This window comes from Carettochelys insculpta, chromosome 7 (genome assembly GCF_033958435.1).
Source record: "Carettochelys insculpta isolate YL-2023 chromosome 7, ASM3395843v1, whole genome shotgun sequence".
Classification (NCBI taxonomy): Eukaryota; Metazoa; Chordata; order Testudines; family Carettochelyidae; genus Carettochelys; species Carettochelys insculpta.
Genome location: NC_134143.1, coordinates 2,704,698 through 2,772,227, shown reverse-complemented (window position 1 = coordinate 2,772,227; position 67,530 = coordinate 2,704,698). Strand labels below are relative to the sequence as shown.

General features: G+C 53.9%; 7 non-coding genes across 7 annotated transcripts; 4 read left to right on the top strand and 3 right to left on the bottom strand.

The window, feature by feature from the left end:
- Nucleotides 1–21,864: 21,864 nt before the first annotated feature.
- TRNAT-AGU (transfer RNA threonine (anticodon AGU)) lies at nt 21,865–21,939 on the bottom strand. Its single transcript has one exon. It is a non-coding gene; the product is annotated as a tRNA-Thr (tRNA).
- Nucleotides 21,940–27,364: 5,425 nt separating this feature from the next.
- Nucleotides 27,365–27,437, top strand: TRNAK-CUU (transfer RNA lysine (anticodon CUU)). The gene has a single exon. It is a non-coding gene; the product is annotated as a tRNA-Lys (tRNA).
- Nucleotides 27,438–38,316: 10,879 nt separating this feature from the next.
- TRNAF-GAA (transfer RNA phenylalanine (anticodon GAA)) lies at nt 38,317–38,389 on the top strand. Its single transcript has one exon. It is a non-coding gene; the product is annotated as a tRNA-Phe (tRNA).
- Nucleotides 38,390–40,684: 2,295 nt separating this feature from the next.
- On the top strand, nt 40,685–40,757 carry TRNAA-UGC (transfer RNA alanine (anticodon UGC)). Its single transcript has one exon. It is a non-coding gene; the product is annotated as a tRNA-Ala (tRNA).
- A 7,979-nt stretch (nt 40,758–48,736) lies between these two features.
- Nucleotides 48,737–48,809, top strand: TRNAR-CCU (transfer RNA arginine (anticodon CCU)). Its single transcript has one exon. It is a non-coding gene; the product is annotated as a tRNA-Arg (tRNA).
- A 5,345-nt stretch (nt 48,810–54,154) lies between these two features.
- Nucleotides 54,155–54,226, bottom strand: TRNAP-UGG (transfer RNA proline (anticodon UGG)). Its single transcript has one exon. It is a non-coding gene; the product is annotated as a tRNA-Pro (tRNA).
- Nucleotides 54,227–58,996: 4,770 nt separating this feature from the next.
- TRNAP-CGG (transfer RNA proline (anticodon CGG)) lies at nt 58,997–59,068 on the bottom strand. Its single transcript has one exon. It is a non-coding gene; the product is annotated as a tRNA-Pro (tRNA).
- Between the last annotated feature and the right edge of the window lie 8,462 nt (nt 59,069–67,530).

Genomic DNA, 67,530 nt, shown 5'->3' with positions numbered 1-67,530 from the left:
TCACTAGCGTCAATGTTGTCCATTTCTTAGGTGCCCTCCTTTCTTTTCATGTTATGTTACCTTGTGGGTGTATTTCCTGACATACTTTCTCTGCCATTTTTGAGCATCTCTCCCATGATCTTACCATTTTCAGGACTTTTGTTCTTCTTTAGTTGTCTCACTGCACTTTCTACTTCCTCCTTTGAAATATTGCACGAAGCTCTGCTATCTGCCCACACCTGAGTCCCTGCCAGCCCCAACACCTGGGCCTGCCCAGCTTTGCTGGTGTTTGGATCTTGTGAAGCACAGCAGCAAGCTCAACGTGTGCTGGGTGGAATCACACAGCTCAGGCAGCTCTGTGAAGGAGTGAGCTCAGCAGCATCAGCCCCGTTCCCAGGTTTTGAATCTCACTGCAGGCGGGAGGGAGTGTGGAGAAGTTCTTGGCAAGGTGAAGTCACATGTGGGGGGCTCTCTGGTTTTGCTTTTGTTTTAAATTGTGAGAAGCGACGACTGCTTCTCCTCCACAGCTGGGTTTGTTTTGCAAGCCTGAGTGCTGCTCAGGGCACAAGAAGTCTTGAGTTGAACTCTGTGATGCTCCCCTCAAACAGTGTGTTTGCTGCTCTCCCTGACTTCGTGGTCCCTTTCTTTTTCTCCCACACAGTGTGGTTTGCGAACTGTCCCGAGCATGAAGGTTCTTTCTTTCCTCAGGGCTGTGAAGAGAGCTTGGAAATAACCTTTGAAAGGTGAACGGAGGCACAGTACTTCTCAGAGCATGGGCTGTGAGTTCAAGCCTGGTTCTGGAGCATGGTCAATGCCTTCCCTTCTGCTGTGGCTGGTTGGTCTAGGGATATGATTCTCCCTTTGAGCGTGGGGAGAGGTCCTGGATTCAAGTCCCAGAGAAGCCCTTCTTCTGCCTCTGTCCTTGCCAGACTGTTGGGGGGCTTGTGTCCTTGTGCACATTTTTCCTCTGTTCCTTTTCTGAGTGTGATGGAGCAGCCGATCGCCACTCGGTGGCTCCGCTGAGGCATTAGCTGTGTCAAGATGAGGCCCTGCCAGTGACTACCCACCTCCTGCTCACTGGGGCAGCACCTCTTGCTGGGAGAAGCTGCAACTGCCCAGCTGCTGACTCAGCCTTTGTCTGGATAACTTGGCTTTTCCTTCCTTCTGAGCAACAGTCCTGCAATTCCCTGTCACTCCCACAGCGACCCATGGAGCACTTGTGTTCTCCGCCACAGGCCCCAGCTCAGCCACATCCTCAGCGGCTGCTGGTGGAACCCAGGTGCCCCCTCCCTCTGGTTCCAGCCCGGCTGGGACCCTCTCCCAGCAGCTCTGAGCTTTCCCGTCCCAGGTCTCGATGCTCTTTCCTGGACTGCATCCCACACCTCCCTCTTCATTTGGCTTCACTGGCTATGACCCCTCAGCCGTACAAGTGACTGCCCTTCCCAGCAGCCTCTGTGTGACCAGCTTCCGTCCCTACTTACAGATCCATCTGCTCCTGCTGGCAATGAATCTCTCCTCCCTGCCTCTTCCTCCAGGTACGGCCTTGGCCGTGGTTGGGCCCAGTTGCCCACCTCACAAGCCTGTGTTGGGCAGATGCCCTGGCACAGTTTCCTTTTGGTTTCATTCATTCTGAGGACTGTAGCTTGTTCTGGTCTCTGAATGTGTTTTGTGGCTCTGACTGTTCAGTTCTTGATCTAGAATCTTTCCTGTGGCCAATCTGAGCAGCCGGGGACATGTCAGGCTGCAGTTCCAGGTAAGAAACCCCTCATCCTCCAGACCCTGGCCTCTCTGGGAGCCCCAAGGTAAACTCGTAAATGAGCCTTTTGGGGCAGAAGTCACTCCATGGACCTCTCATCCTTAAGGCCAGTTTCTAACCCCGGCTGTGGGGCTGGTGTTAGCCTGGCTCACTCATGTCTTGCTTTGGGGGTGTTGGGCCAATGGATGGGGCTCTGCAGCTGGGAACTGTCAGTGACTTTTCTGGGATGTGTTGGTCCTTTCTGCAGTCCCCACTGTGGTAGGGCATTGCCTGATCCTGGGCTGGGTTCTTTTCTGCGGCTTCCGGCAGCTCTGCCCCCTGCCGGTTGAATGTTTCCTGGTCAGAGGCACAGGCTCCTTCCTGTGCCTGGGGTGGGCCCTGATGCTGCTGGGTGAGCGTGATGAAGCCAAAGTGCTGTGAGCTCCATCTGAACCAAGTGGCCTTTGTGTGTGAGATTCCTGAGCCCCCTGGCTTTGGGCCTGGTTCTCCTGCCCAGCACAGGCCACTGTGAGCAGGGCCCTGCATATCTGTGATGTATAGTACCCTCGTGTGTTCAATGGGAACAGAACCCTGAGCTTTGCAGGCTGGGGACTGATCTCAGCTGAAGGATCGGTTTGCTCAGTGCTGGTACATTTGCAGAGGAAAAAGGTAAGTGTTTAAATCTATTTCAAACATCCAGGAAAATCCCCAAATGTACTGAAGATGAAAATATATTTCCCTTAAGACAACCATCTGTGAAGGAGCACCTGGGACTTCTTCAGCTGCAGTCAAATGCTCCACCACTAAGCTGTACTCTTTACCAGTGGTAAATGCTGTCGAGGCAACTGTACCTTTCTCAGAAGGAATGCGTGTTTGCCAGTATCAATAGCTAATCTCCAAGGAGTCACAGGTGACCAGAAATTGTTTATCTGCAGGTCCCATGGGGAGGGAAGCAGACAGGAGAGTTTGACAGAGGGTGTGTGAGAAAGGGAGTGATGGGGTCAGGTTAATGCCTTTGGCTCTTTCATGTCTTTTTTAGAGCCTCTGGAGGCCAGTTTGGCATGTAGAAAATAATGCCAGGAACAGGATTTGAACCCATGGCTCCTCGGGGAGACCAGAACACCCAGGGGAGAGAAAGACAGTGCCTTGAGTCTGGCGCCTTAGACCACTCGGCCATCCTGACACAGCTGTAAGCAATGCTCTCCCCACACTAGTTTTGCTTTATACTTTATGAGTCAGGCAGGCTCAACTCTTTCTGTACTCATCTGGAGCACAACTCTTCCAACACCAAAGAGCCATTCTCCAGCACAGCTGGCTTTCATACTTAATAACCCCCGTATGACCTAATGCTTGGAGGTACTTTGTCCTTAGCTGAAAAGTAATGGATGAAGAAGGAACTGCCTGTGAAAAAACAGATCAACAGAGCCAGACGTGTGCCACGAAGCCTCTTGCTACAGGACAAGCCCAAGAGAGAAACCAGCAGAACACCACTAGCCATCACCTACAGTCCGTCCTCAGCTAAAACCTCTACAGCGCATCATCAGGGATTTACAACCCACCCTGGACAATGATCCCCCACTTTCACAGGCCTTGGGAGGCAGACCAGTCCTTGCCCACAGACAACCTGCCAACCTAAAACAAATCCTAACCTATACATCGCACCACAGTCACTCTAACTCAGGGACCCTTCCATGCAACAAACCTCGTTGCCAGCTCTGCCCACATATACACACCAGCAACATCATTACAGGACCTAACCAGATCAGCCACACCATCGTGGGTTCATTCAGCTGCACATCTACCAATATAATTTATGTCATCATGTGCCAGCAATGCCCCTCTGCCATATACATCGGACAAACTGGACAGTCTCTACGTAAAAGAATAAATGCACACAAATCAGAGATCAGAAATGGCAATATACAAAAACCTGTAGGAAAGCACTTCAATCTCCCAGGCCACACAGTAGGAGACTTAAAAGTAGCTATCCTACAGTAAAAAAATTTCAAGACCAGACTCCAAAGAGAAATTCCTGAGCTACAATTCATCTGCAAATTCAACACCCTCAGCTCAGGATGAAACAAAGACTGGGAATGGCTGGCTAAATACAAAAGCAGCTTCCCCTCCCTTGGTGTTCACACCTCCAGATCAACTGCTGGTAGTAAGCCTCATCCTTCCTGACTGAGCTAAGCTTGTTATCCCCAGCCTTGCTCAGGCTTATTTATACCTGGCCCTGCAGATTTCCATGACCAGCATCTGATGAAGTGAGTCTGTGCTCACGAAAGCTCACGCTCAAAACTTTTCTGTTAGTCTATAAGGTGCCACAGGACCCTTTGTTGCTGTTACAGATCCAGACTAACACAGCTACCCGTCTGATACTTAGGTTTTTTAGATAGCTCCTAACCTGTTCTTTCCCCACCAAAGGCTGTCCACCTTCATCCCACAATGCATCACTCATCGCATTTGTCCAGGAGCTGTCCTTGTCCGTGAAGAGAGGAGCAAAGAAAGCATTAAGTACTTCAGCTTTCCCTACATCATCTGTCACTGGGTTACCTCCCTCATTCAGTAGAGGCCCCACACCCTCTCTGATCACCTTCTTCTTGCTAACATGACTGTAGAAACTTTTCTCGTTATCCTTCACATTCCTTGCGAGTCACAATTCCAGTTGCGCTTTCGCCTTCCTGATAAATGTCCTATATTCTCAAGCTATACCTTTATGTCCCTCCCAAGACATCTGTCCAAGGTTCCACTTTTTGTAAGCTCCCTTTTTGTGCCAAAGTTTTCCAAGGATTTCCCTAGTAAGCCAGTCTGGTCTCCTGCCATATTTACCTCTCTTGCTGTGCATCAGGACGGTTTCTTTCTGCGCCTTCAATAGAGCTTCTTTAAAATACTGCCAGTTTTCCCTGGACTCCTTTTCCCTTCATGGTAGCACCCCAGGGGATTCTGCCCATCCGGTTCTTGAGGGAGTCAAAGTCTGCTTTTCTGAAGTCCGAGGAGTATAATTTACTGCACTCTTTCCTTCCGTATTAGTACAGCAGAAGCTCTACTATGCTTCACCCCCAGGGCACCAGGGTGCCAAATAATCAAATGTGCCAGACAGAGAAGTTACCTACCCTGATGTAAACCCAGCCACAGCTGAGCGGTGGGCTTATGTCTTTCTGTAGGTTTTCTCCTACTTCTTTATCTTAACTCATGAGGCTCCAAGCAGATGGGAGAGCTGTCCCACACATGCAGAAAATCTGTCTCCCTGAGTGATGGAGATGAACCATCAACATTTGCCAGAGCCATTGCATATAAACCTAGCAAACCCCTCCCAAAGCTGAAATCTGGCGACACAGGGAAACTGACAGTTGATACTGATATGAGGAGTTTTGTGTCTCATTTCTATAAAAAAGTGCTCATTCATGGTCTACCATATGTATCACATTCAGTGATGAGGTAGCTGCACACTTGGTAAATGTGTGTGTACAGAGGATGTCAGTTACTCTGGGACTTCACAGCCAGGGCCATTATGTGCTTCCTCAGCCAGATATTCATACGCAAGTTCCACCAAGCTCCCCAATCTCTGCATTTCTGTAAATTCTCTGCAGGCTGCTTTTCGTAAAAGAAAAATGAACCTGTTTGTTCACTCTGGAGGTTTCAGAGAAATGTTGCCCTCCAGCCAGGTGGAGTCGGCAGCAAGAAGGGCTGGGCTCAATGGCTGTGGCCACACTTGGCCAAAACTTCAAAATGGCCATGGCCATGCAAATGGCCATTTCGAAGATTACCAATGAGGCGCTCAATTGAATATTCAGAGCCTCATTAGCATTAGGACACTTCTGTCTGCGGTGCTTCGAAAGCGCCACTTTTGAACGCTCGTAGCTCAGCGCAGCTACATGGGGGTCCTTTTCGAAAGGACCCTGCACCTTTCGAAATCCCCTTATTCCTCTCCAAAACGGCTAAACTTCTCTGATCCCGTTGTGTAAATGGCAGCACCCAGGACTCTGACTTCCGAAAACAAATTTCTGTGGGACTTCCTGGTGCTGTGGTGGTTTGTTGAAAATGTCCCTATCTCCAAGGACTGGGCTTCTTTGCACACAGGTGTGTCTTAGTTAGAGCTCTTTATCCTGCTAGATGAGTGAGGCCCACTGGAGCTAGGCCTCTCGTTGGGCTGACTCACCAACATGCCTGTAACAGTTTGGGGCTCTGGAACTCATCAGACTTTGTGGAGATACAGGAGGACTGAGATTGTGCATTGTGGATGGAATTGAGGGGTGGGAAAGCAAAGTAGTAAGAGCGTCTGTAGTGTAGCTGTTATCTAACTGGCCTTCCACCCAAAAGGTCTCTGATTCAAAATGAGACAGAGGTGTTAAAGTTTTCATTATTGTGCATTCCCTTTGTGCCCAGGATGTCTCATCTCCTTCTGCCCTGGCCTGTCCCTCTAATGAGTCCAATTCCTTTGGGACAGAAGATGGTGACATCAGCGGAGCATTCCCTTTGCTGTCAGCATGGGGAAACTACACAAGTTAAACCAGTCATTTGTAGGAGGCTTGTGGCTTGGACCGCCTGCCCCTGGAGGTTGGCCCCAGGAGACCAGGTCTTTCTGCTGGCCTCCTTTGCTTGAGTTGCTGAAGGAAGAAGTAAGGCAGGAATGGGTCAGAAAAAGGAAGCCAAGAAGAGGAAGACAAGAGGAGAACAAAATGGGAAGAAGGGGGTTTCTTATTCAGGGGGGTCATTTTGAAGGGCCCCAGCTCCATGGGCAGTGTGTGTTTTGAATCTGGCACTTTTGAAGCACATGTGGCCACCATTATGCTAATGATGCGCTTCATATTGCTGGAAGCATCTCTGTAGCATCTTCTGAAAGGAGGAGCTAGAGTGCCCACAGCCAGAGGATCTGCCCTATTGCTGGATTCTCCAAGAAGCACATTGTCCGCTCCTCTGAAAGAAGCACCCGCAAACAGCTGTTTTCTATGACCTAATGGATAGGGAGTCTGATTTCATAGCAGCCAATTGCGGTGGGTTTGTTCAGAGACTTTCTTCTCACCTACCCTGACAAATGGTCTGGCTCCAGCTGAACTTCAGGAAGGAGTCACTGGTTGGTTGTTATCCCTGGATGCTCTCAGTGGCCCCTTTACTGTCCTCCACTTGCCAAAGGAAGAGGGTGGTGGATCCAGGCTGATGTGTAAGACACTTTCCCTCTTCCAAGTGGGCACCTGGCTCTTTTCTGAGCCCATCGAGTGGGAGCAGGGACAGAGGTGCCGGGGGCAGGCCTGGCTTTCCTGCCATCTCCCAACACCAGTCACAGAGCGGCAGCAGCTTCCCTGTGTGCTGGTCAGTGGGAGGCCTTAGGTCGCTGGTTGCTGTGCCAGAGGGTGGAAGTGAAGCAGGTGTGGTCTGTACGGCTGTCTGCAGCCCAGGCATAGGCTTGGTCCTCCCGTCCTGTTGCCTGGCCCTCCGCTGCTCTGTGGCTTTTAAGTCTCTCCTGGGAGCTGTCAGTTCCAGCTGCTCCCTGCTCCAGGTGCCTGGAGGAGGAAAGGTGTCTGGGCTCCAGCCTGGGGCCCTTCCTCCCTCTCACTTTCCCTGACTTTCGATTCTGGCCCTGGTCCTCCTTCCCTTTCGCGCCTGGTGGGGGGGAGCAAGGGGCAGAGGAACTCCCCCAGCCTCACCCCCCTTTTTGGACATAAATTCGTCTTTTGCTTTATTTCTAAAGAAGTTTGGTAAAAAGATAAACCTCTTAATCTGTTTAATTATTTTTTATTTTTATTACTAATAACTCCTTTCGTACCAATTTTAACAAACCCCCCTTCTGTTGCACACCTAATAGCCTCATGTGAATAATTCAGTATTTAAGGTATTTTGAAGCAAAAAAGAAAAGGCGTTTGCCATCGGGGTGGTTGGCTGGTGGCCCAGGAGAAGGTTTGTGCCGAGTCAGCTGGGCCAGGAGTCAGAAAGTTCAACTTTCACTGAGTCAGATAGTCTCACTGCTCTGTCAAGACAAGGACAGGGGAGGTGACCAACCCCTGGGTGGGTGATGTGGAACAGCCAGCACCAAATGGTCACCAGGCTCAAGGAGAAACTTGTATATGAATTCTATGCAAGCTGCAGCATGTTTGTCAGGATGACTGAGTAGTCTAAGGCAGCTGACTTAAGATAGCCCTTCCTCAGTAACCTGGTCTCTGATTAGAGATGTGGGTTCAAATCCCACTCCTGACACCTCCTTACTTTAGCCTCGTTGTGACCTGGGGGCTGATGGGCCCAGCAACAGTGGACATAGGGGAGTCAATGTTGCACCCTCAGAGCCAGGGAGGCCAGGAGCATATTGGGGTGCCTGGGCAGGAGAGTTTCTTTCAGATCAAGACTTCATTATCCCCTGCTTGATTCAGAACTGGTGAGGCCTCAGCTGGGGCTCATCTACAGGAGCCACCTCCTGGGAAGGGGGCATGTAAATGAGGCAGATCTGTGAATTGCAATGAGGTGCTGTATTGCACATGCAGCACCTCATCTGCATAATTCTCACAGGGCAAACCCCAAAGTTCTCTCACTCCCAAAACATGGACTGAGCAGCAGGTTGTGGGGATGTGAGACGTGGGTGGTAATGAAAGACTCAAAGAGAAGGCGACTGGCCTTTGAGAGGAGTCGTAGCAGAAAGCTCCAGAGAACAGGATTGCTGCAGAAACTCCTGAAGGAGGAATTACACAGGAAGGTTTTGTTAGCCAATGGCCGGGTAACGAGTGGTCTGTGAGCCTTACCACAACCGAGTCTTTAACCGCTAGGACAGACCGTCCCTTCGCAGCGGGCAGCCAGTGTGGCTGACGGGTGCCCCCGAGATTGGTGCAGAGAGCTTATTCCATCTGAGTCTTTAACCGCTAGGACAGACTGTCCCTTCCCAGTGGGCAGCCAGGGAGGCTGACGGGTGCCCCAAGACTCTGCTCTGTGGAGGCAGCACGACTCAGCGCTCAGCTTTTACTGCACCTCACCACTGACCAGGCTGATGTAGCCAAACAGCTGAGGTTCTTTGTTTGTGTTCGGCCGAGTTACAGCAACTGGAAGGAGTCAGGCTGAAAGCTTAAATGGTGGCTATTTATTAAAAGCAGAAACAAGAATGTTAATGGTTACAAGGTTATCGCTCTATCTTCCTAACGACCAGTAGGATGATATGTATGACATGCTAATTAGATTACAAGCGAAAAGTTACCCATTTGAGGACCAGACGCCTCAGCCTAAAGAGCTCCTACTATTAAATGTGCACAAAAAACTTTCCAGGTATAATTCTCCCGCCTGCGTCCTTCCACTCCCGGCATAGCCAACGTCGTTCACTCAATCCCTTGGGAAGAACAGTGCGAGCAGGGTGTCCCCTGGGTCCTCGGGAGGCAAAGACCTTACCTGACCGGCAGGTACAGGTAGTTGGAGCTCAGTTAGAGTGGTCTGCCGGACGCTTCTTTATACCCCTTGGCTCACGCACATTCTTCCTTATCTAAAGGTACCACTTATGCTGGTTCGTCTTTGTGATGCCGGTTCTTTCAAGGCAGTTGCAATTTAATTTACACTTGTAAGACAGAGATCAAAAAATCATTAAAACAGGACATTCTTTTTGTATGGGCAGGAGATTCCTCTTCTGGGACAAAGTGTGGGAGCTTCAATTTTCAGTACCAGCCAAGGGCAAGTTGAGGCCCTGTGGTCAACAGCCAGCCTGTTAGCCCCCTTGTCTGTATTCTTCAGTCCAGGGTCATGCTGACACTGCACATCTGTGTTTTGAAGCATCACAAGACTGGGCTTGAGCGAAGTCCATCTGTGCTTTCAGACACTCTAAGACTGTGCTGTTTCTTTGTGCTTTGTGCTCAGAGGCACCTAAAAGGGGCAGGATAGAGTAGAGCAGGGGGACTCTGTCTGGCTACAGGACCCCACGGGCTACAAGGGGGGAGAGCCACATGGACACCTGCCTCAGGCCCTGTGGCTGGTGCTCCAGACTGATCTATTCCTCTCAGTGTCAGAGAGGGGACTGTGACATTCAACCCCACGGGCAAGTGTCTGCCCCTTTCCCAGCTGTGCACAGCCCAGCTCATCCCAGCTGCTGGGAGAGACCAGAGCCCCTGAGCCAGCCTTGGGGACAGGCCCTGCCCTCACAGGCAGCTGCCCATGTCAGTGGCTGCAGCGGAGCCAGGGCTGCCCCCACCTTTTCCCTCTGTCTGGCTGGGGCACTGCACCCCAGCAGTGTTTGGGGCCGTGCTCAGCCCAGGAAGCAGCACTGCAGGGGACAGGAGTGAGCGTAGCCCTGTTGGGCCAAAGCTGCCCATCCTGTGTCCCTGGCCGACCAGCGAGGTGCAGAAAGGTTCCTGGCAGGGTTCACTTTGGGACTTATGGAAAAGTGGGGACCAGAGCAGATGAGGTGGCCAAGTGGTGAAGACGATGGACTGCTAATCCCCTGTGCTCTGCGTGCATGGGTTCAAATCCCATCTTCATTGTATCTTTCTTGGTTGATTTTGAGCACTATTGTGGGATGCTACTTCCACCACACCTCAGCCTGCTGCCTCCCAGCTGCTGTGTTGGGCAGACTCCAAGCACAGGACACCTCTGTGAGGCTGAGCTGAGCTCTGGCTGCCAGAGGTGGGGATGGGATGATTTCATTTGCCCTCAAAGTGCCAAGACTGACTCCAGAGTCAGCTGCACTCACCTCTGCTGCCTGGGGCTGAGCAGGGCCCCAAACACAGCCAGGGGTGTAGTTCCCTGGCAAGGAAGTGGCAGCCCTGGCTCACCTGAGGTCAGGCACAGGTGCAGCTGCCTCTGAGTGAAGAGCTGGTTCCCCAAGGCTTGATGCAGTGCTCTGGTCTCTCCTAGCTCCTTGGCTGGGCAGTGCACAGCTGGGGAAAAAAGCAGATCCTTGCCAAGGGGGAATGAATGTTTCTCTGCCCCTGACAGCAATAGATGCAGCCACAGGGCCTGGGGCAGGTCTCCATTCAACTGTGCCACCCTTAGCAAGTCCTGAGTTCTTCTGTGCTTCTCAGCAGCTGGACAAAAGCCTCTTTGGGACTCATCTCCTGCCCCACAGCTGAAAGGAGGACACAGGAGCTGCTGGGTTCAGCTCCCAGGGGTGCCAGGCTGCTGCCTTCTGCGGCACCTGGTGTTGGCCCTGACAGGACATGGGGCTGGAGGGACCTTTGTTCTGAGCCACTATGGATGTTCTGAAGGTTCACATGCTGGTGACAGGCCCGTGCTCCAGCCCTCCTGGACACTCCTGTCCTTGTGGGAAAGGGGCAGCTCTGGGCTCTCAGCTCAAACCGCACGTGGCGGCTGCCACACTCTGGGGTGGCTCTTGCAGTGCTGCGGAGCCCGGCTTTGTGTGCTGTGTCTGAGACTGGAACCCCCCAGCCCCTTTGGGATAACGACTGCAGCAGGACAGGTCAGTGTCCCGGCCCCAAAGCAGCCAGACCCACTGAAATGCCGGAGAGTCCAGGGAAACCCTGCACTGCCCTGGGCTGTTCTCCCCGGCTAAACCCCCTTTCAGCATTGACCTGAGTGAGACACTGACACGGCCACTTCCCAGCCCCAGCCCTGGGAACTCAGCCACGAGCACTAGCAAATGTTCTACCCCTGGAGCCAATGACCCTCGGAATAAGCCAACGTCCTGACCGACGAGTCTCATTCCAGAGACCACAGACTCTCTGCAGCTGCCCATGGCTCCTTTCCATGGGGGCTGGTGAGCTGAACCGGTTATTGTGAGTCTCCTCATGCTCTGATGGTGGGTTCAAGTCCTGGGATGCCTTTTAGCTCATCTTTGCTACGTGTCCTGGCTGCAATGGACAAATAGGCTCTACTATGGCCAGGGGGCTGTGCAGGGTCAGCCTGGGGGGTGGGGTTTATGGGTGTCACTGTTGGCATCACCATAAGAATTCCAAATGCCTCTGTCCAGGGGTGCTGGTGACTGGCAGGAACCTGCTGTTACCGTTCTTGGCGTCCTCTGTGTTTCTACATCTGTCACCTGCCTGGTCACACAGATTTGCTGAGCGACTTGGGCAGGTGAGATACATGCAACAGGGCTGGTGGTGCCAACGGCACAAGTCTGCCACTTGGGAGCATTTTGATGGATGCTCCATTTTCGGAGAGCAGCCGCAGTGGAGACGTCGTTGTCTCTGGCAGTGGGAGTTTAAACTGTGGCTCTGGGGTAGATTTTTACACTTACTAAACTGTGCTCTGCAGGGGCTGTGGCCCAAGGGGTCTGATCTCTCTGGGTGCCCAGAGCTCACCTCATAAATGAGCCTTTGGGAGAAGGAGTCACTCCCAGGAACTCTCGCCCCTTCAGTCCCTGGGTGAATTACTGACCCGTGGCTGTGGGGCTGGCATCAGCCTGGCTCACTCGTGTCTTGCTTAGGTAGCTCTGAGCCAATGTGTAAGACTCAGCAGTTATGTCTCTTTGGGTGCTTTTCTCTGCTGCATTGGTCCCTTCTGCAGCTCTCTCTCTGGTAGGGCTCTGCCTGGCCCTCTGCCCAGCTCTGCCCCCTGCCTGGTGACTATTTACTGCTCAGAGCACAGGCTTGTTCCTGGGCCTGGGTCAGGCCCTGCTGCTGCTGCTGCTGGCTGAGTGTGGCACGGCCTAGGTGTGTCAGCCTGCACCAAGGGAATTTCTGCATCAGACTCCTGAGCCCCCCGGCCGTGGGTCTGGTTCTCCTGCCCAATGCAGCCCATGGCAAGCAGAGCCCTGTGCATGTGCATCACACTGCACCTTTGTGTGATCGATGGGAACAGACACCTGAGCCTCGGAGGCTGGGAACTGAGGCAGCTGAGGGACGGGTTTGCTCCGTGTTCGGACATTTGCAGAGGAAAGTGTGAAGTGTTTAAATCCACTTCAAGCAGCCAGTGCAACCCCTCAACATACTGGAGCCAGAGATGAAAATGGATTTCCGTTCAGAAAACCATCCAAACAGGAGCACCTGGGATAGCTTCATCTGCAGTCACGTGTTCCACCACTGAGCCAGGCTCTCTGTGGCTGGACAACAGGGAGAGCTTTGTTACTGTGTAGAGGCCGCTCCACCTTTCCAAGCAGGAACATGCCTATGACTATATGACTGGAAAAGGGATTGTTGGAAATTGTCCAGCCAGACCAGTTTAAAAGGTGTGTGACATTGTGAAAGTCTTTAACCCCAAACTCTACATGGGTTAAATTTCACTGGTACGGGCACGTTCAATGCAGCCCAGCACGTTCCTGCTGAAAACAACACATCATATTGTCACGAGGGCTGACATTTTAGCAGTGTAGAAACTCTGCTGTCCAGCACCTCAGGGAGCCAGGCCGCTGGATCACCACGTGTGCCAGAGAGAGGAGTTACTGCCACTGACGGCAAACCCAACAATATCTGATCGATTGGTGGGTGTTCTTCCGTAGGTTGTTTCCTGCTTCTTTGTAACCACTGATGTTGCTCCAAGTGGCTGGGAGAGAACTGCCCCACATATGCCGGAAATCTGCCTCCCTGAGGGGCTGTAGCTCTGTGAGTGGGAGAAGCCAGGTCAGCGGGGCACAAGCTGCATCATGCACAGGGAGAAATAAAGTTTAATCAAACCCTGTTTGTAAAGCCGCTGTGGGTTCAGGAAGGGAAAGGAGCTGGGGAAACGGCTTGTCCTGTAGGCAGCTCGAGATCAGTGAATCAAAACTAAATTTGTGCAAGAGATGGTAGCTCAACGATTTAGCATGTGATGGTGGCTCCAGAGGCCCTTAGTTCAAATCCAAACCCTTCTCTCGAAAGGTAGTTTCTGATCTCCCTTCCTCAAACACACTCTGGATTTCTCTTCTTTAAATGGAGCTGAGCCGTCAACATTTGCCTAGTGCCAATGCACATAAACCTCATAAACCCCTCCCTAAACAGGCAGTAGATAGTGACATGAGCAATGTTGGGTCTCATCTCTGTTAAGAGGGGCTCTTCCCAAATCTATCAAATGTGTCACATTCAGCCCCATGTATCTGTTTGCTTGTAAAGGTGGGTGTAGAGAGGATGTCAGTTACTCTGTGAGTTCCCAGCCAGGGCTATTGTGTCCTCCCTCAGCCACATACTCCTGTACAATCACCACCAGCCTCTCCAGTCTCTGCTTCTCCCTTAGTTCTCTCCTGGCTGGTTATTTTCAAAGAAAAATGACCCTGTCTCGTCACTGGGGAGCTGCAGCAGGAAGGGTGGAGATGGACGTCTGGTGAGGAGAGCAGAAGTGGAGCAGGAAGCAGTGTCCTGAGAGGTGACAGAGCTGGAGGGTGGGGAGGAGTGCAGGGTCGCAGCCTGCCAAGTTACATGTGCTCAGAGAGGCCTGAAAGTGCAGGTCCCCTGGTGTAATGGTCAGCACTCAGGGCTCTGAATCCTGCGATCTGAGTTCAGATCTCAGTGGGACCTTTGTGTGGTTCATTGTGAATCTTTGCCAGTCCTGGGCTTTGTTCTCAACAGCTTCTTCCCCCCTGCCTGCTGAATTAGTTCCCCTGCAGCTTTATCTCTGCTTGGGTGCCCCACCAACATGGGTGTAATGTAGGGGGGGGCCTCAGAATTGTCCTGGCTGGTTTGAAATGCAGGAGGACCTGTGGCTGGTGCTGCAGAGTTGACCTTCTGCTGTCAAGGGTGGGATGTTTAGTCCTTCAGGGCAATTATCTGCCCCTTCCCCAGCTCTACCCAACCCTCCCTCCTCAGCAGCTGGGAGAGACCAGAGCCCCAGAGTCAGCCTTAGGGCCAGGCCCTTCCCTTACAAGCAATTGGCCATGTCCCTGTCTGCAGCTGAGTCACAGCTGCCCTTTTCCCTGGGCCTGGCTGAGGCACCACATCCGCCAGCTGTGTTTGAGTCCCTGCTCTGCTGAGGAGAGTGTGGCCCTGGGGGGCTGACACAGGGGACAGGCTGGGCCCTCTCAGGGATAGTGAAACCAGCCCACCTCACCCTCACAGTTAGGACTGGCTCTGGGCTCTGGCCTGTACAGCTCTGCTGTCATTGTACAACCATTTACCGTCATATCATTAACTCCACTCGTACTTAAATCCTACTTCTGGGCGCACGCGCACACCATGCGGCAGGCACTGTGCCGGGGAAGCTTGGTACGCCTTGCCCTCATGCATTGGCCCAGAACCTCCTAAAGCAAGACATGAGTGAGCCAGGCTAACACCGGCGCCACCGCCATGGGTGAGAAGGGGGCCCTGAGAATGAAGGGACCGGACACCCATGGAGTGACGCCTGACCCAAAGGGCTTGGGGCTCCCAGGGCTGGGACAGATGCCTGCCAGGCCCCCTGCTGCTCTGCTTGGCCACAAAAAAGAACCTAGATCAAGAACCAAACCCTGAGAGCAAGAAAACACACGCAGAGACTGGAACAAATCAGAGTCCTCAGAATGACCCAAACAAAACGATAAACGTGTGAGGGCATCTGCCCAGCCCAGGCTTGCCTGAGGGCCAGGCCAAGTCACTGCCCAGGCTGCACCTGGAGGAAGAGGCAGGGAGCAGCTTTTGATTGCCAGCAGGAGCAGAAGGGGCTATAAGGCAGGGATGGAAGTTGGTAACACAAAGGCTCTGGGAAAGACAGTCACTTGTGTGGCTGAGGGTTCAAAGCCAGTAGAGCCAAATGAAGGGGCAGTTGTAGGTGGCAGTCCAGGGAAGGAGCAGTGGGAGCTGGGAGGGAAAAGCCCAGAAGTGCTGAGTGTCGGGTCCCTGCTGGGCTGGAACCTGAGCGAAATGAGCCTGGGTGCCCCCAGCAGCCACTGCTGGAGTAGCACAGATGGGGCCTGTGGCAGGGAACAAAACTGCCAGAGTCGCTGTGGGAGTGACAGAGAATTGAAGGGCCATTAGCCCAAAAGAGGGGAAATATGAAGTTATCCGAAACACAGCTGAGTTGCAAGCTGGGCACTGTTGGCTTCTGGCAGGAAGAGGTGCAACCACAGTTAAGAGGCGGGGTGTAGTCACTGACAGGGACTGCTCATCCTGGCAGAGTTAATGCCTAGGGTGAGCCATCCAGTGGAAAGCAATTGCTCCGTCACACTGAGCATATGCACAGAAGAAAAACACGCTCCACAAGGCTATCTGAGAAAGACAGAAGAAGGGTTTGCCTGGGACTTAAACCCAGGACACCTTCCAACCTAAGCAAGTGTTATATCCCTCAACCAAGAAGCCCCTTTGAGAAGAAATGTCCTGGATATGCTCCAGGACCTGGTGTGAACAAAGAGCCAGTGCTCTGATCAGTATCACACCTAACTTCACCTTTCCAAGGTCATTTCCAAGATCTCTTCACAGATCTGAAGCAAGAAACCAACTTCACACTCTGAACAGATCACAAACCACACTGTGTGGGAGAAAAACACCGAGAAACACGAAGTCAAGGAGAGCAGCAAACACACTCTTTGGGAGTAGTATAAGGAAGTTCAACTCAAGACTTCTTGTGCCCCAAGTAACACTTGGCCTTGAAAAACAAACATCTCTTCTCACAATACCTGCACCTGACCTCACCTCCCAAACCCTTCCCCACACTCCCTCCTGCCTAGAGTGAGATTCACACACCCTGATCTGGGTGGACTGGTGGTGCTGGGCTTAGTCCTTCCCAGCCCCTTTACCTGCCTGGTCTCTGTGGCTCTACCCAGCACAAACTGAGCTCGTCCTGGAACCCTACAGGATCCAAACACCAGCAAAGCTGGGCAGGACCAGGTGTTGGGGCTGGCAGGGAGTCAGATGTGGGTTCTGGGTGTCCTCCGTGCTGCTGGGCCTGTCACCTACCTGCTCTCACAGATTTACTGAGCTACATGGGCAGGTGCTGAACATGCAACAGGGACGGTTCTCTGAACTGCAAAAGTCTGCAGCTTGCTCTTGTTTTGGTGGACGATCAGTCAGAGTCTATCAAATGTCTCACATTCAGCCGCATGGTGTCTCCACACATTGTACATGTGTGTGCAGAGAGGATGTCAGTTATTCTGTGAATTCACAGCCAGGGCCATAATCTCCTCCCTCGGCCGGATATTCCTCGACAATCACCACCGACCTTTCCAGTCTCTGCATCTCTGTTCTTTGTCTCCAGCTGGTTATTGTAAAAGAAGAATGGCCCTTTCTCGTCACTCTGGGGCGTCAGAGAAATGTGGCCCTGCAGCCAGTTGGAATCAGCAGCGAGAAGGGCTGGGGTTGATGTCTGGAGGAGGAGAGTGGCAGAGAAGGAACAGGAAGTGAAGCAGCTGGAGGGAGGCAAGGAGCACAGGGCACCAGCCTGCCAAGAGCCACAGACTTCCAAGAAAAGTCCAACTGCAGGTCCCCTGGTGTAATGAGCAGGGCTCTGAATTCTGCAATCTGAGGTCAAATCTCAGTGGGATCTCTGAGGGCTGTGATGGTTCACTGCAAATCTCTGGCTCTCCGAGGCCTGTGCTACTCCATCCAGATGCACATTTAGGAGCGGGGCTTAGGCCTTATGTTGGATGAACGAGACAGACGGCAGTTCAGCCTCTGAGAGGTTTGGGTCACTGACATAAATGCAGTGTGTGGGAATGCAGGGGGGACCTTGACTGCCGGAGGGCCTCCATAAAGAGCCAGTGTGGGGCAGACCCCGCTCACCTAGGCCATCCCCAAACCAGCATGTGGCCACCACACCCATCTGACACTGTTCCCCTTAAAACTCTGGAGCCTTCACTTTCCATGGCTGGTGCCTCAAACTGCTTGCGTATGTGGGGGGTTAGCTGGTGAGCTGGAGTCGGTTCCATGTCCATACTCTCCCACTGTCGGTTTTCCTCTCTCCCGACAGCCCACTATTGTCAGCCTGCAAATGTCTCTCTTTTCTCCAACGTTGGTCTCCCTCTTACTTCAACCAGCACCACAAAATTGACTTGAACTTATTCAACCTAATTTTGTAGCACAGACATACCCAGAGGCACTTCACCTGGGCTGAATGGGATCTCAAGGTGCCACAAGAGTCTCTGCTAAAGTGCGGCCGTGCACGTTTGGCTGAGGTACTGGATTCCTGTTTCTATGACTTCACCCCTTCCTACAGAGAGAGCCCTTGAGTCCAGAAGATGGGGCAAGGAAATGAGGAGCAGAGAAAGCCAATGGAGCTGCTGCTGAGGGCCCTTGGGAGAGTTCTCCTGCTGCTCCTTCCTGTGTGAGGAGTGCCGTGCAGTGTGGGCTGAGGGTGACTGTCTCTCAGCTTTGGGAGGCTGGCTCCAGGGATCTCCGAGCCTCACCTGGCCCAGGTCCACTAAGAAGCCTCTACCTCAGGCTGAGGTCGTGACTATGAAGCCTTCATCTGCCACGCGGGCTGGAGAGCCTGCCTGTCATGGGGTGCACTTGGGCATCAAGAATTTGGGTCATAGGGTCAATGCAATGGGGCACAGAGGAGAACCCTCTGATCAACACCCTCTCTGGCCATTGGGGAAGGACTGGCTAGGCTGCGTGGAGGGCCTGGTCCTTCTCAGTCCCAGGGTGAAGGAAGTAGCTGAGTGACGGGAAGGAAGGAGGTGGCAAAGGCCATTCCCAACGGCTGCCATCCACGCCCCTGTGCATGCTGGAGTCTCCTCCCATCAGGGCTCTAGTTTGCTCCCTGCCAGCCACTTGGCCTGTTTCCTTTCCCTCCTTGCCCCTCTGCCCATAGCAGCCAGGGAGGAGAGGACAGGCTACCTGCCCAAGGCTGCTGCCTGCTGTTTTTGTTTCCTTAACTCCAAACGTGTTCCCTTCCTCCTGGAAAGGCTCTCCAGGCTGTCTGCTGGTCAGCACTCAGAGGGGCAGGGAATGCTGGGGCACAGGCCAGCCAGAGAAGCAGCAACACCTGCCAGCATAGAAGGAGATATTGTGTTTCTTCCTGTTTTTAGCTGGGGAACATTTGCAGGCGAGACAGCTGGATAACCAGTGCACCCCAGAATGTCAGCTGGGTCCTTCTGTCCCTCCCCTGAAATGCAAAGCACCCGGGTGGCGCTCACCCTGGCACACATGGATGGGCCACCCAGTCCCCAGCACCCCCAGCTCACAGCCTGGCTCTGACCCCCAGCCCAGCCCCTGCCCCACTGCTAGCCCCAGCCCCTCCTTGCCAGGTCTCGCCACTCTGCACCACGGGCTGCCGGGCTGCAGGCGCCCCCCACAGCAGGCTGCTGGCCATGGCTCGGGGGCTCACGGGGCAGGAAGAGGCTGCTCTATGTGGGGTGTGCAGTGGTGTGCAGGGATCTGGTCCGGGCCAGGCATGGGCAGTACCAGGGCTGGATCTGGGCCGCACATACCTGCCTGGATTAGGGTAGGGATTGGGCTTGGGACTCCCCCGCAAGCTTCTGCCCCTCATGTCACCCCCACCTGGTCCCAGCCCAGGGGTGCTGACATCCCTTGGCTTTGGGGGCCATGGTGGAGAGATGGGCCTGGCCACCCCCACCGCCCCATAGACCCCCCCTACCTGTCCCCTGTCACCCAGCCCCCCAGAACCCTTCACCTGTCCCCCACCGCCCCACAGATCTCACACCTGTCCCTTGCTCCCCAGCACCCCATAAACCCTCCTACCTCTCCCCTTCCCCTCAACAGTCCCATATACAACCACCTGCTCCCTGACCCCATTCTTAGCCGCTTCGGGCTAGATGTGCTTCCCTTGTCTCTCAGTTACAGGGGCAGTGCTCACCACGCACTCCAGGGCTGGAAGCGTTTCCCTCCGTGGCATTCCCAGGGACCAGCTCTGGTGCCCTCTGACATGACATGCCATGTGCCATGGGAGAAGGGGGCTGTACACTCCCCAGCTGCAGCACCAGGGAGGCAGAGCAGGGCAAGCCCCTCACCCAGCCTGGCTTCCTGGATGCAGCATTGGGCTGAGTAGAGGACCCCAACCCTGGTCCCCAGCTGCAGCTCCAGGTGGGCCGAGAATACCCACCCTGCTCTGGGCAGCAGCGCCCAGCAGATGTGCTGCTGCCAGTGCCCAGAAACTGTGTCCCTGCCCTTACGTGCAGGTTTTTCCCTCACTGATACCGCTGGGCAGGAACTGCAGCAGAGCAGAGCATGGCCATGGGTGGGCTGTGCAGCTCCCAGGGCCGGGCACCACAGCCGGGGAACAGGGAGCTTTGGTGCAGACCTTGCCCAGGTCCTTGTCTCAGGGTTTTCCATTCCACCGCACAGAGGCACCTGGTGAGGGGGGATCGGGGCAGCACTGGCCACATGCACCACAGCCCTGGGAAGGGCTGGAACAGCTGCTCCTCTGCCTCAAGCCCCGTCCCCTCCTGCCTTGCTCTGCCCCTTCCCTGCCCTGTCTCTGCCCCTCCTCCTCCTCCCGCGTTTGACGGTGGGTGCAGTGGGAGTGGGTGCTGGGGGGTGCAAGTGACCAGTGACAGGTCCCCCAGAGCTACAGGTGGGTGAAGCCCTGGGACTGGCCATGGGCAGGAGGTCAGAGCAGGGCACAGCAAGGGCTGCCTGGCCTGACAGTGTGTGGGTCTGACAGGCTGAGGGGAGTCCAGGGGACAATCACTAACCCCTGGGCTGCAGGCAGTGAGGGAGCTGGGAGGGACACCCCACACTGCAGACGAGTTGTTCCCCCCCGGGGAGGAAGGGCTCGGGTATGCACAGACCCACCGCCAGGGGAAGGGGGGTTGCTGGGCGTTCAGCCCATTACACCCCCAAAAGCTGCAGCTGCCGCTCTGGCCGAGTCCCTGGGAGCAGGAGGAGCGAGTGGGGCCGAGCTTTGGGCTCCAGGCCCTGTGTGTGTCTCTGCGCCCCCGGCACTTTCTCCCACCCCTGGGGTTCATCTCCTCTCTCTGTGCCCAGTCCCAGGTGCTCCCCACTGGCGCTTTCTCAGGAGCTCCCCACACGGCATTTAAGGCGCCCAGGGGCCATGTTCTGCCTGTGCTCTTGTGCCAGGGGGAAGCGCCCAGCTCCCAACCAGGCAGCAGGAGAAAACGGCACTTTCAATGGCCATTCTCTGGGCACCGCTGAGCACGGGGCCCACAGGCTCCAGGGTGGGAGGGCCACAGGGAGATCTGAGGTGGGCCCTGTGGCTGGTGCTGCAGACTGATCTATTGCTGTGAGCGGCAGAGAGAGGGGAGTGTGACATTCATACCCCCTGGGCAAGCGTCTGCTCCCTTCCTAGCTGTGCACAGCCCGGCCCAGCTGCTGGGAGAGACCAGGGCCCCTGAGCCAGCCTTGGGGACAGGCCCTGCTCACCCCAGGAAGCAGCACTGCAGGGGCAGGAGTGAGCATAGCCCTGTTGGCTCAAGGACATTTTGAGGGGGAAGCAAAGGGAAGCCATAGGAGGGGTCCCAGGCTGCTCCCAGGCAGTGCGGGTGCATCAGTTCAGCACTGGGGGCAGCTGGGGGAGGGGGAATTACCACTGGGGGGGCAGAGCTGGGTGTGTGCACCTGGGAGTGAGACTCTCCCTGTCGCTCACTAGCGTGGGGTGTCTCTGCAGTGGCAGGGCTGGGGCAGGAGCTGCTCCCGCAGACAGGGCAGAACGTAGCTCCTGCCGGCTCAGGCAACTGTGTGTGTGTTACAAATGTGCTGCAGGAGCTGGTTAGCGCTGACCTGTCTGGAGAGGGCCAGGAGGCAGCACACACTGTGACCGGGATTCCCTCGTGCTCCGTGGCCCAGGACTTAGTGCTGAGCACTGGGCTGCACAGACCTGGTGGTGAATAACAAGAATCAAGGGTGTCACCTCCCTGCCTCAGTAACAGACAAAGGGCTTTGGGGTTCCTCCCATGCTCCCCAGGCCCCCTCTGCAGCCACCTCACCCGTCCACCTGTCAGTGTCTGTTACTTCTTCCTCCAGAAGGACGGCAGCCGCCTCCTGCAGCTCTGAACTCTCCAGCACAGCCCAGAGGTGCTGCAAAGCAGGTGAGAGGCAGCCAGAAATATTTGGTCAGGCACCACTGGGTGCTGCTTTCCTCATCTCCATGGCCAGGGGAGCCACAGAGCCTCTCTGGGAATTTTCTTCAAACTTGTTTGGGTTTTGTCAATGACAAAGGGATGTGAGAGGAGAGTAACTCTCCCTCTCCTGCCCTGCCCAGACAGGGCACGGAGCCCCAGAGCTGGGAGGATCAGCCTCTCTTCTTGCAGCCAGAGGAGTTGCCTTCCAAGCATCAGTTCCAGCTGACTTTGCCTGAACTCTAGTCTGTGAGTGGAGGCTTTCCAATGCCCCTCTTCCATCAGCCTTTACCTTCCCCAGCAATGACTGGGATTGCTTAGGGAGGGCTCTTCTGTTCCCCAGACAGATGGAGGAAAACATTGCCACAGACGGGCAGCAAGGCACCACTGGGAGTTGAACCCAGGATCTCCTGTTTACTAGACAGGTGCTTTAGCCAGCTGAGCCATGGTGGCCCCCCCCACCTTGTTTGAGCTGTCGGTCCTGACAAAGAGGTACCTGCATAAGTCTGTGTCTTCAACCAGAAACCAGTCCTGGAGCACTTTAAAGGTTACTAACGTAATTTATCCAGTGCTGAGCTTTTGTGGGGCTGAACCACTGTGATGAACTGCCCACAACCAGCCCTTCCCATTCCCCAGCACAGACATTGTGCCTGAGGGAAGCCTCCTCTCTCCCCACCTGCCCCAGTGCAGGATCCCACCAGCAGAGCCTGGAGTCCTGCCCGTCCTCTGCTCCCTCAGCCTGAGTCCCCCCCTCACTTTCACTCTGTGCTCCCCACTCCCTCCTTTCTCCCTGTTCACACCCCAGGGGTGGGGCGAGGAGGGCCCAGCTGTGGGGCACAGTTATCTCCTGTCTCTCACGGAGGGGGGATGGGCTGCGCTGCCCCAGCTGGAGCTCGTCAGGGGGAGTGTTTGATGCAGCGTAACGAGAAGAACATTTTGCCTTTCTGTCTCCTTCTGCCCTTCAGCCCCACTTGTGACCCTCCACACAACCCCTTTGCTCTATTACCAGCCCAGTGCAAATCCCTGTGCCCTGGGGGTGGGGCTGACTTTACAGCTTTCCCTGTGTGAAACCTTTGAGCAGGGCCGGGGGTTTGGCAGCCAGTCAGTGGCCTCCCAGGGGCTCTTGGCTTTTCCAGGAGATCCCACAGGCAGCCCTGGCCCAGACTCCTCTCACAGGGACCAGCTGCCCTTTGGATCCTCTTCACAACAGTCACTCACCTGCAGGGAGTGTGGAGCTGTGTAGACAGGACTGGCACTGGGGGCCCAGCTCAGAGGTGCCCTCGAGCCCAGTATCCGGACAGCGTGTGGGAAGTGAGGGGCACCACAGAGCTGGGCTGGTAGGGGCTGCAAGTCATGAGTAAGAGGCTTCCCAGGGCTGTTAGGGGCTGTAGGTCAGGAGTGGGGGGCACCACACGTCTGCACTGGCGAGGGCTGCAGGTCTGTGGTGAGGCCCCTTCGCTTCACAGGCTCCCTTAGTGCAATTCACTCCCTGGGCAGCACAGACAGTGTGTGCTGGGGCCGAGGGCGGCTCTTCTGCTGAGTGTGAGCCCTGCTGTGTCTGCCCCACGCAGGGAGCTGGGGCTGGGATATGGTCCCAGGGGATTTGCCTCTTGCCCTGGGATCAGATCTGTGGCTCCCTGGGGGGAGTTGGCAGCTGGCAGAGGGGGAATCCAGGCCACCTGAATTGGAAAGCCTCTGGGCTGCTGTAATAAGAATGGAACTGAGTTGATGCCACCGGCTCATGTAGACAAGCTCTGCAATGCAGCAAGGGACTTTCTGGGGTGCAGCTCACAGCACTGAGGCACATGCCCCAAGTCCCAGCTTCTTGCTGCAGGGACAGGCTGTTACAATGGGCAGCCCTGGCTCACACAGGGCCAGGTGGGTCTTTGAGCTTGGGCCATGTGCACCCAGAATGTGTGGTAATTTGAGCAGGGTGCTGTTGGCCATGCTGCCATCCTGGGACCGTGCTGTGGCTGGGCAGTTGCGGGTTGGGGTCCCCTGGGGGTGTGTGGGCTCCAGATCATGTCTGGTGCCCCCGCCCTGTAGCACGGAGGTGTCTCCCCGGTAGGGTACGTACCTGACCCTGCTGAGCATCCCACCCAGCAGAGGACTGAGGTCCCACCACCCTTAACATCTCTGAACTAATTTGTGTAGTACAGCCAGACACTTAGACACTTGAATGTCTCTGAAGGGGATTTGCAGAGTTCCATAACAACCTCTGCAGAAGTGCTGGGGGCCATGACTGGCTGGGGCAGTGGTCTCCTGTGTTTATGACTTCCCTGATTCCTAGAGCTTTGAGGCCAGCAGAACTGGGGAGGAAATGGAGAGCAGAGAAAACCACTGGAGCTGCTGTGGAGGGCAGGTGCCACTTGGCAGGGTGCTCCTGCTGCCCCTTCCTGGGGTAGTGTGAGGTGCAGTGTGAGGTTCTGGGGGGCTGGCTTTGTGTTTTGGGAAGCTGCGTCCAGGCAAGCCCCAGCCTCCCCTGGTCCAGACCCACTTGGAAGCCTGTCCCTTTAGTAGAGGTGGTGACTATTAAGCCTTCCTCTGCCTCATGGGCTGGAGACCCTGCCCCGGTGGGGTGTATTTGGACCGCAAGAATTTTGTCCGTCAGGTCAACACCATGAGGACTGGACAAGAACCTTGTGATCAACATCATCTCCTGGGATGGGGAAAGGCTGGTCAGGCTGTATCCAGGGCCCAAGTGCTTCTCAGTCAGGTGAATCAGTGATAGAATCATAGGACACTAGGACTGGAAGGGACTTTGAGAGGCCATCGAGTCCAGTCCCCTGCCCCAATGGCAGGACCAAGTACTGTCTAAATCATCCCTGATAGACGGCTCTGTAACCTGTTCTTAAATATCTCCGGAGATGGAGAATCCACAACCTCCCCAGGAAATTTATTGCAGTGTTTGACCACCCTGACACTTAGGAACTTTTTCCTAATGTCCAGCCTAAACCTCCCCTGCTGCAGCTTAAGACCATTGCCTCTTGTTCTATCCTCAGAGGCCAAGAAGAGCAAGTTTTCTCCCTCCTCCTTATGACACCCTATGAAGTAAGTAGCCAAGCGAGGGGAGGGATGGAGATGGCCAAAGCCCCTTTCCAACAGGCTGGCCAGCCTCACCACATGTGCGTGCTGGTGTCTCCTCCTATCAGAGCTCTAGATTGCTCTCTGCCAGCTAAGCATATGGTGGCAGGGCCATCCTTACCCATATGCTGACTGCACTGCTGCATAGGACACCTCAGCATTTCCCGTTTCATTCCATTCATTCCAACGGCAGCCGGGCACCTGAGTCCCCAGTCCAAGCCCTGTGTTCCTTCTGTGCTGTGTGGGCCATGCTGGCAGGGAACAGAGAGGCCCTGGGGATGCCAGACCTGATGTACAGGGTCAGGGACTGCTTAGACAGTCCTTTGCCTCCAGCAAACCCTCCAGGGGCTGCAGTGCTTTGGGTAGCTGAAGTATCCCTTGTGCAGCAGCGTAGATTGGGGCATATCAAACTTTGGTGCAGCCATGGGGTGGCGCAGTGGGGGTAAAGCAGGTTCACCTCCCACTAGCAGCAGCTCCTGGGGCTGAGGGGAAAGTGGCTCCATGCACTCCCTGTCATTCGTAGGCACCACACACCACTTCCTATTGGCTGCGGTTCCCCCTTCCTGGCCAATGGGAAACGCAGGGGCAATTCCTGCAGTCAAGGGCAGATATGAGTTCCCCCTTCAGTGCCTCCCCTGGGGCTGCAGAGGATGTGCCGGCCACTAAAGAGAATACTTGACACTCGAAGGCTAAGGAACAGGGCATAGAAATTCAAAAGTCTTAAGAAGTGAAGCAGGGCCAGGGCCAGGGCCAGTGGGAGTCACAGACTCATAGGGCTCTAGAATTGAAGAGACCTGAAGTGGTCATCAAGTCTAGACCCCTTCCCTCATGGCGGGGCCAAGCACCATCTATCGTGGGGTGAGCAAACCTCAGGGGGCATGAAATTTCAGAAGGGGGGCACAGCCCAGTTACCTGCTGGGTCTCAGGCTCATCCATCTAATGAAAAATGATGAAATCTGTTACTGTTTCTATGTCTGTGTCATCACATTTATACACTGACGAAAAAAGTTCTTCTATTTTACAGACTTCTTTTCTTTCACACGCCCAAAGGGGCGTTTAAACCTATGAACATCACTGAAATTTCTGTAGGTTCTGATCACATTCGAGAGGTTGTGGGGTAGCTCCTAATTTCAGAGATGAAAAGTGGGGACCGAAGTAAAAAGTTTCCTTACCCTTGATCTAGATATTCACCGTTGGATATTTATCCAACTTCTAAAATATCTCCAAAGATGGAGATCTTGCCTTTACCCAAGGCATTTTATTCCAGTGCTTAACTGCCCTGACAGGAAATATTTCCTAATGTCCAACCGAAATCTCCCTTGCTGCAATTAAAGGGGAATTCAATTTAATTAAAGTTAAAGGTAAGGAATTTTATGACATATAGTTGTATTCCCAATTAGATAGATAGATTAATGGATTTTTGGTGTCTATCTATCTATCTATCTATTGGTCATTACTCTAGACCGATTAGGAATTGTAGAACTCACTGCTCAAAGAATTCAATTTCAGCTTGAGAGAGAAATAAAACTGTGAAATGTGCAGACGGGAGCACAGAGTTGTTCTGCATGTGAATTATGATGCAGACCCACAAGAGTGGACTTTGGGTCCTTTCCCTTCCGGTCACTGCATTAATGTCCTCCAGATGCCCCAGGGGCATGAGGCTTTCTGTAGCCATGGGCACCTTCCAGTGCAGACCAAGTGCTTGTCTGGTGTGCGCTTTGGTGCCCTGCTCCCGACTGCGCCATGCAGGAGGCCTGTGATGTGCAAGGAGGTCAGACGAGATGATCTCTGCAAACAGCCTGTGGCACAGAGAAGCCTCTGGTGTTCCCATGTGCAGCCGAGTTGAGCCCCAGAATGTCCCTGAGTGAGTGGGGGTGACACAGGGGTGGAAGCTCAGCCATGCAAAGGGGCTGCCAGGGGCAGGACATGAACCCTGCAGGGTACAGGTAGGTGTAGGAGTGACACCACAAGGGCCTCTTACAGCACCTCAGCTGATTGGTTAAAAGAAGTTGGAAGGTGATGACCTCACAGAGAGGCCATGACAACAGCCACGCGGGACAGGCTGCAGGGCAGGTGACATCTCAGACACCCGCGGGGCTTTGCCGCAGGGACTCTCCTTCCTCAGCTCTGCCCACGAGGCTGGAGAGGAATCAGGGTGAGGAAAACGAGCATGAGGAGGAACCTCTTTGTCCCCTTCTCCTGCCCCATAACTAACTGTGCTGGACGACCGACGTTCATCTGGGGCAGGTCAGAGCCTGATTCACCCGGTGCTGGGCACATTGAAGGCAGGAAACACTCGGTTAGGGTTCTGCCCTCCCCAGTGGAACTGAAGGGTGAGTGAATCAGGTCCCTCTTTCTACTCCCTTCGCCCAGCGTTGTAAAGCACGACCGCCTGTGAGCCACTAATGCCCCTTTCTCTGGAGAGTCACTAACAGGCAATTTCCCACGGAAAACTCTCTTCACGTGCGTGTTCTCTCTGTATGAAAAAGAAACGTGTTCGACTGCCTGCACCGGCTCTGCGCTGGGGGAAACGGTGTCAGCGTTAATTTGTTGTGCAGAAATGGCTGTAGGTGTGTGAGGTGTTCGGGAGAGCTCGCAGCAGCAGTGAGAGGCTTGGCCAAGATTCACTCCAACAGTCTGTTTTCTTTGCATCTCACCTCCGGCAGCCCAAAGAACAAAGACTGGAGTCTGGCCCGTGTGAGCACTTTGCCACGCAGATTTGACTGAGAGCCAGCTGACATGCAGATTTGACTCCTTCTCCTCTGTGACAGAACTGAGAGAACTCTTTTTTTGTGGCCTGGCTAGCTCAGTTGGTAGAGCATGAGACTCTTAATCTTAGGGTCATGGGTTCAAGCCCTATGCTGGGCACTTCCCTTCTTGCGCTCATGTTTTCAGCTGATTGAGCAATTCTCAAACACCTGTCGCTGACGTCCTGGCCTAAGGCAGGAAATGTGTTCTTGTTCTCATCTCTTGTACAAACTGGTATTTCCATCATCTTCAGAGAGTGGAAGAGGATTTTCTTCTCTTCGTCTCTATTCCCACCTGCACAAGGAGGACAGAACAAATCCTCTCCCCAGCTGAGTGTCCCTCTTCAGTGCTCGGTAGATTCACATCTTTCTGCATTGGCTCCAGGTGGGCACTGGGTGTACAAATCAGCTCCAACTGTCCAGGGGATGGTGAGGAAATGAGGAGCTCTTGTTATTCACTTACATGAGGACAAGAGATTGCGGGTTCAAAAGTGTGATGGGAAAAGTGTTATTGGACAGGGGCAGTGATGGTTTGTGTTCAATGGAGGGATGGAGATTTCTGCTTGGAATGTTCTGATTCTTCACTCCTGCCGCCCGTCTCGCCAGGGCAGTGGAAAGGTGAGTGTCAGTCACTAGATGGCTCTCACATGGAAAGGGCACATGGGGCAATTTGTAGTTATTTGGAAAGAACACAAAAGGTGCGTCTACACGAGAAAGCGAGATGGAAGTAGCAAGCACAGCTTCGAAATAGCACGTGCCACATCTCCACGTGAGACACGCTACTTCAAAGCTGCAACCGATGTTAGCCAGTGTGATGTCAAAGCTGCAGCTCCTATCAGAAGATGGGAACAGAGCCCTACGTCGACATCTGACATCGAAGTAGGACGTGTGTAGACATTCCACGTCCCTCTACTTCGAAATAGTGGGGTCCGCAATGGCAGCAGTCGGCTGTTAGGAGCACTTCCTGGACTGACTCTGAGCTCCGTGACCTCTGGGGCTCTGAGTGAGGAGAAAGTGCTCCACGGAATGGGGAGCAAGCAGCAGAACGCAGACGTGTTCCCCAGCTGGCCAAGAGCCTGACCACCTGCGGTCACCCTGCCCACACCCCTCACCATATCAGGAGTAAGGTCAAGGAGTTGCAGCAGGGTTACGCCTGGGCGCAGGACTCGGCCAGCTGGTGAGGGGCTGTTCCCACCACTTGCCCCTATTACTGCGAGCTCATAGCCATCCTGGGCCCCAGCGACACCTCCTCTCCCCGGCCTTCCTTGGCGCCATGGCTGAGGAGACCCAGCAGGACGTGGAGCCTGAGTCTGGACCGGAGCCCAGCCCCGCACTCCCAGGGCCAGAACAGGAGCCAGTCACCCACCGTCCAAGTGGTCCAACAGTGAGTCTGAGCTTGTGCTGGACATCCCCTCCTACGGCTCCAGCCAGGCATCTGCCCAACGGGCATTCCCTGACCACGGCGCTGGACTGTCAGTCACGTACCCCACAGGGCACACACCCCCCAGGGCATGACCCTGGCATGCCTGGGCCTGGCAGACGACAGCCCACGGATTAGGCCACGGCCACCAGTGCCCATCAGCACCCACACCCTTGGGCAGTCCCATGCGCCCCGTCCCCCCATGTAAATAGTTAGTGTGTATCGTTTCCCCCATGTCCGTACTGAGTTATGATGGTGTTTGTTATGTTCCACACTCAGAGGTGAGCTTTTTGGTTGTTTAACAAGGAATCAGTTTTATTTTCACACACACCCGTGTTACGTGTGGGGGCGGTGAGCGGGTGGTGGGGATGGTCAGTGGGTGGTGGGGGCAATGTGCATGTGGTGGGGGCTGGTGTGTGGGTGATGGGGACAGTGAGGGGGTGGTGGGGATGGTCAGTGGGTGGTGGGGGCAATGTGCATGTGGTGGGGGCTGGTGTGTGGGTGATGGGGACAGTGAGGGGGTGGTGGGGATGGTCAGTGGGTGGTGGGGGAGGTGTGCAGGCCGTGGTGTGAGTGTGCAAGGGGTGCACCAGGGGTGGCCTGGGTGGTGCTCACTGGGACCACCCCAGTCAAAGTACTCCCATAGGGCCTCCCAGACATGGACCCACTCTTGGTGGGCCTGATGGCTCCGGGCAGCAGCCCAGCTCACCTGTCCTCCTTCGGGCACTTGGAGGTGCAGCTGCTGGTAGTGACACATCCGTGGGATGGCTCTAATGCCACAGAGCACCTCAGGACAGCTTAAGAAGAAGGGGGACCATGACTACATGTGGCCAGAGGACTTCCATAAAGAGCCCCCCGACCTGGCTTCTCCCCTCCACCAAACCCACCCCAAAAGCAGCCTGCACGCTGAGGCCAGCATCACAAGGTGGTACAAAATCAGCCAGTCTCCAAGTGGGGCCTCTTTACTGCAGGGCTCCTTTTAGCAGTGGGGCAGGAGATATGTCCCAAAGAGGCATCCCCAGCTGCTGAGAAGCACAGAAGAACTCAGGGCTTGCCCAGGGTGGCACAGTTGAATGCAGACCTGCCTCAGCGCCTGTAGCTGGTGCCCTTGATTCAGCCTTGGGAACAGGCCCTTCCTCAGAGGCAGCTGCCCTTGTCACTGGCTGCAGCTGAACCAGGGCTGCCCCCACCTGGCCCCCATGTCTGCCTGGGTACTGCACCCCTGCACCCTGGCAGTGTTTGGGTCTCTGCTCTCCCTGGGCAGCAGCACTGCAGGGGACTGAGGTGAACACAGCACTGCTGGGCTCACACTGGAGACAGCCTGGGGTCTGTGAGGCAAATGAAATCATCCCACCTCTTGCAGCCAGAGCTGAGCTCAGCCTCACACAGATGGCCTGTGCTTGGAGTCTGCCCAGCACAGGAGCTGGGAGGCGGCAGGCTCAGCTGTAGTGGAAGTGGCGTCACACACTAGACTGGAACTCAACACAGCTCAGCCGGCTGGTGACTGGAAAGGTTCGATAAGAACTGGATTTGCACACGTGCATTCAGAGAACAATGGATTAGCCGTCCGCTGCCTTCACCCCCCAGCCACCTCACCCAACATGCCTGGAACCTTTTTGTATGGCCCAACTTCACCCTGCCAGGAACCTTTCTGCCACTCGCTGGCCGGCCGGGGACACAGGAGGGGCAGGTTTTGCCCAACAGGGCTACGCTCACTCCTGTACCCTGCAGTGCTGCTTGCTGGGGTGAGCAGGGCCCTGTTGTGCCCTGTCCTGAGAGCAGCACAGCCCGGCCATGGTCAGTCTCTGCTCTGGGGCTGGGCCCTGCACCGGCTGTCTCCATGGCTACGTCTACACGTGCACGCTACATCGAAATAGCTAATTTCGAAGTAGCGACATCGAAATAGGCTATTTCGATGAATAACGTCTACACGTCCTCCAGGGCTGGCAACATCGATGTTCAACTTCGACGTTGCTCAGCCCAACATCGAAATAGGCGCAGCAAGGGAACATCTACACGCCACAGTAGCACACATCGAAATAAGGGAGCCAGGCACAGCTGCAGACAGGGTCACGGGGCGGACTCAACAGCAAGTCGCTCCCTTAAAGGGCCCCTCCCAGACACACTTTCATTAAACAGTGCAAGATACACAGAGCCAACAACTAGTTGCAGACCCTGTATATGCAGCACGGACCCCCAGCTGCAGCAGCAGCAGCCAGAAGCCCTGGGCTAAGGGCTGCTGCCCACGGTGACCACAGAGCCCCGCAAGGGCTGGAGAGAGAGTATCTCTCAACCCCCCAGCTGATGGCCGCCATGGAGGACCCCGCTATTTCGATGTTGCGGGACGCGGATCGTCTACGCGTCCCTACTTCGATGTTGAACGTCGAAGTAGGGCGCTGTTCCCATCCCCTCATGGGGTTAGCGACTTCGACGTCTCGCCGCCTAACGTCTATTTCAACTTCGAAATAGCGCCCAACACGTGTAGCCGCGACGGGCACTATTTCGAAGTTACTGCCGCTACTTCGAAGTAGCGTGCACATGTAGACGCAGCCCATGTGTCCCTGCTGGGTGGATACGGACCAGGGCCATGGCCGGCCATCGGCAGGGTTTGCAGCCTTTGTGTCTCCTCCTGACATGCTCTGCTCCTTTCCAGCTGCTCTGTTAGCACAGCAACTCCAGCTGGCTTGGCCCCTTCTCTGCCAGGCCAGGCTGTGAGGGAGGGGGCGGATGGGGAGCAGGCTGGGGTGGGAGGCAGGTTCAGGAGCAGGCTGGGGCTGGGAGGGAAGGTGTGGGAGAGGGCAGGGGCACTTGCCTGGCACAGCTTCTGTTGGCTGAGAGGCAAAGACAGCTCTGTGGTTCCTCGCCAGGGACATCAGTGAGGGAAAAGCCTTCAGGTACGTGCAGGGACACGGTTTCTGTGCACTCGCTGCAATGCACCTGCTGGGCTCTCCTGCTGCAGAGCAGGGTCTGGTTCAACTCCTGTCACAGGGGCGTTGGGCTTATCAGAGGGAAAGGTTATGGCAGAAAGAGACGAGCCCTTGTGGGCATAAGGGGGAGCTCGAAAAACAGAGGCATTGAGGCTTCTGCCTGGTTTTGAAGGAAGGACCTTTTGTGCGTCAGGTAAATGGAATAACGACTCCACTACAGGAGCTTGACCTGCTGCTGTGTGGTACCTTGCCCTCCCCTCATTTGCATCCTGAAGCCACTGCTTGCCCTGCCACAGGCAGGTGGGGGCCCTTATAAAAACTGGGGGGAGTCCTTCACCGGCTCAGCTGCTAGAGGAGAGGGAAGCAGCTGCACTCACAACTGGGACTTTCAATTTCAGCTCTTCCAGAACTGAGGTCCTGAGTGGTTATGCAACTAAGACACACAATATTTAAATCTGCACCTCATTTGCATTTCCTATTGGCCACATTTCCATGCCACTTCCAAAAGGGCTGGGCAGTGTAGCCACAGGCTTCGTGTGTCAATGCTCCACAGGACTTTTTGAAAGAGCTGCAGCTTTTTTGAAAAAAAAAAAGCTCTCCAGTGCAGACGTAGCTGTGGGGAAAAAGGTAGAAAAGCAGAACCAGGCTCCAGCCTAAACATTTGCAACAGGTTATCACAAAGAAATGTGTGTGTGCAGAACAGAACACGAGAATTCTTTCAACAACTTCAGAACATAGAAATGTTTAAACACCAGATTTATTCTCTCTCCTCACACGTGCTTTAAAAAAAAGTAATTCTCAGCACTATGAAATCGATATCAAAACTTTCTCAGAAGAGCTGATCACTTAGGCCGTGGCTACACTTTCTAAAGGGGGATACTAATGAGCCATTTCAACAGATGCTAATGAAGCTCTTCCCTGCATATGCATATGCAGCACCTCATTAGAATAATAGTGGTCACATGCGGGGAGTTGAGTTATAGTAGTTCGGGGTGCACAGGGCAGCGGGGGGGGTTACGTTTCAGGGGTGGTTACCTTTTGGTGGTTTAGGTGTGTGGGAGGTTGAGGTTTGGGGCTGCAGGGCTGGCGGGGGGGTTAAGTTTTGGCAGTTTGGGGTGCACAGGGTGGGGGGGTTATGTTTCGGTGGTTCAGGTGTATGGGATGTTTAGGTTTGGGGCTGCAGGGTTGGTGGGGGCGTTACGTTTTGGCAGTTCAGGGTGCACGGGGCAGAGGGGTGGTTACCTTTTGGTGGTTTAGGTGTGTGGGAGGTTGAGGTTTGGGGCTGCAGGGCTGGCGGCGGGGTTGAGTTTTGGCAGTTGGGGGTGCACAGGACAGCGGGGGTGTTACGTTTCGGTGGTTCAGGTGTGTGGGAGGTTTAGGTTTGGGGCCGCAGGGCTGCCGGGGGGGTTGAGTTTTGGTAATTCAGGGTGCACGGGGCAGAGGGGAGGTTATGTTTCAGTGGTTCAGGTGTGTGGGAGGTTTAGGTTTCACTGGTTAATGCACCTTAAGCAAACTCAAAATCCTGGCCCCTTGGCCCTGGCTCACCACACCTGGTCTTGTGCAGTCTTAGTTCAAGCCCTTGCATGGCTCTGGATCACCACCCACCGTGCAGCTCTGACTCACCCCCACTATGTTCAGCTCCAGCTCAATCCTCTGCAGGGCTGCATGGCCCTGGCTCAACCTCACCACCTGCAGCTTTAACCGCCCTCCAGCCTTCATGCCGCTACTCCCCTGCCACGGCCCCAGCCAACAGCCAGGCTTAATCCACTTCAGCTGCCCCCCAACCCCAGGACTTACCTTTCAAAAGGAGCTCCAGGAGCTCAGATGCTCCTGCTGCTTCCCAGGCTGCAGAAGGGGACTTCTGCCAGGAAAACAGCCGGTTCCCGACTGACGCAAACTTCACGTTCTGTGGGGGTGCTGGGAACAGAATCCTGGCACAGCTGCAGAGGCTGATGGACTTGCTTAGCCACGTGATTTAGCCAGAAACCAGCTACCTGCTGTGGGGTCTGTGGTTGTGACCCCGCCCCCTTCCAAAGCACCCATCCATTAAGGACCTTGCTGCCTTGATTCTCTCCGCAAGGCCACGCTGCCCTGCAGACAGCACTTGGACTACTGACTGTGGCCGCAAGTTTACACAGCCCTGTGAAACATAAAGGGGGTTCTGAATACACCACCCCTGACAAGACCATAAATATGAAAACACTATTTACTCCATACAACACGAGAACGAGCATCACTGAATGAAATTAATAGACAACAGCTCTACCAGAACCAAAGAGGAAGCATTTTTCACACAGCTCACAGCCAGCCAATGGAACCTCTCACCAGAGGAGGCTGTGAAGGTCGAGATTAGTCCAGCATTCAGTCCAGCATTCAGAAGTCAGAGGAAAGCAGAAGGGAGGAGTCATCCCAGGCTGCAGCCCACCACAACTCCCCTCCTCTGGGAACCTGCAGCAGGGGGCTGCTAATGCTGACAGCTCCATGGGGGGGCTTGAAAAACACAGAGTATCAAAGGTGGGGAAAGCCCTGGCCTGCAGGCCCCCAGAGAGAGCCTCCCCACCCCCCAGGACCCTGCCCCCACCAATAGAGGAGCCAGGAGCACTGAGCTGTCAGCAGCTCTGCTATGAGTCCCTGCCAGCATCATGGAAATCATCAGAATGTACATTTGGGGGTCATATCTAACATGCGCCAGTCCTGTTTACTAACAGTAGCTCTAGTAAGTACAGGCCTAGTATGAGGCCTGAACCAAAGTAATGGTCAAAACTTTGCTAACAGAAAGCAAAGTGCAGCTGTAAGCAGAAGGAATGCATTGCTCACAGAAGTTGGCAAGAAGAGGGTTGATGTTGCAGAAACCTATCTACTTAGCATGTTGAAAAAAGGAACATGGTACCAGAACACCCGACCCTGGACCATTCCACAGATAAGAAAGAACAGGCCGACCCATCCCAATGACAGGGGCAGAAGGGTAATATGATGGATAGAGTTTTGTTCAAACCACCATGTACAAGGTGAGAGGCGGCACCTGATTACGTAGAAGGGTGCACCTCAATACGTCAGGAGTGAGGAGTAAGTTGTTTGTAGCTGTGTATAAGAATGTAATCTTGGGATGTGGTCTGGGTCTGGCCAAGGGGGCAGTGGAAAGTCCCGCCACTGACTGAGCCGAGTCCATTGACCGTGGGTGCATATTTGTAGTATGCCCTGACTTAGACTAAGAAATCTACAGGGAACTACTACTGTATCCAATACAGCAATAAACCTGGCCGACGCGCCTTCACACCTTACTAGACTCTGTGGTCATTGGGGGTTCTCTTTGAGTCTGCTGTGTCAGCTATCTGCAGAGCTGGGGCAGCACACAGAGGGAACACACGCACGCAGCCGAGTGATACATTGGAGAGAGCAGAGCACCACGCTGGTGGCAACTCTGACAACAGTAGCCAACCCCAAAGAGGGATGGTAACAAGCGCCACTGGGAGTTGAAGCCAGGATCCCCTACTTACAAGGCAGGTGCTTTGGCCAGCTAAGCCATGGTGCCCGTCTCCAACCAAGATCTCCTGTCTGCCCCCACCTCACTCCTTGCCGCCCCATCTCGGCCTGCTCAGCTCTGCTTGAGTGCAGATCCTGTCAGGCAAAGGAGCCTGTGCAGTTTAACTCCCAAGCGGGGTGACTCTTTGGACAGGTCTGGGCTAGAAAATTCAGTGGTGTCACTCCATGACTCAGGGGTGTAAAAACTGTCCCCCCCACCCAGTACAATGTAGACCTCCCCCAGTGCACATATCACCCTGGCAATCAGAGAGCTTTCGTGGCCCACGTTGCTTGGGGAAGGGCAGATTTAGAACTCCTAAGGACGAGGTGATTTCCAGCACAGAAACAAGAGCAGCTTCTGTGACAAACGATATGTTTTTCACAGGTCCCTCCCATGGCATCCCTGGTCAGAGTCCTGCCAGCTGCTCATATTGGGGTTAACAATAAGATAAAGTCTTCCCCTTTTTTCACACACTCCCAGGCATTGCTTTTCTCACAGCTTCACCTCACGCCCGCAAGTTTGGCCCTTGCACTTCAACTCAGCTTTGTCCCTTGTCCATCTGATGCTAAAGGAAAGAGGCCCAGGGCCAGGCTGACAGTCAGGGGAAAGCAGGAGGGAGCAGGAGTTACAGGCTGCAGCCCACCACAACTCCCCTTCTCTGGGAAGCTGGAGCAGGAGGCAACTAATGCTCACAACTCCATGGGGAGGCTTAAAAACACAGAGAACCAAACGTGGGGAGAGCCCTGGCCAGGACACAGCCACAAAGAGCCTCCCCAACCCCCAGGCGCCAGTAGCATGTGGGGTGGCTGCTGACACGCAGGGACCAGCATGAAGGAACACAAACAATAATTCCTGACCAATAGACTTGAATCTATGATCCCTGGACCTCAGCAGAGGAGCACTGAAGTGTCAGCAGCTCTCTTACGAGTCCCTGTCAGCATCTTGGAAACCAGCAGAATGGGCATTGGGGGTTATATCTCACATCCGTGTGGTGCAATGTCCTGGCAGGTTTCCTGAAAGGGCAGCAGTTAGGCACCCCTGGGACAGGAAACCAGGGGTTCCTGTTTAGAAGGGAGGTGTTTTAGCCAGCTAAGCCATGAGGCCTGCCTCAGCCTGAGCTCTGGGGTCTGCCCACACCTGACTCCTGCCAGCCACACCTGGGCCTGCTTCGCTCTGCTGGAGTTTAGATCCTGTCCGGCAGAGGAGCTGGGGAAGTTTAACTCCCAAGGGGGGTGACTCTTTGCACAGATCCGCGCTAGACAAGTGGGTGGTGTCTCTCAGGGGTGGAAAAACTGTCCCCCACGTCCGGAAGACCTACTGCAGTGCCCAGATTGTCATGGCAACCACAGGGCTTTCATGGTCCACATTGCTTGGGGAAGGGCCTTGGCCATTGGAGACCCAGAGGACAGGTGTCCTGGGACTGCTGTACTGGGGAAACTGTGGTCAGTGCTGGAAGCTCCCTAGAAATGGGGAACTGGCGACATCTGAAAGATTTGGTAATCATAGCACATGACCCAGGTTAACCTTTGTTTTAAAGAGAAATCGTTAAGGCCAAGGAGGCCGGGGTGCAGCAGCTTTCGAACCCTAATGGGCTGCTTCTTTGCAGGGAGCAAAATGGAGGGAAATGGAAGAGGGCACTGGAGAAGCTTCGCTCCCAGCCTGATGCGGCCTTGGAAAAGAAGGAAAAAAGACACCATTTCTGTTGGAGAACGTGGGCATTTATCCCAAAGCCTCTCGCACGCTAAATGAGCCCTCTGCCAACTGAGCTAATTCCCCTGTGTCTGAACATAATTTCTGACTCACCCATCCTATTCCAGAGGCCACAGCATCCCTGTGGCTGCCCATGGCTACGGCTGAGGGACACAAAGGCTGTGTGTGCACAGCAGTGTTCTGCCTCAATAAGCGATTCCAGGAGAGGGATTCCAGAGCTGTTGATTCTGATATCGCAGAGCTACACACAACATGGGTTTGGAAATACTGCTCTGCTATTTGGACATTCAGCATCTACAAACAATGGAACCTGTTTTGAAGCCCCTTTTTCAAAAGAACTATTTGAACGAGCGAGAATCATGATCCCAGGAGATGCCCAGCCAGGGCTCTGCTCCCTCTCTCTCCCTCTCCCTCTCTGTCTCCTTTGAGCTCCTGGCCTGAGGCAGGAAAAGTCTCTTCTTGTCCTCAGGTCTGGAGAGGAGCAATTGATGTTTCTGTCACCCTCAGAGAGCAGAAGAGGATTTTCTTCTCTTCAGTTCCATCCCCATATGCCCCAAGAGGGCAGAAAAAAACCTTTTGCCAGCTCACTGTCCTCCTCAGCACTCTGTCGTGTTATGTCTTTCCACATCAGCTCCGTTTGTGCCCTGGACCTATAAACGATCTAGACATAGCCAGGAAAGGAGGAGCTCTGAATGTGTGTTATTCGCTTATACCAGGACAAGGGTTTGAGCGCTCTGCCACTTGAGCTAACTCCTCTGCCTGGGAACAACTCTCTTAACCCACTCACCTTGTTCCTGAGCCCATACTGGGACTCTTTCTGCCCCTGAATCTTCTCTTTGTTAAGTCATCCCATCTCCTCCTTGCAACATGTATGCCCAGAAGAGAATCCCATGGTTGAAGAAACCATAGCTTTCTCTCCGACATGATCTGCACAACCACACATTCATCTCCATGGTTCAATGATCCTGGACCTTTTCCTTCAACAGGGAGGATGGCCGAGAGCACTTGAGGACCTGTGGATGCTTCATCCCGATGGGTCACTTCTTCAAAGACTCTTCCTGGGGTTGCTTTGCTTTGTAACTCTTGGCCTTTACACATGAGTGGCCCTGTTTACTTCTTGCCCCTCTCCAAAAGCTTGGGCACCATCCGGTCACACAGTGATCCTGAGGCTAAGTGGCCAGGATGTGGTAAGATACTCTTGTGGTGAAAGGGTCAGATCCCATCTTCTTCCTTACCATCAGTATCCTGCAGTCCCCTGCGGCCACTGGGTGAACCAGGAAGTAAGGCAGAAATGGGGCAAAAGAGGAACTCAAGCTGAAAGAAGCTGCCAATATTCCTCCTGCCTCTCAAGGACACTCGCAAAGGCAACAATAGCTGAGAAAAACATTTCCAACATTGAGGTGGGAGCATTTGAGCAGCTGCTGAAGTAGCTCAGTTGGGAGAGCATTAGACTGAAGATCTAAAGGTCCCTGGTTCAGTTCCAGGCTTCAGCAGAGCTTTTGCTAACATAGGCCCCAGAGCAATTAGTGACTACATGGGTCCTTGCTGCTGGAAAGGACGTTGTCAGACCTTTCCGGACACCTTGGTGCTTGAAGGCTTTTCATTTCTTCTCTTGCTCTTCCTCAGCAAGGGGAGGGTGAAAAGACCCCATTGTGCCCACTCTCATCCAGTCAACTACACAGAACTTGCTGAGAGTTCCCGAAAGTCCACTGCTCCACCCGCTGAGCTAGTGAAAGGCAGCTCTTAGGGCCTCTCACCACCACTTTCTCTAGGTTGGCCTATCCAGGTGTCACGGCACATGCCACACAGGTGGATGGCATTGCAGGGGAGGCTCAGAGGAACCCAGCCGAGATTCTGTGGTGCGCTGGTTATCCCAAAAGTTTCCAAGCTGAAATCAGCAACAAACACAGTGTGTCATTTGTGTCCTGGCATGTGTTCCTGCTTCTATGGCTGGCCTGGAGCCTGGCATTCCCTGCCCCTATGAGTGCCAGCAATCAGACAGACTGCGGTACCTTTCAATGAGCCAAGGGAACACTTTTGTTCTAAGTGAAACAAAAAACATCCACCAACAGCCTTGGCCAGGGAGCCTGTCCTTCCTCTCTGGCTGCTATGAGCAGAGGCCCAAAAAAAAGGACACAGGCTGAGTGGCTGGCAGGGAGCAATCAAGAGACCTGATGGGAGGCGACTTCAGCATTCACAGGTGGTGTGGATGGCAAGTTAAAGGAATGTGGATAGGATAAACGGACAGTAAGATGGATAGAAAGCTGGCTAGAAGGATGGGCCCCGCGGGAAGTGATCAACGGCTCAATGTCGGGATGGCGGTCGGTTCCTAGTGGAGTTCGACTTTCGTTCAGTTCTGGAACCTGGTCTGTTCAACATATTTATCAATGACCTGAATGAGGGGTTGGATTCCACCCTCAGCAAGTTTGTGGATGACAATGAGCTCAGGGCAGAGGTAGATATGCTGGAGGGTAGGGCTACGGTCCAGAGTGACTTCAACAAATTGGAAGACTGGGCTGCAAAAAATCTGATGAGGTTCAATAAGGACAAGTGCAGAGTCCTACACCTGGGCCGGAAGAATCCCAAGCTTTGTTAAAGGCTGGGGTCTGACTGGTTCAGTAGTAGTTCTGCAGGAAAAGATCTGGGAGTTGAAGTGGACGAGAAACTGGACATGAGTCAACGGTGTGCCACTGTAGCCAAGAAAGCTTACGGAATATTAGGTCCCATCAAGAGGACGGTTGCCAGTAGATCCAGAGATGTGATTATTCCTCTTTATTCGGGTTTGGTGAGGCCGCATCTGGAGTACTGTGTCCAGTTCTGGGCCCCCAGTTTTTGGAAGGATGTGGATACACTGGAGAGGGTCCAGAGGCAGGCGACCAAAATAATTCGGGGGATGGAGCATGTGGCCTGTGAAGAAAGGTTGAGGGAATTGGGACTGTTTAGTCTGCCGAAGAGAAGACTGAAGCGGGACTTGATAACAGCCTTCAACTTACTGAAGGGAGGCTGCAAAGAGGCTGGAGAGAGGTTGTTCACAGTGGTCACGGATGGCAGAACACGGAACATTGGACTCAAGTTGCAGTTGGGAAGGTCCAGCTTGAACATTAGGAAAACTTTTTCACTCGGAGGTTGGTGAAGCATTGGAACGGTCTCCCCAGGGAAGAAGTGGAGTCTCCATCTCTGGAGATGTTTAAGTCTCATTTTGACAAAACCCTGGCGGGGCTGATCTGATGGGTCTGGTCCTGCCTCGGGCAGGGGGCTGGGCTTGATGGCTTTTTTAGGTCTCTTCCATCCCTGTTCTGTGATTGTAGTGCAGCCACCCCCCCTTTGTCCGATGGATTGAACAGCTCTGATAATAGACAAACCCCCAAAGGGCCATCACTCCTTTGCTTTCACTTAACCCAGCTCTGCCCTCTCCACCTCAGCTGCTGCTCTTCGCATGGAGTCTTTTCCAGGAGCACACACCCAGCTGGCTGCAGTTCTCTCCCAGAGGCCATCAATTTGATTTCTTTGACATCCCCAACTGGCCTCTTTTCAATGTCTCTCCTGACATTGTCCCAGCCCCTACTCCAGGTTTCTGTGGGAGCAGTGGTAAGAATGAGGCATCATTCAGACATGAACTTCTTGGGAAAGTGATGGTGAACCTCCTACTCTGGCAGTGCGGCCACACAGTCAACCAGCTGATAGGAACTGGTTTTACAAGTGTCATCTTAGGAAAGGAGCCAGGGAAGCGGCAGGGACATATGGAATCAACTATGAGGTGAGTGGGGCACAGGTTCTCTTTAGCCAGAGGGGAATTAGCTCAGATGGTAGAGCGCTTGCTTTGCATGTAAGAGGTAGTGGGATCGATACCCACATTCTCCACTGAAAGTGGCTTTTCTGCAGCCTTTTCTTCCATGGCAATGTGAGACCAGGGCCCCCTTCTTCTCCTGCTTGGCTGCTCTCCAGGAAGCTCTCAGTGTAGAGGGGGCATTTGGAGCTGTCTCTGCTTGGCTGTGTGCAATGGCACAAAAGAGCATTTGAACATCTCCTCTCCCACCTGCTGAGAAGAACAGCTCTGACCTGGAGGCTGAATTTGAAGGAGGAAGCCATGGCCATGGGCTGCCTCAGGAGAGAGAAAGTGGTGATGCACATGTGAGCCATGTACCTAATATGGTGATGCCCCAGAGCGGGTAGCAGTGAGTTGTAGGTCAGTCTTTGTGGTGGGCAGGTTCAGCACTGCACACGCAGAAGGTTCTGGAGTTGGGGTGACAGCTGTGGGCTCTGCTCCTCTGGGCTCTGTGCCTGTGGGTAGGAGAGCAGACAGGACAGCTGCTGGTGCAAGGCCATGTGCTCTGGGTGAGCTGGAGCAGCTGAACTCAGGAGCAGGCAGCAGGCTGAGGGTCCCTCCATGGGAAGCACAGTGCAGCAGGGGGTGATGGTGTTACCCTCTGCCAGGGAACATGGGCCATGTTAATCTTGTGATCTAGGCAGCAGAGGGAGGGGATAGGCAGGGTCTGTGGGGACATCAGACAGGGGCCTAGGACAGGGGGTGAGGGGCAGCAGGGTCAGAGGGAATTCCCAGCCATGGCTCAGGGTAGTGGGGAATGGGAGACAGAGTCTGGGGTGGGGATGCCAGGTTGGGGTTCAGGGTGGTGGAGGAGGGACAGAGGGGATGCCCAGTTGACTTGTTCACATCTGCTCCCTCTCCTGCGCCTGGCAGGGCTGTGACTGTGCTGCTGGGCCTCCTGTGCACTGGGATGGAGCCTGGGAACACCGTGTCTGCCTCTCCTAAGTGCTGTGGGTGCAAACACTGGCTAGAAGAGAAGCCATTGATGGTCTTGCACTTTGGTTTCCTGTTTTGTTGAAGGAGTCCCTGGGTGGTGGCAGGAAACTTTGAGTGGATATGAACATTGATGGTTGGAAGGTCTGGCTGTGTTTCGTCTCCTTATGAAAAAAGGAATTGGAGAAGCTATTGCACCATTGTTATTGATGATGTTTTTAAACGTTCTTGGTGCCCTTTGCTTGCCCATTCTTCAAAGAGAATGTGGCTGACGCACTGGCTCCCGAGAACACTTCAGAAAAGCACCAAACTGTCAGTGTGTGCTGCAGTGTTGTGGTTAGCACTTTGGCCTAACCTGTAAGTCGTCACTTGCTCAGTACCAGTGCTCCTCTCTCTTGTTATTTCTTCAGTGGGGCCAACTCATTTCTGGAAGAATCGTTAAGAGCGCTGCCTGCCTCCTCAATGTGTTTTTTTTCTTTTCATGAAACTTTGATATCTAAAGATGGGGCAGAATAAGAGCCAATAAGAGCTCCTGTCTCTTGGGTACTTGGTTGCCACGTACTTTGCAAATATGAGCATTGAAAAATTCCCCTACTCACTGTGGCAAACTGGTAGTTTCTTCTTCATTTGTTTCTTTTCAGCTAATGCCATATATATAGCACCAAGTCAAAGACAACACCAAGGACCAAACTGCATTGCAACTTTCTTTTCTTCCACTCACAATGCTTTCAACCAGGGAACCCTGTGCAATCCATGTCTTATGCAGATACATAGACTGCCCTGTCCCCCACAATGAGTTGGGGCATTGGTGAGATTTCACAATTCTTCTGCTGAGTGTTAGCATAAATTGTGATTTTACAACAATGTGTTTACAATCGAAAAAAATCTCATTGCTTCCTTGCTACCCATCAAGCTTTCTTTGAAAGGTATCACACATGCACACCTTTGCATTCTCATGCAAATGATCTCTGGGTGACACATTCCTCCCAGCCTTCAGCAGCATTGAGTTCCCCCGGCCCATTCCTGACATAAGTAACCTAAATTGTTCCTGCCAAAATCAGGCCTAATTGGTCGAGAAAACCCTGAGGGGTACCAGAAATCATCCCCTTTTTGCTGCCTGAGAAAAAAAGACTTGGGGAGAAAAATCACCTCCTTGAGGAAGTTCCATCTTTGTGCTGCAGCCGCCGTCAGTGTTCTGTGTAAGGTGTGGGTTTGTGTGAGTGTTCAGCAGAGATTCCAATGCTTCCCAGCTGGTTAGCAGAGCATGTCCACCTAGGTTTCTTGTGTCTATTCATGGTGTGCATTTGCTCAGACATAAGGTCCAGGGGTGGAAGGGGGCAACAGAACTGTGAGAGGTCTCTAGGGAAGGGACAGGGGGCCATACTCCACATTCCCACCAGGGTTGGGATGGGGCTGGGCTCATGAGGAGGTGAGGGCAAGGGAGGGGTCCAATATGCTTGGGTTAATTAGGGGCTGCGAGAAAGGAGGGAGGGGTTGGAGGCAGATTGGGTGGTAGCAGGGCAGCAATGTTAGGGACTGTGGGCGGATGTGTGGGGAGAGCTGTGGGACACTGTGGAGGACATGTTGGGCAGGGGCTGTAGAAGTGGCTGGTGAGAGAGTGGGCGGCTGGGCCAGCTGGGTGGTCACAGGCTATGTGAGGGTGTCCAGACAGCCTGTTATCCAGTTGGGCTCCATCTGACCTGGTGGTATCCCAGGTGGGTCCCACGAGGCTGTTGAGCTCCTGGAAGTGGGGCAGATGATGGCCGCATCATGGGCTTGGCAGTAGACCTGCCACAGTTCCTTCATTTTGCTCCATCATTAGTCTGCTTTGCAGGTGGGGTGTCCCTTGGAGCTCAGGCCAGTCAAGAGGTGGCTAAAAACTGCAGCATCCTGGCACCTGCTTGTCATGTGCAGCAGTAGCTCCTCATCCCCTCAGTGCACCAGAATTCCTTGACCTTGGCCTCACTCCTGGCTGGGTTTCTGAAACCCCTCAGATGGGCCGAAGGGGAGGGTCTGGGGGATACAAGGCTCCAGGTCATTGGCCATGGATTGCCACAGGATTCGTTTGGGGAGCTATAGGCCGTGTCTACACGTGCCCCCAAACTTCGAAATGGCCACACAAATGGCCATTTCGAAGTTTCTAATGAAGTGCTGAAATGCATATTCAACGCTTCATTAGCATGCGGGTGGCAGCGGCGCTTCGAAATTGATGCGGCTCGCCACCGTGCGTCTCATCCAGAAAGGGCTCTTTTTCGAAAGGACCCCGCCTACTTCGAAGTCCCCTTATTCCCATGAGCTCAGGAAGGAAGTGATTCCACTGTGAGAAGTGTGCCTAGGTGCCGGCTTTTGGAAAGCTGCTGCGTGTAAATGAAAATGTTCTTCTATTTGCACCTTGTTGCAACAACATTTTCTGAATTAGAAAACTGTTTTTTTCCTATTTTACACTGAACTGTCTCCAGGGCAGAATGATCCCCCTCCCCCACCATCTGCTGCCCCAGGGCCATAGTTCCCTCAAATGCTCCCTGGGGACGTAGAATACATTTTGCTCAGTGCACCAAGGCCTGGGCAGATGTGCACCTCCAAGAGAAACACCGGCTGCTGCCTGTGGGGCTCTGCTAATTAGCCAGGCAGCACCTGCATCTCTCCTGAGCAGCCGCCCAAGCACACAGCTTCCAGGGACACTGCCGGGGCCGGGGCTGAGGACGGGGAGGGCAGCAGAACCCCACCAGCTGTCTGGCAGTGTTCCTGACCAGCCTCGGCCCACCGAGCATTCACCAGGGTCTCTGGCCTGGGGGCAGTAATAGTCTCACAGCTGTGATGGCCGAGTGTTTAAGGCGTTGGAGTTCAAATCTAGTGGGCTTCCTGGGTGGAGGTTCAAATCTTGCTTTCAACAAGGCCTGTGTTTTAGCTACACCAGGACAACACAGCTGCACACGCCCTGAGACACTGCCCAGGGACTGCCTGGGGGCCGTCTGTGTCAGAGGTGAGGGGAAATGCTGGCAATGTGGGCTGGTCACCACGCGGGACACAGGCTGGCTGCTGCTGGGCCCAGCCTGTGTCAGCCCAACAGCGCTGCACTCACCTGTGTCCCCTGCAGAGCTTCTGCCTGGGCTGAGCAGGGCCCCAAGCACAGTCAAGGTGTAGTGCCCTGGCAAGGAGGGGGCAGCCCTGGCTCAGCTGCAGAGTGGGACATGGGCAGCTGCCTCTAAGGGAAGGGCCTGTTCCCAAGGCTGGCTCAGGGGCTCTGGTCTCTCCCAGCTCCTGAGCTGTGCAGTACACAGCTGGGAAAGGGACAGACACTTGCCCAAGGGGGAATGAATGTCACAATCTCCTCTCTGCCCCAACAGCAATAGACTGATCTGCAGAACCAGACACAGGGCCTGGGGCAGGTCTCCATGTGACTGTGCCGAACCCTGTGCAAGCTCTGGCTTGTTTTGTGCTTGTCTCCACCTGGGGAACAGCCTCTTCAGGACACATCTCCTGCCCCACAGCTGAAATGAGCCCCACAGTTATGAGACCCCACTGAGGATTTGGCTGATTTCCTCCCACCTTGTGACGGTGCCTGTAGACCACACGCTGCTTTGGGGGTGTCCTTAGTGAAGGTTTGGTGGTGGGGAGCAGCCTGGCTCAGAGACGTTATGAAGATTCTCAGGCCACATACGGTCATGGCCCTCCCCTCCTCTCGCACTGCCCTCAGGTGCTCTGTGGCTTTTGAGCCATCCCATAGAGATGTCAGTATCAGCAGGACAGGTGAGCTGGGCTCCAGCCTGGGACTCCTGCTGTCCCATGATTTTTTTAGCCTGGTCTTGGTGCTCCTTTCTTTACGTGCCACGTGTGCAATAGGAATAGCCTGGCACCTCCAGGACCAGTTGAGAGGGCATCAGGGGCAGCCATGAGAAACACAACCTCAGACCACATCTACCTCTACACACACTGGTGAGTTCTAGGGCGCCAATATATTGCAGGTGGATTGGTGAGTCAGCCCAACCAGATACCTGACTCCAATGGGCTTCATTCATCCAGCAGGAGGATAAAGCACTCACTCGGGTACTCCTGGGCATAAAATAGCCAAGCCTTTGGAGAAGAGGTGGACAGTCGAGAACCACCAGGTCCCACTGATATTTGAACTCAGATTGCAGAATTGAAAGTCCTGAGTACTGCCCCTTCCACCATGCAACCCATAAGCAAGTGTATTTTCTGAGCACCCCTGACTTTTTCCTGGCTGGTGTTGGGTAACCCTGTTCCCCTGGCGTACAGTGTCCCCCAAAGGTCCGAGGCTGGAGGTCAAAGCAGTGAGGCAAGAGTGAGATCTAAAAGGAAACTTTATGATGCATACATGCAGGCTGCCAGCTTGCAAAGAAGTGGGAGCCATGAGAACCAGTTCCAAGGACTCTTTCCAGTTTGTTTGGACAGTTTAGTCATTAATTGTCGTCTTTAACATATGAAAGTCTCAGCAGAATTCCCCTGAGACGTGTCTGCAAACACCAGCTGTGCTTGAGGCCAGTTTACACTACAAAGGTACCTGATAACCCAGACAGAGGAGCCTACAGGATAAATTGTCTCTAGGCAACAAAATAGGGACTTCTCGTTGACAGGGTGGGGACTTCAAATAAGTGCAGATGACCCCCTTGTACCCACTTACAGAGTGAGTCTGGTTAGTGTGAAAAAACCTCTTTTAACCCTGAGAGCAGTTTTTCCCCCACACCCCTTTTTGCTCTCTTGTCACACCACTGTCAGTGTGGAGGGGTCCTGCGAGGTGAATTGCAGGAATGGTCCCCTGAGCTGCTCATGAACTGTATGCAAGGAGGCATCAGCTCATCTCCTGCTTCTCAGAATTTTTTTCTTGTTGTGAAGAACGTGCCAGCAGGAACTCAGTGCTGCTGGGGGATTGGGGAATGTGCCCTTCGGAGGTCTTTGCCACGAAAATGTAAAGGGGTGCCCATGTGGTACCTTGTAAACAAAGCCTGATGGGAGCAAGTGAAGCAACGATTTTTCGTCTATTGTAAATAACTTGTTGTTGTAACGTGACAATTTGTGCTGTCACCCAGGGTAAGAATTGTGGAGTCTCACCAATGCTTGAAGGTGTTGTGGGGTACGGGGCAGTCACCACTGCCGTGTAAGATATGGGTTACACAGGGCTCCCTCCATCAAAGCATTATGAGGTGGAAAAGGGGAGGAATAGTGGTTGATTGAGCTTGCTGGAAGCCTTTGGGTGATACAGCAGGAAAACTGGTGTGACTATTTCTTCCCCCTGCTGTTGGAAGGTAGAGCTGGAGATGGGTCTATAACTATTCTGTAACAATCCATCCTGGTGAGACTGAGATGCTGTACGTAGGTCCAGAGCTGAATACCACTCGGGACTGAACTCCCCTGTGAGCGGGTAGCTGAAGCCCTGGAGTGCTACAACCCCAGGGTTCTGTCTACTGCAAAACCCACAAGAGAGTAGAGGGGCATCTGGTGTGAGAAGCAGCCAGCAGGTGTGCTGGCGGGTGGGCAGCTGGCAAGGGAAGTGGAACGATGGTCCAGCACAGAGGTTGCATTACCTCCTGTTCAGTGAGGGAACGCATCAAGGGCCCCATCGACACCAGCCTCTTCCTTTCAGAAGGGGCATGGTCATGAGTGAGGTCAGAAGATGCAAAGGAGGTGGCGCCATGAATATTCAGTGCCTCATTAGCATAACGGAGGACACGGCGATTGAAAAGTGCCACTTTCGAATCTTGTGCCGTCTGTGTAGGGGGGGGGGTGTCGAAGGGACCCCCTATTCTTCAAATGTCCCTTCTTCCTGTTTAGTTTTATGAAGGGGCGAGTGTAGACAAGTCTAAAGTGATGTGTCAGGGCCTGCACAGACTGGGCAGACTCGTAAGTGGGCCATTTGAAGCGGGTAGGGAGAAAGTTCGGGTGTGTGGATTGACTCTTTACAGTAGAGGACTGCTGAGCCTGAGAGGCAAAGGGCGCTGCTCCATCTAATTGAGCTGGGACACTTAGTTGAGGGTTGGTTGCAAACTCTGGGTTTGGTATTTCCCCAAGCTTGTGCCATGTGACTTTTCTGCCTCTTTCATTAAAAGCTTATTTTCTACACTCAGACTCTCTGCCTGTGAGTGGGGAAGCATTGCCTCTGCGAGGCGCCCAGGGGCGTGAGAATTTCCTGGGCTACTGGGTGGGGGCTCCAGCTGGTTCTATGTGAGGTGGATGAAAAGGGACCCCTGGATGTTGAAACAGGCCCTGGTTGCTGCCAACTCATTCTGACAAAAGGCTTACATGACACAGCTGTAGACCATCTCATTAGAGTGAGCTCCCTCTTGAGTCCCTCAGTAAATCAAAGGGGTGACCATGCTCCAGTCTCTTTCATCGAGTACTAGAACTGGAAGGGACCTCACGAGGTCTACAAGCCCAGTTCCCTGCACTTTACCTTGCACAGACTCCCCAAATGTCAATCAAAACCGCAGCAGCTAAGATGAAACATTAAAAAGCATTTATTCCCCACAAGCAGATCAGTTGCATGTGTTTCGAGGTGGTATTGGTGCTGGAGTCCAGAACTGCTCCAAGAGAAAGAAAAGAGAAATTCTGGTCTAATTCCTAAATGTTCTCAGGCTGAGCCAGATTGGAAGGTTTCCCTTCCCCATAACTTCTGGCAGTTTGTGCTTGCTGGGATGGTTTTCTGGTTTGGACAAGTCAAAGGTTTCTTTGACTTTCCAACATTGTTGCTGTCTTCAGTGTAGGTACAGGAGGAGAGGAGAAAAGATCATATCAATGTCCCTTATTTTACATGCTCCTCTGGGTGCCAGAAAGATCCTTGGTGAGTCTCAGAGCCAGGGAGCTCACGGTGTACAGCCCACTGAGCAGCTGCCTTTCATGGGAACTGTGACTCTGTTACCTACATGTCCCTTACTGGTGAATGGCCAGGGATGGTAACTTGACATCTAGCTGGGTGTGGGTCACTCCTTTGTTGCTACTGCAGAGTTAGTCCATGGGTGTTTCTCAAAATCACAACAAAGAAAGAGCAGATGTTTTGTCTTCCAAGGTAAGAAACGTACATTTATGAGAGAGAATTTTATCCCTCATTGCTTCCTTTTGCTTGAGTACCCCAGTGGCCTAATGGATAAGGCATTGGCCTCCTAAGCCAAGGACTGTGGGGTCAAGTCCCATCTGGGGTAAAGCCCTATTTCCCTCGTATTAGTTGCAAGGCAAAGGTGGGGCTTTCATAAATCAGATAGGGTCCGTGCAGCAGTGGTCATTTTGAAGTGCAGGAGGCTGCTTTTATGCTATCGAGTTGTTGCGCATTGACATCACTGCCTGATTAGCATCTGTTCAGGCTTCCCAAGCTCTGCACCCCATCCGTGGGCAGGACTGACTCTCCCTCAGCAGGAGAACAGCAGGTTTATTAGCTGACAGGACACAGCATCTTACAGTAGAGTCAGTACAGTAGGCAGAGACAGCCAGTCCAATCCGTGTTGGGAAGAGGAGGCCCTGAGGGGCCCCCAGAGCCGGGGCCTTGCCCCCTCCTTTGTGTCTCTCTCCCTCCCAGCCCAGACTAACTGCTCCCAACTCCCAGTTTCAATTTAAACTCCTTGGGCTCCACCTCCCGCTTTGTCTGCAGTACAAAGGTGTTACCTGGTCACCAGGTTACCCTCAGCAGGAGCCCCACCCCCTCTGTGAGCCACTCACACACACACACACACACACACATACCCCCCTACATCACAGCATCTTCTGAAGTGGCGCACTCCCATAGCCCCTGCAAAAGAGAGGCTCGTGTGGCCACATCCCACATGTGTCAGACAGAAGTTGGGTTCTGGAGAAGGAGAAAGGGGTTGCTTGAGAAAAAGCAGATCCTGAAAATGGGCCACTGTGGGAAAGGAAGAGACTCAAATCTGTGGGTACCCAAGAGGCTCCTGTTACCACCTGCCCTCAGCCTGAGGAGACTGATGGAGTGAGCTGTCTCCCTCTGGCAGCACAAGCCCTCTCCTCTTCCTTCCCTGGGCTTTGCCGTTCCTCTGTACGCAAGTGACAGACACTCGCTTTTGAGTCATTGATCTTCAGGCCCCTGCAAGACAAACCCGCTTCCCCGGCTCCTTTTCCTCCCCCACTCCAGAGTGGTTTTACAAATGGAGTTTCATTAAACTTTCTCTCTCCAGAACAAAAAAGCAGTAAAGTAGCACTTTAAAGACTAACAAAATAATTTTGAGGTGAGCTTTCGTGGGACAGACCCACTTCTTCAGCCCACAGCCACAGCAGAACAGACTCAATATTTAAGGCACAGAGAACCAAAAATAGTAATCAAGGTTGACAAATCAGAAAAATTTATTATCAAGGTCAGCAAATCAGAGAGCAGAGGGGCGGGGCGGGAGGGGAGTCAAAAATTAGATGAAGTCAAGTATGCAAAAGAGCCACTGTAGTATCCCAGAAAATTTGCATCCCGGTTCAAACCGCGTGTTAATGTGTTGAATTTGAATAAGAAAGAGAGCTGAGCAGTCTCTTTTTCCAAATCGGAATAAAAATTCGTCAATAAGATGCAAATTCTTAAGTCATTAACAGAATGGCCCACTCCATTAAAATGTACACTGACTAGTTTGGGAATCAGGAATGTTTTGATGTCCATTTTGTGGCCATTAACTCTTTGTCTGAGAGAGTTTGAAGATGTCAGCTTTGATTACTGTTTTTGGTTCTCTGTGCCTTAAATATTGAGTGTGTTCTGCTCTGGCTCTGGTCTGAAGAAGTGGGTCTGTCCCACGAAAGCTCACCAGAACACTCTGCTTGGAGCCAGCCCCTGCGCCTCTCAGAGAAAGGGAAAATCCAGTGGAGAAGATGACTGACCTGCACCGCAGGCATTGTGGCTGCACCGGGGGTGAAAACAGGTTCTCAGTGATCTCTATTTCTGGGTGTGGCAAAGAGGGCTTGGTGTAAGCCTCAGCCTGGTTGTCTTCTGAGCAGGTGGGCTGGGCTCAGTGCCTGAGTTTCTTCCTTCCCTTCTGTTAACAGATCAGTTGGTACAGTGGGAGTGTAGGCAATGTGTCAGCAGGAACGCAAGGTTACTGAGGCTGGGGTTTCCTGAGGCTGGGAGGAACGTGTCTCCCAGAGATGGTTTGCATAAGAATGCAAAGGTGTGCATGTGTGATACCTTTCAGGCAAAGCCTAATGGGTAGCAAGTCAGCCATGAGATTTGGTCTATTGTAAACATGTTGTTGTAAAATAACAATTTAAGCTGACACTCTGTGTGGGAATCGTGAGATCTCACCAATGCTCTGGGTTGTTGTCGGGGACAGGGCAGTTGCCGTAGCTGCATAAGACATGGATGACACAGGGCTCCCTGTTTTAAAGCATTGTAAAGCCAGCAAAGAGGGGCATTGATTTGCTCAGCTGTTTGAGTGTCTTGAGCTTGCCTGTGCTTTAGCTGCAAAAGTGTAAACTTGTCTTAAGTAATTTTCCCCACCTGTTAAAAGGGAGAGCTGGATAGAATAGCAATTGTAAAACCCCACAGAAAATATTGGGAGCTGAAATTACAAAGTAGCACCTAAGGCCATACAAAGCTGAAATCAGAGGGATCTACCTCAGGATGATTCCCAGCAGTATAATAGATAAGGGAGTAACAATGATGACTGGCAGGTGGCTGGAAGGAGAAGTGGTGGATGATTGGAGGCCAGTGGCTGGCAGGAGGCAGCCAGAGGATGCTGCAGACAAGTGGACAGCTTGTACTGCCCTGGTGATGTATGTGTGGGCTCTGGGTTCTGGACTGCACTGCCGGAGGCAGGCCCTGTAATTGTGTTTGTGATAAAGGGACAAGAGCCCCAGCAAGAGACTGGGTTCTACTGCATATGGGGATGGGATCTGGGTGAAGGGGGTTTGTCTCTTCTTTGCTTAGATACACTGCGTCTGTCACTGTAACCTGGGGGTACGTTATGGTCATTAAACAGGCTGTTTCTATCTCAGACTCTGCGCTTGTGAGGGGGCAGAACCGCCTTACAGGCACCCAGCTCGGGGGTGAAATTGTCCCAGGCCACTGGGTGGGGGCTGAAGCTGGTTGGTTGTACCCTTGACAGGAAACCCCCCAGGAGTTGAGCCCGGCCCTTCTGGCAGCACCAGGCAGAAATAGAAGGGTTACGTGAGGAAAAGGAAAGGAAGAAGAAAGAGCGTGTTGGTTTGCGGGGGCTGCTGTGCTGGTTTCAGGTTTAAACTGCTGGCTGAGGAGGAGAGTGGGCCAGGCTGAGGGGGTGGCTGAGCCAGGGGACAGACCACACCAGTGGGAAATGGTGGCCTGACAACTACTATCATTTACTGCAGCTAACTCAGTGCAGTGCCAGGTTTGTGGTGGCTGCTGGTGGGGGGGAGGTAGTGGAGATTAGGAGGGGCCCCTCCCTTAGTAAAACAGTGGCTGGCTGAGTGGGAGGAGAGAGCAGGAGGGTTTCAGCCACAGCCTCCCTCAGAGCAGCTGAGGTGAACACAGCAACCAATTCCCCTTTGGCTTGGTGCATGGGGAGGGCTTTGAACCAGTGGGGGATATGGGCCAATTTCCGGGAGGTTCCTCTGAAGGTGCGATACTCTTGGTGGAGCTCCAGTGAGCCTCATTCACACAGCATGAGGAAAAGTCCCACACTCAGGTGTGCCTCTGGATAAAAAAGGCCCAGCCCTTGAACAGACAGAGATTTACAGCCAGCCCTCACTGTACCAGGAGATCCCACTGAGCTTTCAACTAAGATTGCACAGATAACAATTCTGAGTGAGTGTTGCCCATTACACCAGGCAACCTGCAACTTAAGCCTTTTCTGGACAGGCTTGGGAGGCCGGCACCACGAACTCCTGGGCTGGCCAGACTGTCACATTCACACTCCTTCTGAGAGAGGTCAAGTTACTTCTCCATCGTAACAAAACTCTCACCATTTTCCACTGGTGACTAGCAAGGTGGTGATGAACTTGACTGCTGCTGAAGAGGTCCCAAATGCTCCTTTTCACGGGGTTTCCTTAAAGGAAATAGATTTTCATCTCCCTCTCCAGTAAGTGGGGGGGTTGCACTAGATGTTTGAAATGGATTTAAACACCGCACGTTTCCCTCTGCAAATGTACCAGCCCTGCGCAAACCCAGCCCTCAGCTGCAGTCAGTTCCCAGCCTGCGAGGCTCAGATTTCTGCTCCATTGATCGCACAGAGGCACAATATGACGTGCACATGCAGGGCCTGCTCACCACAGGCTGTGCTGGGCAGGGGAACCAGAGCCAGCACTGGGGGAGTCAGGAGTCTGACACACAAAGACCTCATGGTGCAGAACAAGCTCACAGCTCTTTGGCTCCATCACAGTCAGACAGCAGCAGCGGGACCTGTCCCAGGCACAGGGACAAGCCCGTGGCTCTCAGCAGGCAATATTCACCAGGCTGGGGCAGAGCTGCCAGGAGCCCCAGAAAGGCCCCAAGCCCAGGAGCAGCACAGCCTTACAGAGAGGAAACTGCAGAAGTGACCAATGCAGCAGCAGAAAAGGCCCCAGTTCCTGAGCTGCAGGCGTTGGCCAGAGCCCCTGAAAGCAAGACCTGAGTGAGCCAGGCTAACAGCAGCCCCACTGCCATGGGTCAGAAGGTGGGGCTGAGACGAGCATGCAGTGACGCCTGCCCCAAAGGCTCATGTCGTAGTTAACCTTGGGGCTACCAGAGAGGCTACAGTCCTGGTCTGCAAGATGAGGGGTTTCTTACCTAGGACAGCTGCCTGCCATGTCCCCTGCTGCTCTGCTTGGCCTCAAAAAAGAACCAAACCCAAGAACCAACCAGAGCAACAAAACACGTGCAGAGACTGGAACAACTCAGAGTCCTGAGCGTGAACTAAACCAGACGGTGACTGTGGCAGGGCATCCCCCCAGCACAGGCTTGTGAAGGAATCACTGCCCAGGCTGCACCTGGAGGAAATGACGAGGAGCACATAGCGATTGCCAGCGGGAGCAGCTGGGGCTGCAAAGGCAGGATGGATGCTAGTAACACAGAGGCTGCTGGGAAATGGCCATCACTTGAAAGGCTGAGGGTTCATAGCCAGTAGAGCCAAATGAAGGGGGAGTTGTAGGAAGCAATGCAGGGGAGGAGCAGTGGGAGCTGGGAGGGAAAAGCCAAGAAGTACTTGGAGTAGGGTCCCTGCTGGGCTGGAACCAGAAGGAGAGTGGGCCTGGGTTCCCCCAACAGCCCCTGTTGGCATCGCATAGATTGGGCCTGTGGCAGGGAACAAGTGGACTGGCTGGGTCACTGTAGGAGTGACAGAGAATTGAAGGGCCTTTTACTCAGAAGATGGGAAATGCCAAGTTATCCAAAAGGCAGCTGAGTTGCAAGATGGGCATTGGTGGTTTCTGCCAGCAAGAGGCGCTGCCACACTGAAGAGAAGGGGTGTAGTCACTGGCAGGGGCCTCATCCTGGCAGAGTTAATGCCTGGGCTGAGCCATCCAGTTCCATTCAACTACTGCTTCACACTGAGCAAATGAACTGAGGCAGAATTAGTGCAAGGCCACCAGCTGCCCAGGGAGAGCATGAGGAAAAGGGCTTGTCTGGGATTTGAACCCAGGACCTCTCCCACCCAAAGGGAGAATCATACCCCTAGACCAACAAGCCCCCTTTGGAAAAAATGCCTGGGATATGCTCCAGGACCAGGTTTGAACAAACAGCCAGTGCTCTGAGAAGTTCTGCATCAAACTTCTGATTTCCAAGGTCATTTCCAAGGTCTCTTCACAGGTCCAAATCAAGAAACTAACTTCACATTCTGAACAGGTCACAAACCACTCTGAATGGGAGAAAAATGTCGGGAACAACACAAAGTCAAGGAGAGCAGCAAACACACTCTCTGGGGGCAGCATCAGGGAGTTCAACTCAAGACTTTTTGTACTCTGAGCAACACTCGGCCTTGCAAAGCAAACCCAGCTGTGGAGGAAGAACAATCATCATTTCTCACACCCACTGCACCTGACCTCACCTCCCAAACCTTCCCCACACTCCCTCCTGCCTGGAGTGAGATTCACACACTCTGAGCTGGATGGACTGGTGGTACTGGGCTTAGTCCTTCATCACCCCTTTACCTGCCTGGTCTGTGTGACTCAACCCAGCACAAGCTGAGATCACTCTGGTGCCTTACAGGATCCAAACACCAGCAAAGCTGGGCAGGCCCACGTGTTAGGGCTGGCAGGGAGTCAGGTGTGGGTTCTTGGTCTCCTCTGTGCTGCTGGGCCTGGGCTCTCACACATTTGCTGAGCTAGATGTGATGGTGCTATACATGCAACAGGGATGGTTTTGTGAACTGCAAAAGTCTGCAGCTTGCTCGTGTTTTGGCAGATGGTCATTCAGAGTCTTTCAAATGTGTCATATTCAGCCGCATGGTGTCTGCACACTTTGTAAATGTGTGTGCAGAGAGGATGTCAGTTACCCTGTGAATTCACAGCCAGAGCTATTATCTCCTCTGTTGGCCGGATATTGCTCTACAATCACCACCGACCTTTCCAATCTCTGCATCTCCGTTATTTGTCTCCAGCTGGTTTTTGTAAAGGAAGAATGGACTTTTCTCATCCTTCTCAGGGTGTCAGAGAAATGTGGCCCGACAGCCAGTTGCAGTCAGCAGCGGGAAGGGCTGGGGTTGATGTCTGGAGGAGGAGAGAGGCAGAGATGGGGCAGGCGATGAAGCAGCTGGAGGGAGGCAAGGAGCACATGGCAGCAGCCTGCCAAGAGTCACAGGTTCCCAAGAAAAGTACAACTGCAGGGCCCATAGGGTAATGGGCAGCGCTCAGGGTTCTCATTCCTGCAATCTGCGTTGAAATCTCAGTGGGACCTCGAAGTGCTGGGGTGGTTGGCTGCAAATCTCTGGCTCTGTCATAGTTGTGCTTCGCCATCCACATGCTTGTTAAGAGAGGGGTTTGGGCCTGATGGTGGATGAATGAGGTGGACTGGAGTTCAGTCTCTGATTGGGCTGGGTCACTGACATAGCTGCAATGTGTGGAAGTGCAGAGGAGACCGTGACTGCCTTCAGGCCTCCATAAAGACCCACTGTGGGGCTCCTCCCCCTCACTAAGGCCACGCCCACAAGAGGATGTGGCCGTCAGGGCTGGGATGCAAAACTCAGGACCCCTTCCCCAAATGTACCTTCTATCCCCCATCTGACACTGTGTTCTGCTAAAGCTGTTCGGCTGCCTCCAGTGTGAGTGGCGCTGGGGCTGTGCTCTGGCTGGCTGGAGGGCAGGGTTGCAGTCGGTTGGGGCTCTGGAACTTGAGAGTCTGTCTAGAGAGCCCTGTAGTCCTCATGCCACCTTGCCTGGGCAGCCCTCCCTGACACTGCTGCTTCTCTCTGCCACTGCAGACGCTGGCGGTGGTGAGTGTGGGGTGTCCAGGTGCTCTCAGGGTGCTCACTCTGCAATGGAGACACATCTCTGCTGTTCCCCTGACTGGAACATGGCTGCCGGGGGCATCTGCCTGGGCTCATGGGGGCAAATGCCATGGAGCTAAACTCTGCAGTGGGACATTGGAGCTGTGGCTGGAGCCTGGGCTCACAGACCCTCCCGCCGCGGGGGTCTCAGAGGCTGGGCTCAAGCCAAATGTCTCCCCTGGCATTTTACAGCCCTGCAGCCCAGGCCGGAATCAGCTGCCCCAGCTCTGAGCCCGGTGCCTGGGTGTGCTAATGGCAGTGCAGCCCTAATGTCACCACATGGCCACACTGCACCCAGACACCCTGACCGGGCTGTGCCGGCTGAATCAGGTGCCAGGGCTGGGGCTGTGGGGCTGGGACATGGCCGTGTGTCACTCAGGCCAGGCTCAGTACAGGGCACTGGAATCCAACACAGTGCATGGGGAGTTCAGCTGGTGACAATGGCGCAGACAGAGTGAAGTGTTACCCTGGACCCCCCGGCATTTCTCCCTGGGGCTGGCTGCTGTGGAGCCGAGACACTGGTCCCTTCTGCTGCAGTCGTTATTCCATGGGGGGGTCATTTTCTGACACACACAAAGCAGGGCCTTGGCCTCACTGGAGGAGCCGCCCACAGTCAGGCAGCCCCCACGTGCCGTTTGCTGCGAGAGCTCAGACCTACCCCTTTCCCACAGGAACAGGATTGTCCGTGGGGTGCTGGAGCCCTGACCCCTCAGCAGGTGTTGTCACTGCACGTAACCTCCATTGGGGTCAGACCAAAGGTCCAGGTCTGTCTTTCGGCAGTGGGCAACACCAGCTGCCCCAGACGGCCAGTCCCCAGGCACCACTGGGAGCTGAGCCCAGGATCTCCTGTGCGCTAGGCAGGCGCTTTACCCAGCTGAGCCCTGGTGCCTGCCTCCCGGAGGCTTTTGCTGTCTGCCCCCACCTGACTCCTGCCAGCCCCGCCTGGGCCTGCCCAGCTCTGCTGGTGTTCGGACCCTGTCAGGCAGAGGAGCTGGAGACATTTTACTCCCAAGCGGGGGTGACTCTTCGGCCAGGTCTGGGCTAGAAAATGTGCTGGTGTCACTCCATGACTCGGGGTGTAAATATTATCCCCCCTCCTGAGCAGTGCAGTGATACTGACCCAGCCCCGTGGGGCCCGATGCTGTCACAGCTGGAGGGCAGCTCACCCAGCTGTCCCCTGAGCTCAGCCCAGGCTGGAGGCAGCCAGACAGGCTGGCGTGAGGCAGAGCAGGGCAGGGGTCTGTGTGGCCGTGTGGGTGGTTGTCCAGCCATGTGTCAGTGGGTGTGACGAGCAGGTTCAGGGATCGGCGGGTGGGGAAGGAAGCTCAGGAGATCATTGCTACAGATTCCATCATGATCTCTTCTCACCCTCACCGGTGGCCATGTTACAAAGGCTGGGAGCAGCAAGCCCCTCCTGACCCCACCAGACACAGGCCTGCTCAGGCAGGGGAGGGGGCTGCTGCCCCATGTACGTGCAAATGAGCCCAGCTTTGGCTGTCTCAGGGCTTCATTGCCAGAGCGGCAGGGCTAAGGAATGACCACCTGGGGTTTGTCACGACACAAACAAGACGCAAAACTGTCACACCACCACCATCGCCTCACTTACACGTGAACCTTTCCTGCCCTGCTGTTTGAGCCAATTCCCCTGCCCGTATATAGTTGTCCTGACCCTCGTCTCATTGCAGGGGCCACAATGTCCCTGCAGCTGCCCAGGGCTCCTTTCCAAAGGGCCCCTTGGGAGTTTCACTCCAGTTCAGTTGGGAAGGGTGGGGTGTTACTCATGCGAAGGTGGGTATTTCCCATCCCATGTTGGCCAACCGTCATCTGTGGCTTGTCGTCCCTCAGGTGACAACTGAGAGTCTGGAGAGAAAAAAAGGCTGAGTAGCTTGTAGGGAGCAGGTGAGAGGAGGACCCAGCATGTCCGGGCCCTGTGAACCTCTTCCCCCCATCTACGTCTCACACCCGGGTCTGAAAAGGACTTGGACCCAGCCTGGCAAGTCACCTTCCCCAGTGCCTGGAGAAGAGGCTCAGGGCAGGGTTCTCTGCTTGACCCTTTTTCCCCAAGGGGTTGAGCTGATGCTTGTCATTCTCCTGCCTCCACCGTCCGCCCAAATGCTCCCTAACAGGCCAGGCTCTCCAGCCCACGCTACAAAGGGAGGCAAAATTGTGTCCAGCTCAGGCTAAGGGAGAGGCTAAACAGGGGTCCTTCGCCATGTAATGTTGGGGCTTCCCTGGGCAGTGGGCAGCCCCTGGAGTAGGGCAGGGAGAGCCATGAGCAGCAGGTGGGGAGGCCTGGGGGGAATAGGGGAGAGAGCAGCAGATGGGTGGGCCGGTGGGAGGAGAGGTGGGAGCAGCAGGCAGACTGCAGTGGAAGAGGCAGAGCAGGGATGGGAGGAGGTGAACCGGGAGTGAGGGGAGAGCACAGGTGGGGCCTCAGAGGGAGGAGGCCGAGCGAGGAGTGTGGAGGGGACGGGGCCCAGTGAGCAAACCAGTGACCCCCCCGCACTTCTACAGAGCTCCAAGTGCTCAAATGAAGGTTCCACTTCTCGGGAGCTTCCAGCGCTGGCAGCAGCTGTTTGTGAAGAGGGGCTTTGGGAGCCGGGGGGCCCCAATCTGCGTGTGCAGCCTGCACGTCCAAAGCGGCACTTTCACAAACTGCATGTCCACCATTATGCTAATGAGTCTCTGCATATTCATGTCAGCGCCTCATTAGCATCTGCCAAAGTCCCTCATTGCCCTGCCCCTTCCCAAAGGAGGGAGTTGTGGAGACGTGCCCTGTTTGTTCCTCTGCTCAGGGCTGTGAAAGTGACCTCTGGCATGAAGGGTGGAGTCACTGGCAGAGCCTCATCTTCACAGAGCTGAGCCATCCAGTGGCAAGTCCCTGATCCATTGCAGTGAGCAAAGGAAGAAGAAAGCAGGTGTGAGGATTTGGGGCCTCAACTGCCCATGTACGTTACCATAAAAAGGCAGAAGGAGGGCTTGTCTGGGACTTGAACCCAGGACCTCTCCCACCCGAAGGGAGAATCATACCCCTAGACCAACAAGCCCCCCTGGAAAAATGTTTTCCACACCCAGATTTGAGCAAACAGCCAGTGTTCGGCTAAGTGCTGCTCCCAAATTCACCTTTCCAAGGGCATTTCCAAGCTGTCTTCACAGTCCTGAAGCAAGAAACCAACTTCACACTCTGGACAGTTCACAAACGACACAGTGTGGGAGAAAAACACAGGAACATATCCAGGAATTATACAGGAAGATACCCCCAACAGACCCTGCTCCAGGAGGTTACACAATGGAAGTTACAGCTGTTTGGGTGGATCTGCAGAATGAACAATGAACCAGCAATCACGCCCCTGATATTTGCAGTAACAGACTGTTTCTGTAGGAGAGGCAGAGCCCACAGAGATTGGGTAGATGACACAGTGGATGGGTGCAGAGGTCGTCTACACAAACTGAGCCACTCCGCACTGAACAGGGAAAGATGGAAGGAAATCGTGAGGGAGGCGTCGGGCAGCAACGGGCGCTGAGCTCATGGCTGTTGTTGATGATGACGGGCTCTATGAATTAGCTGGTTAAAGCAGGTGCCTTGGAAAGAGGAGACCCTACGTTCCACTCCCAGTGCTACCTGGGTGTTGGGCTTTGCTGCACTTGGCTTTGGCCACTATAAGGCCACTTGCCTTTCTGATCCTTTTCTGTGATTCTATGATCATAAGGTCATATCATAAGATCATACAACTCTATGATTCTGTGATCAGTAGATGCCAGTAAATATCCATTTCACTCCAGAAACTGAAATTCCAGTTTGGAATTACTGAAGGGCACAGACAGGGCCCAGAGGAATGAGGCGACGGGAGCCCTTGGCAGAGTTGGATTTCAGGCTGTGGAGTTCTGAGGGTTCCAGATGTGCTCTTGACAGTTTTGGTTTTTACGGTTACAAAGTTTGGAGTTTGGAGTGGGTGTCTGCTGCCGTTCAGTAATTACTGTCTGAGCACCGGATTGTTTCACCTCCTACCATGCAGAGCTTCCCACGGCTCTGCCCATTGAAATGGATAAAACCTTTGCAGCTGGGAGCGTGTCAGGAGATAAATGTAAAATACTGTAAATATTAATTCTGTCAGAACTATGGATTAAATTCACTGAATTCTGCCTAGGGCTGAATATCACCCCTTAGACACACCCAGCTCTGGCAGCTTATCAGGAGTGGGGGATTCTGGTGTCCAGGTGCAGCCCCAGTGACCTGCCACAGCAGCACAAGTGGCAGATTGCAGGCTGGGCGCCCAAGTGTGGTCGGCTTTTCCCCAAAGCCCCCAGGGCTGCAATGACACCAGCTGGCTCTGCCCACTCTAGCCAAGAGCCGAGTCAGTTCCGGGAAGGGGAATGCCCAGTATTTGCTGCAGGCCGGGCCTAGTCTGAACTGAGGAAGCTGAAACTAGTCCTGTTCCCCAGCCCAGAGGGAGCCAGGGATGCAGTGAGCCCTGTGAAAAGTCTCCAGGAGGAAGCGACATGTCCCGTCTGTCTGGAGCATTTCAAGGACCCCGTGATTACAGAGTGTGGTACAACTTCTGCCCAGCCTGCCTCAGCCAGTGCTGGTGGGGGGCCCGATCCAGCCACCTCCTGCCCTCAGTGCAGAGAGACTGTGTGGCAGAGACACCTCCGGCCCAACAGGCAGCTGCAAACGTAGTGGAACTGCTCAGAGGGCTGAGTTTGAGGGCAGTGAAGGGAGCCGGAGGGGACGGGGTGTGTGGGGAGCACCAGGAGGCTCTGAAACTCTTCTGTGAAGAGGATCAAAGCCCCATCTGTGTGGTCTGTGACGGACCCTGGGCTCACCGCGCTCACACGGTGCTGCCCACAGAGGAGGCTGCCCAGGAGCACAAGGGCGGGAAATTCAGTCTTACATTTAAATCGAATCACTGGCTAATTTGATTGGCACTTTCCTGACGCACTCGTCATTCAGCCCGTGAAGCCTTCCTGGCACAGGAGAGGCTGTAAGGAAATAACGGATCTCTCAGTGCGGGAACAGAGGCAAACTCTCCAGTGTCAAAGGAGAGCTGGTGTGGGGCACTTCCTGTGAGGTACTAAACCCTTCTGCAGGGCAGCCCCCGCTGGGGAACTGGGGCCACTTGGCACCGAGGGGAAGGGGTTAACGGACAGTGAGGCTAACTCATAAGGGCTGGGGGGTGGTTTATGCCAGAGAGCTGCCTTTGGGCTGGAGGAGAGGACATTGGGAACTGGAGTTGCTATCAGTGATTTATATCATAGAATTTCCTGATATTACCTGTGTTTCCATCTCAGTAGTTGTGAGAGACCCTGAGGAGAGCTGGACTTTGTGCAACACACAGTGAGGGACAATCCCTGCCCTGAGCGGTTCAGTTCAAATGCTGAAGACAAAGGGTGGGAAGGGAAACTGAGGCTCACAGCAGGGCAGTGAGTTTCCCAGGATCACGCTGCAGGTCAGGGACCAAGCTCAGCATAAAGCCAACTCTGCCGGGTCTCATGGCAGGGGCCTAATCAGTCTCCTTCTAATTTTTCTCTCCAAGTGCACCAAGGTACCTGTGGGTGTGCAGCACCCGTGAAAACAGGCTGCCGGCTGTGGGTGTCTGTGGGTGCTCTGCTAATCAGCTGGCCAGCACCTGAACCTCTCCTGGGTGGCCACCCAAGTGCTCAGCTTTGGGGGGGGACACTGCCCTAACCGCTAGGCCATGCTGCCACCTCAGCATCAGCCCCCCTCTCGAAGAAGAAGAAGTTTGTGCATTAGCCAGAAAAGACCCTTTGCCAAAGGCCTCAGGCCCAGCAGGGCGAGGAGGTTCCCACTGGAGGCTGAACTCCTGCGCTGCTCCAGGAGGGGTTAAACTCAGGCGCTGTGGCCGGCACTAGAGGAGGTCACTGGGCTGAGTGCTGTGTGGTCCCCAAGTGCCTTGAGACCCCCCACAACAGGGCTGCAGACAGCGCAGGTCTGGCAGGTGCTGCCAGGATCAGACTGGAGTGTACAAAACCAGCGCCAGGCTGGGGCTGCCTGGTGCCAGTCTGAGCTGTGCTCGTGTGTGCGTGGACAAGCACCGGCCAGCGTGGTTCCCTTCGTCCCACCAGGCAGCCCTTGCACATCTCCCACAATGCACTGCTGCCGGGATCGCACCGGGCAATTGGCAGAGGCTCCTGCCCCGAGGGCATTACACTGGAAGCGGGTAGGACGGGCCTGGGGCAAACCCCGACTGTTCCTTACGCAAGTCAGTCTGTTTAACTAGGATGGCCGCTGCGGCATCCCCAGGACACAGGACGTCCCCATCCCTGCTGATCTGGGTCCATTCTCACCTGTTAGTCACCCTGTGAGGGGCCATTTCCCCTTGGTCATGGTTCCCCTGCCTGCATTGCTCTGTGTGGGGACAACCCCCCACTCCCACCTCACTGGTGTCCTCCAACAGCCTCATCCGCCTCCTGGCTCTTTTTCAATGGACAAAGCCACAGATGGTGCTGAGTCCTGCCCGGACAGGGCCAGCGCTCCACAAAGCTGGGACTGCGCAGCTCCAGACCAGTCGAATGGGCTCCTGCTGTCTCATGGGGTCTGTCCTGGTGTCAGCCCAGCTCTGTCCAAGCAGTGCAACCCCCAGGGCTGCAGGGCTCCAGTGCAAACCCTACGGGAACCCTGGGGGCTTCTGGGATTTGTGTCACTTTCCTCCTTGACCCTCCTCAAAAACAGGCTCGTAGCATCACCCCCGTGTGACTCGTGTCCTGTTACGTGCTGTGCCACTGAGCTATTCATAGCGACCCATAAAGCTTGGTGGGAACTGCGATTTCTCTGGAGTTATTAACAAGACTGAACCTGACTGTGTAGCACGTCTGAACAGGACGCGCTCCCCGGCTGCATTCATAAAGTGCCATCTCCTTGGGAGTCTCGCTGTCACAAAGTGAATAGGAGGAACATAACCTTGGATTCTGGGGGTAAAACACCCAGCTCCACCCCCCTCTCAACCAGAGTGAAACCTTCCCCATCCTTTGTGTCCCCTCAGGGAAAAATCCAGGCCCGGGTGAAGACTCGGAGAGAAGTGAGAGAAAAGCTGCTGAGACAAAGCGACAGGAGGGGGAGGAGCCGGGAGTACCTGGTAAGTGCCTGTTGTTAGCACCTGGCAGGGGCTGGCAGTGGGAGGTGCATGTGGAAGCAGACTCCTGTGTGGCCTTGGTGAAGGTGGCCCAGTGAGCTTCTCCAGGTTCATGGATTGCTGGGGGACAGCCGTGTGCAGACAAGCCCTGCGACTCCATTGCAGGGGAGGAGTTAACGCCCAGCCCTGGTGGCGTTCCCAGGACTCCTCTCCAGTGAATGAATGTCCCCCTGAAGAGCTGTGCGCTGGGTCTGCTCATTTGTGTTTGTTCCTTTGTTCTCCCTGCGTCTGTCTGTGTGGTGCTGAGTGCTGCCTCCTGCTGCTCTGGGTCTGAATTCCCAGAGCCCATGAACAGCATAATCCACTGCCCAGGACAGACGTGGAAACCTCCCTTTGGGAGATCACAGGGGCCGAAGGGAGAGCTGGCCGAGAATCCCCTGCCTGGTACCCACAGCGCAGAGTTAGGGGTCGGATCTCAGGTTTTCAAGGAAGTTCTCCCTCCTGCCCACTCAGCTACCCGTGAAAGGGCCCCAGGCTCCATCCTCGCCTCAGAGCAGCCCTGTCCCTACTTTCACACAGAAGCAGACACAACCGAGAGGCAGACGATCGTGGCTGAATTTCGGCAGCTGTGGCAGTTCCTGGAGGAACAGGAGCAACTCCTGCTGGCCCGGCTGGAGAAGTTGGATGAGGAGGTTGTGAGGATCCAGACTGACAATGTCAATAAACTCTGGGTGCAGATTTCCCGTCTCAGTGAGCTGAGCGGTGAGATGGAGGGGGAGTGTCAGAAGCCAGCGAGTGAATTCCTGCAGGTGAGAGTGGGGGAGAGACATCCCAGCTCCCCACCCAGGGAAGGGAGGCTCCTGAATCAGAAGCTCTGGTGTCGATCAGTTGGAGGTATCCCTGTGACTCAGGGTGTGCATTGCTGAGATGTGAGTGACTCTTGTGCTTTGCTGAGTTACAGACAGTGAGGTATTAGAGGTGGCAAAGCCCCCATTAGCTCAGGGAATCCCTGGCCCTGGGGCTCGGGCAGGGCCGTTCTTCCCCATATTTGCAAAATCCCTTCCCTGGGATCCCCTGTGTGTGTCAGATGGGGCTGAGATTCTTTTCTCTCCTTCCCCTGCAGGACGTCAGAAGCACCTTGAGCAGATACGTGGCTCTCACTCCCCCTCACACCTCCCAGGGTGTGGAAAGAGCTTGGAGATGGTGTTTACACCGACTTTCCCCAGCGCTCCACAGTAAGATGTTAGGGGAGGGTCATGGCCAAGCTACGAACATCCTTGATCATCTTCAGCCTGAGGGTGTCAGCCTGGCCCAGAAGAGTCTGGAATTCTCCTCTCCGTGGCAGAGTCTGACGTCCAGTATTTCCTGGAGGCGTCACCTCCCTGGGGGACCAGCTGCCTCAGGACTATCTGGAGCGACTTTGGCCCTGTCACTGCCGGGCACTGGGGACCATTCAGCCCAGGGCAGCAGTGCTGCTGAGTCTGTCCCCCCTGGGGGCTGTTGGAGATGTGTGCGGAACGAGCTGCAGAGGAGGGAGTTGGTGTCTCAGTCTAGTTCCGAGTGGGAAGATTTGCACAGCACTTCCCGTGGGAACCGCCTGTCCCTCAGAGCCTGGAGGCCAAGGAGCGAATGGGCCATGGAGACTCAATTCCCCTTCTGTCCCCAGAGCTGCTCTCTCCAGGCCGTATTTCTAGAACATTAATGGGACCCGTGAGGGGACTGTTGCACGGCCATGGGCTGTGCTGCACCTGCTCTCAGGCTGGGAGAGGCAGAGGAATTCTAACTCCCGGCCCACTAGAGCAGCGACTCACTGGCGAGGACTGAAGAACCGAGTCACTAACACAGCATCGCCATCTGACGTTGTGTCTGTCCAGGTGTGAGACGGGGAAGTTCCAGCCCCCACAGGAGATTTCTCCTGAACTGGAAGGACAAGTCAGTGGTTTCTCCCAGAGAACAGTTGCGCTGTTGGAGACTCTGAGCAAGTTAAAAGCTACCTAGAAGGGCTCTAGGAGGGGAAGTGAATTAAGAGTCTGAGACCATGGAAAGTGAGTGGCTCTGGTCAGTTGGTTCACTATTATGTTAGTCTTCTCTTTAATTGTGGGGTGAGCATGGCACACACCTGGGTCCAACACACTCAGGTTGATTCATTCAACCACTTATTTGTTCCAAAAGCAAGTTTTGCCATTACAGTTACCGTTGGAGTCAGCAATGAGACGTACAGAAAGAAACACTGCCCAGTTCCCTCTCCTGGGCGTGGGCAGGTCATAATACACTTCTCTTGTGATGCTCTCACTAACCCTTGCAACAGCTGAGATATTGTGCACATCCCAATTAGAAACTGACAAGCAGATTTACCCAGCATCGTTCAGGTCCTTAATTCAATTATGAGTTTGTTTGAAACTACAGGAAAATGTCCATGCTTTATTTAAACAATCGTAGTTTTCAAAAACACAGTTACTGTGATGAAGTTAGTTTCTATTTTGGGTTTCTTTTAAAAGAGGATTGTTGACACTTTTGTGAATAAATTTTAAGAACGAGAATTCTACCCTATTTTGCTTCATCGCTCTGGGACTCTTAATTCACTGTTTTATCAAAAAAAGGGTGACACTTTGTATGCTTTCCAGTAATGTTTTCTTCTAGTTTTCAGACCTTAAGCATGGATTTAGTTGTGCCAAAAAAGAGCACCCCTCCCAATATCTGTGAGGTTTAGTTCAAAGCAAGCCTGTTCCAAGTCCATCCTATTTTTCTGGTTCACCTCGGTTCAGTCTCGTTCAACATTCAGTCAGTTTGGAAAACTGTCTTCATTGTTGTATTGACTATAAAGACCCATTGAACAGAAGGAAGGGGAATGCGTAACAGACACACGTAAGTGTTACAGATGGAATATTTGTTTCGCTTTAATTTCAGAAAAACTCAATGAAGAAATACGTCCGTGTTGTTCTCCTTCCTCTGAGAAGCTTTGTACAAAATTGGATCCTCCCGTGGGAGTTTGTTTACCCGTGTGGAGCTCTTTGCATTCAATGTAACGTTTCGAATGGGCCCGAGAGAATCCCTTTGCTGTGGGGTTGCTGACACGGTGGTTTATTCTCAGCATTCTTTTTGGAGGTGCGGGTTGGTTTTCAGTGTAACTGTGTAAAATGTGGGGAAAGACTAAACCAGACGAATTTCACACTAAAAGCTGATCTGAAAAGCTGACGGGCAGTTCAGCAACAGTCCCAGCGCGTGAGGGCAGGAGGCACGACGAGTTCCGCGAGTCACGTGATCCCCAAAGGGTGGGACCCACCTCCTAGGGGTACATGGAGGAAAGCTGGGGGCTAAACCAGCTCACGTGGGGGTGGGGAAGGAGCTCCACCTACTCCCACTCTGCCCCCAGCCCAGTCAAGCTCCTGCCCCAGTTGTAGCTCTGCTCCTCCCAAGCCCTTCCATGGAGCCGGCTGTTCAGTAGGTGGGAGGGGCACAGACCGACTCCATTACTGGAAAGGTTGGGGGCAGGAGTGGAAAACCTTTGGCCCCACTGGTCTCCTCTGAGCTCCGGCAGGAGCGTGTGTGGAAATAATTCCTCAGCCCTCCTGGTGTGGCGCAAACAAAGGGAAATTAAACGTAGGAAGTGGGAAACCCCTAACAACCATTGTGTGTGTGTGTCTCTTCCATCTGCAGGCAAATGACACACGGAAATTGGTAAGTGTCATTAAATGTTTTCTGTGTGTTCGTTTACGTGGGTTTCATTCATTTCCCCACTTTTCTTTTTGCGGGGTTGCTCTCAGTTGTTACCTGTGGGGAAACACTCGACTCAGAAGCAGAAGGGACGATTGGTTCCAATCATCTGAGGTGCTGAAGAGGACGGTGATTTCTCTCATCCTGCATTGTCGCTCTGATAATAGATAGAAATAAAACATGAGAGAAGAGAAATGACTGAGACAAGCTGGTGTCTGTTTCTCTTCCGTTGTTCGAGAGAGAGGTTATTGAAATGGGTCAGTGTCATTACCTGTCCTGTGAGAATAATTTTGGAACTAATTTGGAGGCTCGTGGCCATTTGTTCAGTGGTGTTGCAGTTGTTTGCTTTTAAATTCACTTTTAAAATTGCTAAATTGGAAACCTCTTCTTTACCGTCATCCACCCCCTCCTCCTTTAGGGTAGGGTCAGGTAGGGTCAGGGTCCAAAGTGACTGAGACAAATTGGAAGACTGGGCTGCAAGAAATCTGATGAGGTTCAATAAGGACAAGTGCAGAGTCCTGCACTTGGGCTGGAAGAATCCCAAGCATTGTTACAGACTGGGGTCCGACTGGCTCTGTTGTGGTTTTGCAGAAAAGGACCTGGGAGTTGTAGTGGACGAGATGCAGGACAAGAGTCAACACTGTGCCGTTGTAGCCAAGAAGGCTAATGGCATATTAGGTTGCGTCAAGAGGAGCGTTTCCAGT